The sequence below is a fragment of the Ciconia boyciana genome, chromosome 1 (assembly GCF_034638445.1).
Source record: "Ciconia boyciana chromosome 1, ASM3463844v1, whole genome shotgun sequence".
NCBI lineage: Eukaryota > Metazoa > Chordata > Aves > Ciconiiformes > Ciconiidae > Ciconia > Ciconia boyciana.
In genome coordinates, this window is record NC_132934.1 from 25,171,276 (window position 1) to 25,243,364 (window position 72,089).

Consider the following 72,089-nt stretch of genomic DNA (forward strand, 5'->3'; position numbering starts at 1 on the left):
CTGTATTTTCTGGATTGAAGCTCAAGCTATTGGAAACCTAGGAAGACTCAAGTCCTATCTGCTAACCTTAATTATTCCATAAAATATCTTGCCGTAATATTTGATTATATGAATTAATTCTAAATAGCAGTTTAGGTTTTGCTTCAAGGCACATGACCTGATGTACAGATTAATGAAAAAGGGAGCATTATGATACTTCAATACAAGTCAAAATTTCAGCAGTGTTTCTGGCACTGATAGACTAGCTGATTTTATCTCATAGGCTGATCACTGGATATACCCACCAGGAGAATATTTTTTTTCCCAGTTAATTAGCTGTAGAAAACAGGAAACATATTTTTAATATATACGAAAGACTAACCGAAGATGTTTCCCAGATGGAAGCTTCTCAAATTCTCTGATGTCTCTTAGTTATTGGCAACTTGTCCATTTTCCATTTTAGAACAATTTCACATCTTCCCACCCACAGCAAAGAATTGATCTCATTTTGACACAGATTATTAAAGATGTTGTGGATGAAATCCTGGCCTTATTGAAGTCAGCAGGCATTTTGCCAGTGATTTAAGCAGAGTCAGGATATTACCTGGCTGTCTATAATGCCTGGAGCTTTATAGTAAAACTAAAGTTGTTCATTTCTCCCATCAGAGATAAATCTACTCCCCTACTCTGTAGTCCAGGTCTTTGAACCATGCAGTAGCTTTTGAGATAAAGCTCCCCATGACAGGAGAGAGATGTATAGGTTTTTAAGGGCCCTCCAATAACACACCATTAGTTTGTGGAACTTAACCTTACAAGACTTTGCTGAACTTAAGGAAATTACTGAAGAGTTGCAAAGTTGATATGAATATCCATAATAATTTTAGTTAAATAAGAAAAGTTTGGAAGAATCTAAGCTTTCAGGCTGTGGATTACAAAGAATATCGGCAAGGGTTATTTGATCACAGTATAATGCTTTTATAAACCCACAGTATAATGGGTTTCATTGCACCTTCTTGAGAATCTGTGCAACTGAGAAGATTGTAAGTAGCTGAAAAAAGTATTAGAATTTAAATCTGCAACAATTATTCACCTATATCCCTGTTGTTCTTACCTACCCCTTTGACATTTAATATCTTTCACTGGTTTCTTGAAACAACACGTTGGAAACATATAGATTTGAAATATGTACTGGTCTCCTGAAACATGATAATGACACAGTTGCCATTATTATTCCTAATAATATATTTTTCACTTCTATTCTGATAAATACATAAGGAGATGCAAAAGCTCTTGGCCTGTAGGAGAGATCACCAAGTAAAGGCAGTTGGAAAATGGTTGACTAAAGCAACAAAACAAAATACTCCTAAGACAGCTCAGTTCCCTCCCTTCTTCAGTCTCTTAATAAAACAGTGATCCCCAGGAGAAGACTTGTAGAAATAGACACTGAAGCCAGGCTCCCATGACCAGGTAACTTTCAAGGCTGCCTGAATATTAGTATTTCCCTCTGTCATGTTAACACCTGTGAATCTGGCTCAGGGTCCCTATTATGCTAGACATCATATATGCGGATAACAGAGCGCTAATGTTATCTTCCGGTATAAGGCTGAATGCCTGCTCAGAATGGTCATCAGGACACATTAATCAGCACTGGAACGGCTGTTCATCCCAGCTAGCATCTTACATGGCCGTACTGACTGTGGTCCGTCTCAGAAGTGGCTACTGCACATGAACAGATAAATCACCCCATTCACTCCATCTGTGCAGGCAGACAGTTGCTGCTATGCCATATGTTCAAAGGCTCTGACTGGATTTTACTGTGCACGTCATATAACCTTCCTGTGCACATATAGGGTACCTGTCTGGGATGATGGAGACGCTTCCAGGAGTATTGTGCCCATGGCCTCCAAAATCCTGAATGCAGTCCTGACAGCTATTCAGAGAATTTATAGCTCTCTGTGGGTAGTCAAAAAAAAAAAAGAAAAACACAAAACAAAACAGATGAGATGCTGGGGTAGGAAGCTGAAATTTTAAAAAAGGAATGGAATTTAACAGAAAAAACGAGTCCTTGTCCAACTTGTTTCCGACTAAAGGACATCAATTTTACCATGATACAACAGGCAGAGGGAAGCTTGTTAGCTTGAATACATCCGTGATTATAGTCTGCAAAATGGCAATAAAGAAGATACCAACACTTGTTATTTGTGTTTATCTGAAGTGTGCTAGAGGTATTCTAAAAAATTATTAACTGCTTTGTCTGAAATGGCATGATCAAAGACAGTATTGATGCTTCCCAAACCTGTGGACTCTTTCATCCCATTATTCCTGAAGTGCCAGCAGGATCTGCCTGGTACCTGCTCTATAAAGTCTGCCTCACAATCAATTACACCCTACACCAAACTTGTGTGTCACTGCCACACTGCAAACAAAGTCAGCTCTCTTGAAAGTTGTTATTTTTCCCCTTCTTTGAGTATTGCGTGATCCTAGTTCGTGTTGCAAGAAGGGACAACTTGCATTCTATAAAGGTATTTGCTAAAAGCCACCATTCTAAGATTATGTATAAAAAATAATCTAATATTTTCAAGGAATTGTGAAGAACTAACAAAGTCCCTGTTTTCACTGCTTTTATCCAATTCAGTTAAGATAGGAATAGATTTTCCATAGCATACAAAGAGTTCAACTTTTTCTCTGTTTCTCCCAAATTTTAAGTACAGAACTACAGAGTGATGGTTCCTGTTCTTTTCGCTGAAGAGGCAGTGAAGAGGCATTTCAGCAAACTTACTGGTCTGTCCAATAATGGACACAGCGTACACTCTCACAAACTGCCAAGCAGAGTCCAGGAAAGCCTACAGAAAAAAAGGTAGCCCCAAGCCTTACCAGAGATTTATGTTGTTTTAAATAGATTTATCTTGTTGCAATACCTGAAATTCAGCTCAGGGTCTTTCACAAGCACGAAGGCAATGGCAAATCTCACTATTAGTCTCAGGGAAGAATGATGAAGGTACATCAGCTGGTGGCAAACAGAACAAGTGAATGATTCTGGGTAACCAATTTATCCTTCTGCCACTCAACCCTCCTAGCTTGCAAATATATAGCTGTAGTATCCATCCTCAATGCTGACTGCATTATTAAGAGCAGGATGAAGTTTGCTTTGCATAACTACTGTATTTTGACACCTATATATCTCTCTCTCTCTCAAAACACCTTAATTTATTTTTCTCCTCCTGAAAGGAGAACAGGGTACACATTGCATTGCTTACTGGTTTTGGTATAGTGCATTTATCAGGAGAATTTCTTCAGGTTAAGTTTTGCGTTACATTTTTTAAATATTCAGCTTCTAATAGAGAGTAGAAAAGAAAAACAAGCAATAAAACTAGCAGTCCATTGACTTACAAAGCAAATTTCTTTTCTCTGTGACTGCAAAATAATATCTGCTGAGTTTTCTTTGATCCACTGTCTCTACATGTAATCTCAGCTAGAGCAGACGAGTGGTAAAAAATATCTTTGGTACATACATATCCCCTTGTTACCCTAAAGCTATCTATTTCAGCAATACCTAGGCCAGCAGTTTAATAAAAACAGCAGGATACAAATGTCTCTAGGTGCCAATGAAAAGAAGTTTCTCCAACAGACAGAAAAGAGTTCTTCTTGGCTATATCAGCTCCATGTTATACGTGTGTTAAAAGGATTATCACTTGTTGAAAAAGAGACTGAATCAAGTGGATAATACGCAAGGGACTGTCAGATAACAACCCCAAAGGTATAAATAACAGCTTATGCTGAGTTGCTGAAACTTCTAAAACCAAATGATGGTTCAATTGTAAAAAGCATGTGCAATTTAGGCACATGTTTTCATTTTGTAATCTGCAGATTCTGAACTCTTTTTCCTTGAGGTAGACCTGCCAAGGACCCAGGCAAATGTTATTCTATGCATGCAGATTGTTAATGTTTCCATTTCTATGACAAAAAAATATGGATTTGGTGAGGTTAATGAATAAGAGCTTTTTTCTGTGGACTGGTAGGTTGGTTTTTTCCTCACCCACTCAGTATTTAACAGAAGTCTTTGCAAAGAGAGTAGACACAAGTCCATGGAAGAGTTTGGAGGTCTTTACTGTAGAATGTGGCAATATTTGCTTAAAATATTCTTCATATTCCCAAATCTTTTGTGAACATGGACAAACTTTTTAAGTTTATTCAATAGCAGATTTCACAAGCCTCCTCAAATATCTAATAGTGTGATTGCTGTAGCACCTTGAAAACTCTTGCACTTTACATGCATACCTCACACCCTGGTACAGGTCAGCGAGCTTCCCGGCACTCCGCCGGTCACAGACAGGCACATCTACCACTCGGACTCCCACACCAGTAATTTTCAAACCAATCTGTGCAGCTAATATGAAAACATGTCCATCACTCTTAAACACTCTCCAACCTGGAGCAGTGCTCTGGGGAGTCAAGGAGTTGTTAGGTTTCCCGATCTCCTACTTCAAAAGGGGGTAACATGTGCAAGGAAGGAATGGCTTGACATTTGAAAGTGACCTTAAAAATAGCTTTATCTCATGGCAGGCTAAGGTAAAGCAAATAAAAGTGCTTATTTGCTAAACACAATGCAGAAAACATCATTTGCAAAATACAAAGCTACAAATGTGCAGAAATGAAAATAAATGAGCACTTATTTGTAATAGTTATCCCATACTTGAGTAAGGAATTTAGCAAGTTACGTAATGCTGATGTTTTTCATCACAACAGTCCTTCACACTGTGCTGTGAAAAGCTCAAACTTCAGGCTGAAGCTCACTAATACATTATATCATATATTTAAATAAAAAGTGCATCAGCTTTCATACTATGTATATATGTGTATGCACCTGCACATGTATTTTTTATATATGTTCTGCTGCTTTAGATTGAGAGCAGATACGACAGTAACCAACCACTTTGGAACAACATCTAGGGTGAGCTGTCCCTGAACCCTGTCTTTGAGGGACAAGGGGACAATGGCCTGGCTTTCCTCAGCTCTCCTCCCTTTCCCTCCCTTCTGCTTCATTCTTTTCTCAAACAGACCCTGTGCAATATCAATATCTTCAGAGAAATCCACCATCCATCTCACTTCGTCAAGTAGGCTGCCTGTTGCCAATTGCCTCTCATCCTCAGGAAGTAGCTGACAGTACCATTCCCAAAAGGAAGGAAAAAGCTCTAGGATTAATTACTCCCCAGTTGAGTGCACAAAAGACATTTTCCATGACATATTTATCATCTCACAACATTCAAAAAGGCTAACAACTTGCACTCTAAATGGAAAGCCAGAGACTCTATTCTGAGAAGCCTGAATCTCGTTTCAGATGCAGCAGAGCAGAGATGATAGGGAAGGACTGTAAGAAGGAAGATGGAAGTAGAGGAAGGTAATCGCATCATTTCTCAGCAGAGTTTTGTGTGCAATATGGTGGGACAGAAATGAGGGTTTGACTCATGTTTTGCTCAGGTGGATCTTCTTATTCTTTGTCAATGTCACAGCAGAATTGAGTCTTCTGGATAATCTAAAGCCAATGTCCTATTTTCATTAAAAGCAATAGGAATCTTCCCAGTGATCTCCGTGGACTTGGGCTGAAGCCTCAGCAGCCAGGCTCTGCCTCACTGTTTCTGTTGGGTTTAAGCCTGGCAGCCAGAGGCTACCCAAGGAAGCAGTAAAACACTTCACCTGCAGCTCAGTCACCTCACAGTCTGGTGAGGTCTAACTTAAATGCCCACCCATTTCTGCTGAACCCAATACGGAGGCGATGATCTGCAGCAGCTGCGGTGCAAGGCTGCCGCCCATCCTACCACCTGTGCTGTGAGGAGATCAGCTCCAGCAGAGACATGGTGTGAAGAGCTGGGCAAAAGAGCTTCCTCAGCTGCAACAGCTCAACCGCCATCAAAAAAAAAAAAAATCAGTGGGGATTGAGAATGAGAGGCCAGGAAGGTGCAGCCCTGTGTGGCCCAGCAGTAGTGGAGCCTTGCATACAGGAGTGGCATCAGAGGAAGGGCAGGCAGCGGTAACTGAAGCAGACAAATGAGCATCATTAGGGAACAGCACAAAAAAAGGAAGCCAGATGAAAAGGATGAGGGAAACAGTCACATAAATCTTCACCCCCTTTGTGTATCATATTAATTTGCATGGTTGTTATTTTTGTGAGGAGATGTTTTTTTCCCGAGGAGTAATCTGTCAGTTTTCATTAGCCCCTGGACCAGCAAACCTCAGCCAGCAATGATGACCTCCAACTCTCCTCCCTGAAAGGTGCCATTCCTGCACTTCAGGTTCTACACAGCATGTTTCCCTGTTTACACTGTCTAATAGAGCAGATTGGCTGCACTTGATGCAAAATAAGGGACTTGAGCCTCAGTGTATCTGTGACTCCACTGATTTCAGTGGCATTTCACTGATTTATAACAGCTCGGCATCAGACATTGAATTTTATTGCATTAAAAACTAATGGCAAAGATTTTACTGTGCCCATTAAAAATCCTCTGTTAAAGACTTAAAGTATAACAATTAAAGGTAATTAAAACTATTCACTACAAATATCAATACATTTTGTTCTGTACAGTGTGAAAATATCTCTTGCTGTTCCCTCATCTTTCATCTCTTGTTTTAAAGACATTGATTTATTAGTTTACAGCTTCAGTAAATTGAGAAAGCCTGATGCTCAGACTTCTCACATGTGATTTCTGAGTCTCATTTCTCAAATGTACTGCATGGTTATTTTGACAGTTAGGCTAGATTTAATTAGGAATCAGTTTTTCAACAGTTCAACTACTGCAGCATTACTTTGTTAGTGTTTCCTCTGTTATGCTTAGTTCAACATAGACTGAACTACAACTTTGAACTTTGTTTTGGGACATGTAAGGCAGTGTGACAGCTTTGACTTTATTCTCAATGAAAACCAATTAATACACACCAGTAAGAAAATTCTTAGAAAAATGAAGTACTTTTGAATTATAATCCCGCCCCTCAGTAAAGCCTTCCTTGCTCCCCAATTCCTTTAATTTGCCTTTTTCACAGAGACCTATAAACCCACCTGTAAAATACTTCATGATGATGATATAAACATAAAGGCAAAAAGGGCTTCAGTGACCTTACTATAATTTGAATTCAAACAAATACTCTAAAGGAATTTTTTAAGTAATGAAATTGCAAATGTGTATAGGATTAATCACTAATCTCTTTAGCAGTATTTTTAAAATGTAAGTCATAAATGTATTCCATTATCTTTCTCCATTCCTATATTTCCAAAACAAAATGTTTTCAGAAAGAATGGTTGGTTCTAGCACTATAGATCTTTCTGAGTAGTCTTTATTAAGTATTGCTTTCTTGAAGCATTAAAGGTACCGTTCTACCTCCACTTACAGGCCATTCAGCTCTGATTTTTGTGTAATTGATGCAAATGACGCATGTAATCATGTTTTGTCAAATGTATGAAAAATGGCTTTAGGACTTTCTAGTTATAGGAGAAATGAGAATGAAAAGAATTTGAGAAGTTAAAGAAGGTTAAGAACATGTTAGGTGATTTCATTCTTCCAATACACAAAAATACTTATGCCTTGTCTACCTCCAAGCCTGAATGGATATGCTAACCTTAACTTTTTGAAGATAAAATACCTTTACTTCCTAGATTACCCAACAAATAGACTGTGTATATTAGCAGCTATATGGATGATATCTAGAATAGGTCATGTGCATTTGCAGATGGTTGCAGACAAAACACAAAGCACTTCTGGGTGTTAGGCACGTATTAAAGCATCACTATATGAACTAAAAAGTATCCCCAAACACAGAGATTTTTACGATCTATCCATTTCTTTTTCATTTAGCACATTTACAAAAGAGGCAACTGCTAAACCTTAAGGTTGAAACTCACAATTCATGAGGTTTCAGAAGTTCAGTACAGGTTGGGCCATAAACACTGAGAAAATCTGAGAGTGCAGGGAAGACTGTGTAGAGTCAAAGAGGTAGGACCCAAGGTAATAAAAAGGTTAAAAGGCTCGCTGCCTGGAATATTGGACTTCCTCACAAGCAAAACTAACAAAATCAAGCTCTCAGGTCCTGGAAATAGAAGACAGCCGTCCTGAGTAGTTTATAATAAAAACGTATTTTCTTCCATTTCATCTCATGGCAGATTTGCTTTACAGTGCCAGTAATTCACCTTTCTCAAAGATGATGCAGTTTTATATGGCAAGTAAAACACTTTTTGACCAAGCCATTTCTCCACTCCTCAGGAGGTCCTCCAGAAAACCGGTGGAGTTTTCTGTATAGCACAAGGGAATAAACTGGCTGATAAACAGGTGCATGATAAAACTGTTTTTCTTCAGTCAGTATGGAAGCTGAGGTTGTAGAAACATGAAAGGTGTCTTAATGTGGCAGTCTTCAGATTAACACTCAGCTTCAGGATGCTCAAGGCATCTTCCATCTGCTGCATACCAAGGACCAAGGAAATGAGCAGAGTGATGGTTTGGGAGCTGAGCTTTGGAGTGCTGAGGAATGGGACTTTGATCCAAGATGGCACATACTGAAGGCTGGCAGATGTGGAGTGGTATCACAGGCTCTTAATTAATCTGATCTGGAAGCTGAATTTTGTGGCACAGTGTATAATAAATATTGAAATTTACTTGGACCATCTTGATAGGTTCTTTGTGGAGCACTTACAGACCTGCATACAGCATGAGTACGGCAGAAATACTTACAGTTAATCCGCATTAATCTCTACAGAAGAGAGGACATGTTGAGCTCTTTCTTCCTTGTGACTGATGACCTATCCTTCTAAAAATGTTGTTAATTTTGACCTTATTCAAATAGGCAGGTAGCCAACTAGCCATCTGCATGTACAACTACATGTAAAGTACATGGATGTACACTTGTACATCCAATCAAAGTAGCTGCATGTGCGTTTGGGGTTGTGCACGGATCAAGACCTAGTGTGTGGATTTGGGTTAAAGGTTTAAAAATAAAGCATAAGTCTTCAAAACCCAGTTTACTCCTCTCTAGGGACTGAAAATGAATGACTGTTTTCCTAAAGGTCTCATTTTAGCTATTTTTTGAAGAATACACTTACATGTTGTCCAACAGATGTCAAGAAATCCTTTTCGTCTATAACTGATATACATTCTGCCACTTCATTCATATATTCATGCACTAATATATATCTTTCTATGCTGTCCTCTGAACTGTAGAGGCATCAGATCACCTCTTCATTAGCCAGAAAGTTGTATTTCTGGGTACAGAAACAGCTCTTTACTCTAGGTGAAATCTACTCATCCCTAGGATTTCTGTGTCCATATGTGAGTAGAAAGGGGAAGAAAAGCTGATGCACAGTATCTCTCCACTAGCCTTCACCACATCTGCCAAAAACAAAATACAGCTATTTGAGTGTTTTAAAACACTCCATTCAAGTCCTACTCCCATAAACTTGGGGTAGAAGAAGACAGCTGAAGGAAGGTATAAGATGCTGCATAAATGGTCTTGATTGCCTTGGGATCTACTCCAGTCTCTCTTTCAGATTGGAGGACAACCTCTCCATAGCATATAAGGGGGACAACCTTGCTTAGGGATTACTTGTAATACTATCAGTATTAGGGGGGACAGTTCAATTCAAAACATGGAAGCTCTTTTATCCTTGAATCTCTGTAACAGGGTTCTTGGTCCAATATGGCTGTACCGTGCAGCCTCCAAATCAAGTGACATGCTGCAAACTTGCCTTCCTTGTCCTTTAATTCGTAAATAACACTAAATACCAGCAGCGCATGTGCCTGCTTTTACATTGAAGGATGGATTAGGGAAATGTATTGACTTGTTTTCCACTTCAGTGAAAACACTTTCCATGCAATCTATAGATAACAATGAGCAAAGAGTCAGGCAATGCTGCTTAACAAACCCACTTACTTTAAGTGCACTTATCTGTAAATACCCTATTCCTGAAAAAGTATACTGCCTACATAGATATCATAGTGCTTCAATTTTTGAAACTGGAAGGCAGATGAGCTACACTCCTTGGGGACCATTTTGCAAAATTATGTGCACTAGGTGCAATCTGGTCCACTCAGTCAAAAAACAAAAGCATTTTCTAAATGCCTATCTGTGAGCCCCAGGGATGAGTTGTGTCTGGCAGCAAGGATCAGGTATTCAGAGATGACAGAGAAATCACCTCCGTCTTTCTTCAACTCGTGAGTGTGGAGCTTTGACTCCATCACAGGATGTGCAGGACACCTCACAAAAAGCAGAATCATCCAGAGCAGCAGTTCTCAAATGAGGTCTTCGCTGCCCAAATAAATACTTGAATTGCTATGAGGTCCCAGACCTTGTCCACACTATCGTGGCCTTGGAGAGCCATTGGGAAAATCTATGCGGAGGTGGCTAACCCTTCTGAATGTTTTTTTTCAATGCAAATTCAAATGCTTATGCTGACACAGCCCCTTGCAGAGTCCACAGTCCACACCCAACAGCAGCAGGGCAGAGCCTGTACCACTGGATGTCACGGGACTGCCTGTCCACTCCCTTAAAAGCTGTGCTTCTTCAAAATCTCGGGCACAAGCAAGTGATCCCAGCCCCTTCCTTCACCATCCTGAGTGCACTCCCATGCCAGCAACAGGTGCCTGCAAGGAGAATTACCAAACCATGCCACAAAGAGCCTGGCACGCGGCTCACCCCAGGGGGGGACTATACAGCAGGGCAATAGCCTTCCTTGTCCTGCTTCCTCCCTCCCTCCCTCCCTCCCAGGTGAAGAGCAGAGAACCACAGGTGGCTGCTGTGAGCTGCACATCTCCTGTCCTTTTGCCTTTTCAAGCCATCAGGCTTGCAAGGCTCGGCAAGAGTTGAGCCTTGGAGGGCTGGCTGGCCCCCATCCTCTTAGCTGCCATATGGCTGTGGTGGCATCAGCTTTCTTCCCTTCCCCACCGACCAGCAGAGACCTGCTCAGCAGCCACACCTGGAAAGGCACGAGAGGCAGCATTTGCCAAAGCCAGTTGGCATAGAAGTCACAATCACAAAGGTAGAGAAAAGGCTAAGAAAAGTGGGGTGTTTGGACACTATGCAGCACACAGGCACTGCCATTGCCTGCTGCTTGGCTTTGCCCTGACTCCCAGTCTGCTCTTCCCACCCTACTCCCACTGTTCTCCTTCAGGCCAAAGTTGCTGACATGCTGGGCGCTGGCTACAGAGACCATAACCATGAACAACCCCCACAGAAGTGTTCCATTTCCAGTCCAAGTGCTGACTACTTCGGACCACATCAGAAACAGAGGGCAGAACAGTTTTGGTCATCAGGGGATTGCTTTATGTCCCTTTTAGAAGAACTCAGGGGATGGGAGCCAGCATAAGGCATCTCTTCACCTCGAACATTCTGCCTGCTGCCTCACACCTACCTCCCACCTGGCTTATCCACATCCCCAGGCTGATTTATGAGAGTCTTCCTCCACAGAAAGGCCACTTTCCATGAAACATTTGGCTACTCAGCTTGCGAGTGCTTGTATTGCATGGATAGCTCTTGGAATGTATCTTCTTGCTCAACTGACCATGCTGACCAAGGCAAAGGAGACAAAGAAGTGCTCCATATTCAGGCTGAGAACATCCATAATCATCAGTTCATGCCATGGGTCAGCTGTGTTGCTCCTGTTTATCCATTTTAAGATTGTTGTGACAGAATAGTGCTACTAAAACAGGATCTGTTGCCTGCCCAATCTTCACACAGCTGGCTGAATATGAGCCAGAAGTGTGCTCAGATGACCAGGACTTAGCACTGGTGAGGCCGCACCTCGAATACTGTGTTCAGTTTTGGGCCCCTCACTACAAGAAAGACATTGAGGGGCTGGAGCGTGTCCAGAGAAGGGCAACGAAGCTGGTGAAGGGTCTAGAGCACAAGTCTGATGAGGAGCGGCTGAGGGAACTGGGGTTGTTTAGCCTGGAGAAAAGGAGGCTGAGGGGAGACCTTATCGCTCTCTACAACTGCCTGAAAGGAGGGTGTAGAGAGGTGGGTGTTGGTCTGTTCTCCCACGTAACAAGTGATAGGACAAGAGGAAATGGCCTCAAGTTGCACCAGGGGAGGTTTAGATCGGATATTAGGAAAAATTTCTTCACCGAAAGGGTTGTCCAGCATTGGAACAGGCTGCCCAGGGAAGTGGTTGAGTCACCACCCCTGGAGGTATTTAAAAGACGTGTAGATGTGGCATGTAGGCACATGGTTTAGTGGTGGACTTGGCAGTGCTAGGTTAATGGTTGGACTTGATGATCTTAAAGGTCTTTTCCAACCTAAATGATTCTATGATTCTATAATGTTCACGTTCTGGGAGAGAGCAAAAATGCTGCGGGCCACGCCACGAGGCACATCAATAGTCTTGGCAGAACTGGGGCTGGTGAAGGGACTCTCTCTGATGGTATACCACAAGCTCATTTTTTCGTACATACCCATACCACTTGGACTGCATGTCCTCTTCAGCATTCCTTGTTAGCCAGTTCCAAACTCCTTTTTTTTTCTTGGGATCCTGTATGTGATGCTGCAATGAAGACAGAATACCCTCAAGAAGTGGGACATGATGTTTTCTTTCAAGGTGACTTTAGCACTGAGAAGACTCTGTGGACTATGCCCATTTTGCCAGGAAACAGTTAAGTGCAGAGAGAATGGCAACAACAGAACAGACTATTCATTTTGTGCAAAAACCACACAAAAATGAGTCCAAGACCTTCCCAGACCTACCCTGGAATTGACTAAGTCTGAATCTGGCTCTCACATGACCCAAGCCATGTGAAATGTGCTAGATCCTGCTAGTGCTGCAAACAGCTCCTGAAAAGGGTTAAATCCAGGACAGACAAGTGTGAGGTCACTTGCCCGAGTTGCAAGAGAAGACTGTCTTGGCAGAGGGCCAACCGAGAAAGGCAGAGCTCAGTATTTTTGAGGGTAATACCATTGCCAGTAGGTCACAAGTAATCTGGAAAGGCTTCTGTTGAAAGCTGAAAGCAGGACAGCATCCAGTCTGTCCAGACTTGACTCCATCTCTCATGGAGACCTTGTGTCTGTGCTGAGGGAGAGGTGTGTGACTCCTCACAGATGTCCCATTTCAGTGTCTCCTGCAGTGGAGGAAGAAAGTTGTTCCACCCTGTCCCATGCCCTGGTGGATTTTAGATGACCATAGCTTCCGAGAACCTGGAATACTGTTTTCCTTTTGTTTACCAGTGATGGTCAGTCTATGCCTCTAGCCTGACTGCATGATGACATGAATCATTTGATTCGGACCATAATGCAACACCATCTCTTGCCAGGGATAAAATTTGATCATATCATATTTGATGACACATCATGTTGTTCTCATTCATTGCCCCACAGATCTTAAAACCATCCTTCCCCATAAGTAAGGAGGGTGTAAGGACATCTTTCCTCACACATCACTTTCAATATCCTGTCCTGCATCACTCCATGCTGATGACCTCTGGCTCTAGACCAGGTTTGCAGGCACTCCCCATAAGAGCAGGTGTCAGTGTCTTAGGTCCCAAGCAGAAAAATATAATGGAGAGACACCATGGCTCCTATCAGTGTACCCCAGGATCTTTGAAGGGAAAAGTATAAATGTGTCCTGCTCTTTGAAGGCATTTGAAGAAGACAAATCCATAGGAAGAAGTGCTGCACAGACATACTGTATAGACTGCCACATATTGACTCCAAGGTATGGACTGGCCTGGAAACTACAGTGGAAACTACTACAGTGGAAACTACTAAATTGGAAACTACTAAGTGGAAACTACAGTGGAAACTACTAATAGCCAGAAGTCAGCCCTTCACCCACAGCCCACTTCCCCTACATGCTTTTAAGCCATGACGTTATGGCCTGAGCTAGGCAGAGTTTGGTATGCAGGCCCTTGCAGGATCCCAGCGTACGGGCTACAGACCAGAGTGGGTCATAGCAAGAGGCAGAAGAGCCTTGTGGGAGATGCCAGCCAAGGGTACAGTCTGTTCTGTTTCACAAGCTTTAAAATTTTGGGGTCACTATACACAATTCTTGTATATGTTCCACCGGCCTGCTTGAAAGTCTTGTGACAGCCAGTAAGTACACCCTGTCCTAAAGCACAGAACAGAGGTATTCAATTCAGTATGCTGCTCAGGTGACTGAAGTACCAGCGTTTTACAAAATAGCTTATTCAGGAACAAATTATGTATGTGTCACTGCTCTCTGCAATAAATGTAGAAAGTTTTATAGTGCATTTGATAAAAAACTCGACTTTGATTTGGTTTTTTTATATCATTTAACTAAAATTTTATGTTCATGATTGCTTTCTACAAAACACAATGCAAATGGAAAAGAAATATGGGGAAAATTACATTGCTAGCAGGAAAAAATTAATAAATAAAATGTGCTGGAAGTAAAACAGATGGTTGGCACCTGGTGGTTCTGAATAGCCCTGGGTGACAGTTAAGCTGTTCCTACGCTTGGAGAAGGAAAAAAGGGAAGGGAAACATGTCTGTATCACTGTTGGACTTGTGCTGTTTTAGGGTTCTTGACGTTGTGGGGTCTGGGGTTACTAGCTGTGCCTAAACTGAAGGTTAGTCCTAGTTCCTCAACTGTCCACATCCCCCAGCGCTGCTCTTTTCTCATGGCCTGGAGGACGTTGTGCATGTAGGCCAGATGACCACCATCACACCTGCCTAGGGATCAGGACCTCCAAGCACAGCATGGCACTTAACCACCTCCCAAGCAAAACCACAGCACGACAGCAGCCTCTGCTGCTCCAATTTGCAGTCAGCTTCTCAGGAGTGCTGAGAAGTGGAAAGCAATCACAGTGTGGTCACTCCACGTATCTCCGTGCCCCCCCTGCTTCCGAAACACACCTAATGGGGATCCATGCAAGGCCCTGCATTATATATTGCTGTCTGAGCAAGGGGACACTCCCTGCGCAGAGGCTGCTTTGCAGAGAAATTCTGTGACCTCTCCAAACAACTTTGATGGAATACTGTCTCCAGTGGTCTAGATCTCTGTAACACTTCATAGCCATATACAGTCTCAGAAATAGGATGACAGAGTTGTCAGTCAGCTACAATTCGTCTTTCCCACAAAGCTATTGAGTGTGACAGTAAACACCCATCTTCAGCTAAGCCCGTATTGAAAAATTACTTGAAGGCAAGTTGTTGAAAAACAGACAGGCTGTTTCAAATGGGAACAGTGAGGTCAGTGCCTGTGCTGATTTGCCTTAGGTTCAGATACAAGGTCACGTAGTAGGAGAAACGAGAAAAAAAATCAGTGTATGCTGTACAATGGGATAATTTTAATAACCGAATTGCTCATTCTCATCTCTTGTTCACAGATTCATTCAGCCAACCTGGAACCTAACCTTCTCCCTCCACAGGTTGTCTTTAGCTTGCATTGGTGGTTGGTATACACTTGGTGGTGTGTATACCACATATAGGAAGTTAACTTCTTTGGTCTTCTCCCAAGGAAATACTACATCAAGCAAAGCAAGGGAAAGGTAGGAGCCAGCACTGCTTTTCTCACCAGTGCTATCTTGGAAAACTGACTGGTTCCAATCAACCTGCAAAGAGGTTGTGTCCACACCCACAAAACTCCTGCAGCAAAGGGGCAGAGAGGTCCAGATTAAGGAGTGATGCAGTAAGATTTGACATGGAGCTCCTATGCCAGAAGCATGACCTTGCATGCCATGATAGTAGGTTGGAAGGATGAGGCACTACCGTCAGAAAGCGGAACTACAGGAAGGATATTGAGACCACTGGTACAGAAGTGGCTCTTCTCTTGTGTTGCACGCATAATGACTGCAATTCCAGTGCATTTTGCAACAGCTCTACTTCAAAATTCCATGAGCAACAACAGTGTTCAAAATTCACCACCTTAGCCACCTAATGCTGTTTTTTCAGCATATCAAATGTCACTAGATGGACTGCATGTCAGATTTTGGAAGGTCATTTCCAACATCCCATTTCAGGAACATCCACTATTTACTTATTGACTGAGCACTCAGCACTTAACACATAGTCAAATTATTTTCATGTAACCATAGAAAAATTAGCCTCTCTGGCCAGATTTCTGCAGGTAATACTGCAAACATTTATGAACAAGTGCTATAACCTGACTATCATGTTGTAGTAGCATTCCTGTGACACTCGAGAAAGATTTTATCAAGTCTGTGCAGCATGTTTTAAGCAGCTTATCAGAGCCACTAGCCTAAAAGCATCCTCAAACAGACATGACAAAAAATGTTGCTATTTTTATAGTTCAAGTACTTAAGTGCAGGAACTGCATAAACGACTTATAACCTTTTTAATACTGTAGCAATCAGTTGATTTACCACATCTTTAGACCAGCATCCCAGAACTTCTCCTAGATCTGCAAGTGTCCTTGAAACGCTTGGCCACTGAGCATCTATCTTGCATAAGTTTTAAGTCTATTTACTATTTCTTGACATGAACTTTCCATATTTAACAGAATTTCCAAACTCTCAGAAGAATTTCCATCAGAGTACTTCTAAGTGAAGCACTTGGAAGCAGGTATCTGTAAGATGGTAGCAAAGCATCAAAATTTGAAAAGTGAATTGCTCCTTTAATCTGTTTCAAAAGAACTAATCCTACTTCAGAGCCCAGCTATATTAGGCTGTATACTTGAAAATTCTGCAAGGTTCAGGAATGGAAAGAGTAGTCCAGAAGCACTGTGAAAATTATTTCATTTACAAGAAAAATACTTAGGAAATCCATTAATTTGGGGGGTAATAATGTCAGAAAAGATGCACATGATCTCACCTGCTCTCTCTCTGTATCTCGTTCTCAGTTTAAGAGAGAAAAACATCCACTGCAATTCCAGACTACTTCCTTTCCCAATAGAGAAGGACAGGATTGTCTAGAATTTGTTTTATTTTCCAATTCCCAAAGAATATTCGCATGAATCATTTACATTATTGACTGGAAAATCTAGATAACTACAAATACACAACTTTGGAAATAACTTCTCACCAATCGGAGTATTTGAAAGTGTTCTGACTAACAGCATTTTGTTCAAATAAGATGCTTTTAATTATCGTTTTAATTGATTATTGATACTTAACTACAGGTGCTTGCAGGGAAAACATTCTGTATGAATAATTATATGATACATTCCAAAAAACCAGTCATATCTGTTTCCACTGTGCAGTTTATTCAGTTCCAAATTAGAAAAAAATTACTAAGTATTTGACAGTTCACATGCATAAACTCAAACTTTTCAGCCCCAAAAAGTATTGAATTCTTTCAGTCTTGTATTAAGGCGTTCAGGAATTTCACCTAGGCAGACAAATATCTGGATTTTTAAAAGAAGAACCAAAATAGAGAGACAAGCTATAACTCAGTTTTACTTCTGTTAACAAATACGACCAAAGTGAGTCCTGGTAGTACACAGTTGCATTCTTTATCTTTTCAGTTGTGTATAGCTGATAGGAGTCAAAGTGACTGGGAAAGAGTTATCTTCAGCAAAAGTTTTCTTCAACAGTGTCTTGACTTGGAGTGCTGAATAAGCCATTGTAATGTTATGTCTGCCAGGACAGATAGATAAAACAAAATGAAACACTCAACAGCCTGTTTGCAGAGTGTAAAAGGACAACAGAACACCAGCAGGTTAATACAAATAAATAAACCCCAAACAAATCCCAGAAACCACAGGCTCTCATTTATACCTAATTAAAAATTCAGTACTTAAAACTCCAGGTAGGGTTTTTTTCTGTTGTTTGTTTGTTTTTAAATTATGTGCATTTTGTATTCTTGAAATATAATGACTGACATAAAGTTCTCTAAGCCACAGATGAAGAACTGTTGGAAAAGCAAAGATTTAAGATGACCATAAAATGAACTGTAAAATCCAGACTAGAATGAAATGCAGTGTGAGAACAAAGGCAGAAATACACAACCAGAAGGAAAGAGAAGGGTAAACATGTGACAAAGCATTAAGAAGCCATTTAGGTAGGTTGTAGGAGTCCAAGATCTCTGAAAGACATGCAACACTGGACTAAAATTTGATAGCTGAAACTGGTACCCCTCCTGATAAAATCTAATACATTGGGCTGAAAACTGCAGCAGTTCACAAACTGATTCATGAGCAGATTAGACGTTTTTGCCTCAAGGCAGTAACATCTGTCAGGGAGGTAGGAAGGATGTCAGGGGGCAGCAACAGCTCTAGCCTTCAAATTTAGATTTGTTGCCACATCTGTCCTAAGTTCAAAACAGCGCTCCATGAATATCCTGGCAGACCAGCTTAGGCACTGAGACTGCAGACAAAAGCATCCCACAGCTTCTAAGACAAAGCCAATAACTATATACTCATCTTCCACAGTCTCTCAGGACACAGAAACTGGCAGCCTTACACCTACACCTCCTGATGAGACCACTTAGCTAGGCTGCAGTTTGCACTGAAAAACGACTATCATCTCATTCAACTGCATTGACATCAATCAAAAATGCAGAGGAAGAAGACAGCTCCCAGTCTTCTCCTTAACAGCCTAGTAGTTTCATCACTTTAATAAGCTAAATATATTTTCATTATAGTTTTTCATTATAAATGATATTTTCCAGTCCCTTGATCTCCCTAGGTTCTTGCCCAACCTCTTTTCAGTTTCTCAAGGTCTTCCTCAAAATATGGCACACAGTGCTCCAGTAATGCCCGCAGTTCCAAACACGTGATATACGCAGTCTGCTCCCATTTGTTGTTTCTTTGGGCAAATATTCAGGAACCAGGTTAGCCTATCTAGGCACAATGTTACACTGGAAGATAGTTGACTGATTCTCAGTTAGGATTTGAGTCTTTTTCATCACTGCTCCCAGGACTTCCACAAGTAAGTGATCTACATGGTTCTGCATTAGTGATCATTCTTTTCATTACTTTCCCATTTGCAAATTTTAGCATGCTTTTTTTGCATGCTTTTCTCCTCCAGGCCATCCATATAAATGAACCAGGATCAAACCTATTTTCTCCAGGATCCTCTCAGAAATTAGGTTATTTTTACCAGTTTCTAGTCACAATACCACTTTTGAGCTCCTCCACTGCAGCCTTGCCAACTTGATGAGGATCAAGCACTGCATTTCTAAAACCTCAGTCACCTTCACTGCCCTTCACCTATGCAGATAATCCTGACTATGTCATCTTCCTCAGTCCTTATATCCCAAAGTCTAATCTTCCCGATTGTAACAGTACATTCTGTGTATTTCCCTCACTCACACAGAGAGAACTGTTGCATCCCAAGCTGCAGCAAACCTGGGCCTGGTCTCCTTCAAACCAACATACCCAAATCGCGTACACTATTTCCAAAAGAAGCCCTTGCTGCCTAACATGTCCCTGCACACAGCTGAAATCTGCCACAGCTCTCTGAAGCCCAGGTGTCATGGCACAGAGGCAGCATGCCCCCAGGCAACTGCTGCTGCTGCCTAAGCCTGTGCTGCACCCTTTTCCTGCCCTGTGGAGGGAAGGGAGGGGGAGAACATGACAGAGGAAAGGAACAGGAAAGTGGAAGGAAGCGGGGGGGGGGACAGAGAGTAAAGGGCAAAAAGCAAAGGCAGATGGAAGACAACTTCATGGGGCTTTTACAGGCCCTCGCTGACTTCAGGATACACTCTCTGCATCTCCAGTAGGACAAAAGCACTAGGCCCTCAGTTTGAGGAACATCGCCATACGGCCACATGCATGTAAGGCCTGCTTACAAAGTAAAATCATGTATGGAGCGAAACACCAAAATTTTTTATCACCTAATAACTGGAAGGTGTTCATATCCAGTTACTATTTTTTCAAAAGTAACAGTTTTTGTGAGGGATTCAATTACTTTGGGTTTTAAATATGCTTTTCCAAGGCCCCTGTCAAATTAATTTCTTAACTTCTCATGGAACTAAGCAATTCTACAAGTGACTTTTAAATTACATGTAATTCTATGTTAAAACAAATACAATTGCATGCAATATTTGCAACAAAATCTTTCAAAGTAAACTGAGATTTTCAGTTATATATTGGAGTTAGATATTAAAATCTCATTAACATTTTTAACATCTGATCCAAAGTATATGCTGATGATGCTGTAAGAAAAATAAGCTTACCAATGTTATCCTTCTCTTTACAGGAAATAGAATAGCAACAGATTTCTCTGTCTTGAATAGCTGAAAGGTTTCTACAGAAACAAAAATAATAAAATAAGTAATGTTATAAGTAATGTTATAACTCCACAAAAACTGACAACAGAAATTTCCATTAAATTACATGTTTTCTACTTTTTACTCAGTGGGTTCAATTCTATCCTCAGGTATTAAATTTTTAAACTATGCTGCTGCACACAAAAAACTCCACATTTCTTAAACTATAAAGATTAAAAGGTTATAGAGTCATTTCACAAAAATTCAAATTTCTCATTAAGTCAGTGTAACAGCGAATAATAAAAACACAGAAATCCATGAGCTGAAAATAACATTACCATGTCTTAGCATTCACCTTTTACTCTTTTCACTTAGAATTCAGCGTTTTTATCTCTAGTAACTCTTAAAATCAAATAACAGTACTCAAATGATCACAACATTAATCTCCAGGATGTTTATTATATCATACTTAAATACACCAGATCTGATTCCTACTGAAAGGATGCCTCTACATTTAGGAAGAAACTGATTCTTAATTAACTTCTGTTTCTTTCTGGGAATTTCCCTATCCCCCTCAGAGTTTCTGAGCACTTTGTTATTTTTTCATTTATTTATCTTCACACAAGTGATACAGACATACAGGAAACAGATTACATTCCTGGAGCAGATGGGGAGTGGAAGCACCGAGAAGGAAAGAGTCTTGAGATCACACAAGAGACTCTAATAAAGAAGAAAACTAAATAGTGACCTCCCTGGACTTCAGGAGAGCAGATGGCCTCTTCAGGGATCTGCTTGGAAGAGTCCCATGGGATAAGGCCCTGTAGCGAAGAAGGGCCCAAGAAAGCTGGTTAATATTCAAGGATCATCTCCAAGCTCAAGAGCAGCCCATCCTAATGAGTCTGGAAAAAAAGCCAGGGGACATTAAGTGGATAACGATGAGCTCCTGGCAAAACCCAGACACAGAAAGGAAGCATACAGAAGGTGGAAGCAGGGACAGGTAACCTGGGAGGAATACAGAAGCATTGTCCAAGCACGCAGAGACACAGTTAGGACAGCCAAAGCCCAAGTGAAATTGGATCTCGTGAGGGATGTCAAAGGCAACAAGAAGGGCTTCTATAAGTACGTAAGTGACACATGGAAGACAAGAGAAAATGTGGGCCCATTGCTCAATGAGACAGGGGACCTGGTTACACAGGACATGGAAAAGGCAGAAGTACTGAATGCCACCTTTGCTAGCAAGATTAGTCTTCAGGAATCCCAGGCCCCAGAGACCAGAGGGAAAGTCTGGAGCAAGGAAGTTGTACCCGTGATGGAAGAGGATCAGGTCAGGGAATACATAAGCAAACTGGACATAGAGAAGCCCATGGGCCTTGGTGGGATGTGCCTATGAGTGATGAGGGAGCTGGCTGATGTCATTGTGAGGCCACTTTCGATAACCTTTGAACGATCATGGCGACTGGGAGAGATGCCTGAAGAGTGGAAGAAAGCAAATGTCTCTCTTACCTTCAGAAAGAGCAGGAAGGAGAACTCAGGGAACTACATGACAGTCAGCCTCACCTCAATCCCTGGGGAGCTGATGGAGCAACTAATCCTGGAAACCATTTCCAGGCATGTGACGGACAAGAAGGTGATCAGTAGTCAGCATGGATTCACAAAGGGGAAATCATGCTTGACCAACTCGATAACCTTCAGCAATGAAATCTACAGCTTGGTAGATGAGGGGGGAGCAGTGGATATTGTGTACCCTGACTTCAGTAAGGCTTTTGACACTGTCTCCCATAATATCCTCCTGGACAAGCTGAGGAAGTATGGGCTGGATGAGCAGACAGTGAGGTAGACTGAAAACTGGTTGAACAGTTGGGCCCAGAGGGTGGCCATCAGTGGCACGAAGACTAGTTGAAGGCCAGTAACCAGCAGTGTACCCCAGGGATCAATACTGGGTCCAATCCTGTTCAACATCTTCATTAATGATCTGGATGATGGGGCAGAGCGTACCCTCAGCATGTTTGCTGATGACACAAAACTAGGAGGAGTGGCTGATACAGCAGAGAATTATGCTGCCATCCAGAAGGACCTCCACAGGCTGAAGAAATGCGCTGACAGGAACCTCATGCAGTTCAACAAGGGGAAGTGCAAAGTCCTGCCATTGGGGATGAACAACCCCAGGCACCAGTACATGCTGGGGGCCGATGTCTGGGAAAGCAGCTTTGTGGAAAAGGACCCAGGGGTCCTGGTGGACACCAAGTTGAACATGATCTAGCAATGTGGCAAAAAAGGCTAATGGTATCCTGGGCTGCCTTAGGAGGAGTGTTGCCAGCAAGTCAAGGGAGGTGATCCTTCCTCTCTACTCAGCACTGGTAAGGCCATACCTGCAGTGCTGTGTCCAGTTCTGGGCTCCCCAGTACAAGAGGGGTGTGGAGCTACTGGAGAGAGTCCAGTGAAGGGCCACTACAATCATTAAGGGACTGGATCATCTCACATATTAGGAAAGGCTGAGAGAGCTGGGACTGTTTAGCCGAGAGAAGAAAAGGTTCAGGGGGGATCTTATTAATGTATACAAATACCTGAAGGGAGGCTGTAAAGAAGATGGAGCCCAGTGACAGGGCAAGAGGCAATGGGCACAAACTGAAACACAGGAGGCCCCCTCTGAACATAAAGAAACACATTTTACCTCTGAAGGTCACTGAGCACTAGCACAGGTTGCCCAGAGAGGTTGCAGAGTCTCCATCCTTGGAGATACTCAAAAGCCACCTGGACACAGTCTGGGGCAATCAGCTCTAGGTGGCTCTGCTTGAGCAGGTGGGTGGACAAGATGACCAGAGGATCCTTCCAACCTCAGCCATTCTGTGTTTCCTAAGTCCCAGTTTAGTTGCTTAGCCTTTGGACCATCCTTCTATACTGAAATTTCACATCACTTCACTTCCTACTGATTAAAATTACATTATTTGAGACATAGAATCCTATTCTGCAAAACTAGTGCTACACTGGCCATTTTTACAATATTGTATATTTCCTTTACAATTACCCTTACAATGCATCAATTTAAGTTAGTTTCAGTAATCCATAAGTATATGCTTTGGATACATGCCAAAAATATCTGAATTGCTTAAATTTACAGACAATAGTTTGAAATGGTTCTAATGCCATTTGAGCATTAAACTGCCACTGCAACGTACTCTGAAAAGTGTAAGTGAGCCTATTACTATCTATAGCAGTTGTATCTTCAGTGGTGGGAAAACAGGATTATCTGAAACACCTTTATACAACCGAAATAATAATCAAGAGAGGTTCAAATCTACTGCAGTCAGTTATCAGCCTACATTGCTATTTCAGCTGCCAGCAGAGCTTGAAGTGGAGTATCTGCGAATGTAAAATGGAATCTCTTATAGCTAGTTATTGCCATAGACTACCAACAATTTTCTCTTACATACCAAATTTCACAGTGCCTCAGCTTTTTACACAGGCCAGCTACTTACAATTTCTCAATTAACTGCTTTTCATCCAGTGCACCTGGGAGGTCTCTTTTATTTCCAAGGACTAACACCTGAAAGAAATCATTCATATTCATGTTAAATCCAGGAGCAATAAAAGTTTTTTTTTGTCTTTAATCATTTGTTGGCATTATTTTGGATCTTGCAGCTAAGTATTTAGAACGCAATAGCAGACATATTCAAAATGATCAATGACTGTGGGATCATCATGGAAATCCCGCTCCTAGTCAGGGTCAGATGCTGGGTGCACACCCTCTGAAAACTGGATCCAATTATTTCTGGGTGCATCAATATCAGAAGTCTCCTCTGGAAGTGCATCTCTCCATTCTGGATGGCATTATGGGATGGCATCAGACTGCATGCAACTAAACCTGGAGAGTATGCACCAGGTGCACTCAAGCCACCAACGGACATTCAGTTCACAGGACCAGACTAATGTTAATCAAAAGTAGGGACCCAGCAGTAGAGGCTGGGTCCTCAAGATCCAGACATGATTCTCTCTACAGTTTTGCTCCCCTGCTTCTTAATACTGACAAACGAAACAGCCAGGCATCCAAACCACGTATCACCCAAGCACCAGCCAAATGACTGATCCCTCTCCCTCCACTTTGAACATCCATGGTAGAAATCAGAAAGGCAGCCATTAGGAATAAAGTCTGAGAAATGCAGAAAATTTACTGAATAGATGCTGGAACTTAAGAGTTCCTATGCAATACTTAAGGCTTCAAGTATAACTTAAGGTCAGATAAATGGATTGAGCACATTCTAAGATAAAGTAAGCAATGGAAGGTTTTTCTAACTATGATTGCATTACTGTTTTCCAGATGCATTACAATTCTGAGTCAAGACTGTCCCGTTATTTCCCATGAATCTGGAACACATTAAAACTCATTACTTGCAGTCTCAGATTAATAAAGCGACCTTAAAATCTATAATGCCAAAGCCCAAGTACAATAAATTGAAGGAAGTTCAATACTAGTTACTACCTATGAAATAAAAGTAAGTAAAAAATACATTACTGCACCTTGGAAATTACCGTGCTGGTCAGGTTGGGCAATTGAAATGTGATATTATAACATATAAAAGGAAAGGAACTTAATTAAATACTTCTGAAGATATGAGAGATCTATCATTTCAGGAAGGAAAAGTGAGAAGTAAAACAGGATGTGAAGACAGCACAAAGGACAGACAATGTCACTCACCATGAATAGCGTGACTACAGATTTCTGTAGAATTTGTTCAATATGTACTTAACATATAAAAACACAATAATAATAGCAAACTTTATCAAAAAGAGGGAGAGTCACTTGAAAAACTCTCCTTCGAGAACGGATGTGCGAGAACTTCATTCTCACAGTGATTTCATGTTGGCTGTCTACTCATCCTCAAACGACTTCGATCACTTGCATTGGCCAAGTGTCCAAATATTTGCTTTCATAAAAGGGGCCAAGCAAGAGCCATCAAGTTGTAAGTAACTTCTTCCTGATTTGTATGTACCATTGTTTTCTTTCTTATGATCAAAGGTATGAACTCTTGCTTGGTGATGTCAGCATCAAAGATTAGTGCTAACCGGATGGATTCCTACTAGGTCTAAATTGGCAGATTACATTTAATTAAACCAACGTTAGCCTCCACCTCCATAATTCCTCACTAGAATTTCAGCAGAATATACTATTCTTTGACATTTCCTACTGGAGAACAGATGCATATTTATATTTTTTCCACACAGTCTAGTTTGAAAAACTAAAAAGTTGAGAAAAAGAAAAAGTCAGGACACATAAAACTCAAGCTCCTCCACAATCTCTGGAAGCAGAGGACACTATTTGATGTTAGCATCTGCCAATCTTCAGAAAGACAAATCTCACATGCCTTAAGATACTGCCAGAAACATATCTGGGTCACTGGTTCGACCCCAGCCAACAAGGGGACTGACAGGAAGTAATTACTGTCTGATAACGCCACATGTGAAAATGATTTTTTTCCAAATCTATTCTGAACTTTAGACGAGAAAATGTACAAACACACTGCGGCACTGATAAGATGCCTAGTCCTCTGAAAAAATGCCACAATAATTTTTGTAAGAGCACTCAATGTATCAAGGCTGCATCATATTTAAGCTAGTATTTTCAAGAGTCCAGAGGAACCAATTCATGAGGATTTAGGCTACACTGTCTACATTCAGGTAAGAATAATAATCAAAATACTTACTGGAATTCCATGCAATTGTGGCTTATCTATCAAACTGTGTAGTTCATTCTTTGAAGCTTCTACTTTTTCTAAGTCTGCTGCATCCACCATGTAACTGCAATGGGAATATAGTTATTTATGGTATTGTCCATCACTTGCAGAAAGTTGCATTAAAACATCTGAAATGTGACAAATGTGTTCTCATTGACAACAGCATTAGAACAGTCCTGAGTTGTATAAGCCCTGTATTTATTAATATAGGAAGATACAGAATTAAATACGGGCTGTGGGGAAAAAATGGCCTGGAACATGCAATTACTTATCTATCTGGGTTGCTGGATGTGTAAAACACACTACTTTTATCGTGTTGGGCCTTCTTACGTGATGGAGGTGGACAGGAAGAAAAGCATATCTATATTAATAATACATTTTTAAAAATACATTTTGTATCAGCATACACAAGAAAACTTACACAACCGCATTGACTCCTCTGCAATAACGCTCCCACATGCTTCGAAACCTTGGCTGCCCTCCAATGTCCCATACCTGGAAAAGGTAAGAACACCCCAACCCCAAAACGTTTTTGAACTATACAGTACTAACAGAACAGAACAAAAGAACTCTTACATACAGCATGCAGGTTGTACTGACAATGCCTAAATGCAGGCAGTTTTTTAAGTGACCTTCCTCAAGAGACTGGTCTTCTCAGCCCCTTCCAGTCAACAGAGGGGGACAGGCACATTCAGAGGGCAAGTCAGTCCTGTGACATTAACAGCTCCAAATGTCCATTTGGAGAACGCCACCCTTTCCCACTCACTGCAAGAAAAGTCTTACTCAGATACCAAAGTGAATTATTGCAAATACACAGTCTAAAACCCAGAAAGAATAGCATCATTGTATGAAAACAGTTATGAAGTTGCATTTTTATGGGGCATGGGATACCTGAGTTAAGAATGTGTCAGGCCTTCAGCAGGATAAAGACAGATATTAAGTAAATAAAGAGTTGGCTGGAGAGCAGATTGAGTCCACGTAAAGGATGACATACCCGAGGGAGCTCCAATACCTCCACAGCTCTCCCATTTGTTCATCAAATGTGCTTTAAAAGACACATGGATTAACTGATCAGAACCAGAAAGGAAACAGTAGTGTAGGGTAGGCCTGAAGTGACTAATCAGTGAATCTTAAGGAAAGAAAGATCAAATTCTGCTTGGGATTTTATAAAGCTCCAATCCTGCAAATACTTATGCTATTAGTGTCTGGTGATCCCACTGAATTCCTTATCGTTAAAAGGCCAGCATGTTATTTGTCTGTACAGGAGTTACTTATTCTGCTTTGCTTGCAAAAATTCAGTGTTTTTGGTGGATGACAATAATCTTGTTTCAAAACTGTTTCCAAGATCAAAATACCAAGGAAAGGATCTAAATCATGCAGGCAAGGGCTCCATGATGATGTAGCTGTTGCAGCTACATCCAAAGACAGTCAGCTGTGTTACAAGTGACACACCTATTAAAATAATTATGAACAATGAAAAATAAAAGGAATGGATTTCTTCCTATGTCAAGGACAAAGAGAAGTAATTCTTTCTTATTTTAATCAGATTTAGCTATCAAAACAATATGTACAATATACTAGATCTAGGAGGCATATCTATTACAGCACAAACTAAATTTGGAAGTAACATACACAGAAGCAAAATTTTCTTAAGAGTTGTTTTCATATTTATACTTTATAAATCCAAACATATTAAACTTGCTGTGGCAACAGACTTGCACAAAAGAGCAAGACTTAAAAGACCCTTGGGATAAGGCCTGTGGACTCTATTTTTAATTCCACAATCCATAAACCATATTTATGTATCAATTTCTCTATAATTTTCAACACCTTATGTTCATATTTTAGAAAAAAATATTTCCCAATTCACCATTAAAATAATTCCGATTGATATCTTACTGTTCCTTCTAGCATAAAATTAGTATATCATCTAAATGTAGATTGCCTTTGATCCCCTTTATAAGATCAAGAATTTTACATATGAAAGAAAGTTGAGTGAACTTCTGACCATGAACTAGGTATCAATTTTATCTGCACTGACATTTGAAGTGCTGTTTCAAAAGTCTTAAAGACTTTTAAAAGCTTGAAAGAGATGAGTACACAGTTCAGTATTATGGTTAGATGACAAACCTCACACCAACACTAATTATTCTAATAACTCATCAGGACCTTGAAACTATCATTAACCATCTGGTGCACATCTGTGTGTCTGGAAAAAGAAACTAAATTATTTTCTTGGTAGATCAGAGAAGAAAGAAGGGGAAAGAGGACAGAAGGCCAGTAGTAAGATCAGACTTTTGGAGACTGACAGCGATTATTCCTGGTAGCCACAAAAATCTACAAGATTATGTAGCCTGGACTAATCACAAAATAAATAATACAAGATGAAGAAATACTGTTTTTGTCCTTGTTTGATGATATACTATATCTATACTATATTAAATTGCACTGCAGAACAAGTATTATTCTCATTAGGAGAAAAAGTCACCTTGAAACAATGGAAAGATAAGTCATTTCCAGTCAGTTTCCCTAATAAGGCTTACAGCTATTCATTAAAGTACAACGTGAAGGACACAAGATAGACTAGGTGTTTTTAATAGTGCTTGGGAACCCAGTTTACGTCAATATATTAAGTTATAATTACCTGAAATAGGGAAAGAAAATAAATGCATGAAATAAAAAAATCTCCACCTCTCTGCCTATGAAATTAAAATGGTGCTAGCAGTAGCTTTCTAATACTCATTATTATATTGAATAGCAAATGACAGAGTTAACTACTTCATTCAAAACACAAATCTCTGCCCCAAACCATTTCCACTGTACATGACTGAACAGACAGGACTGGGAAAATACAAGAGGCACCCAGGAAGGAAAGGGGAGAGGTCTTAGCGTGAAAGAAGTTTTCTTGCATGAGCCTTGTATGTTTTGTACATCATCTATTTTTGTATCCCAGTATTTAATACACAGGTAAAAAGTATATTCTGGGTGTGAACTGAGAGACAGGAGACAGGAGACTTTAACAACAGAACATACAGCTAGCTATAAAAAGAAGTTTATTTTGTCTGGGTGTTTTTAAAAAGGGACGGGACTTCAAATTGCTCCCATGGCTTTCACTGGCCCCTCAGGAATAAAAACTTCATAATATTTAAGAGGTAATTTTATCCCTAGAAGACCAGCTGATTTTAAGAATCAGAAAATGCCTACAGAATGACCAAACCAAACAGAGAAAAAGTTTCTTTGATACCCAGTACCATGGCCTCACAGGAGATTAAAATCTCAAGGAATTGTTGTTTAGGCTCGGTCTCAAAGGCATACATCTTATTTCTACTGCATTTTATAAATCACTATTTTATTTGCTCCTGTCTACTCCTATAGAGCAGCAACTCTTATCGTGCTTGCAGGTCTACACTCTCATAAAATAATGCAATGTTTTAATTTGTAAACTAGATTAATCACCATACTTTGGAATCATCATTTACCATAGTGCTTATACTTACCTGTTAAATCAAATTCTTCTAAAACAGGAATCTCTCTGGATATCTCTCTTGTTCAGTTTCTTCATGTGGATCTAAGGCTCCTTCTTAAGACCACAGCTACTGGCTATGTTTAAGGAGCAAATCCTTTTTTTTTTTGCACAGAGGTATATCATGAGAGTGGAGCAAAAATGCAGCTGGGGAGTAGGTTCAAAGGTTTTCGAAAGCTTTCAGTTACAGGAAGGCTCATTAACACTCTAGTTGTGTTTCTTTCAATTAGCTTATATTGTGAGAAGGCTTGACGGTTAATGAGAAAGTTACGGGAAAAGTATTTTCTAGATGTCAGTTTTACATGTTTTGTCAGACATGCTGGGTAGGATATTTCTTGTGGACAGAGATGTGTACAATGACACATTTGTATCTCAATGTCAATGCATGGGTTCAGTACCTACAATCTCACAGTAGTCAGTGAAGCCTAGACAGCTATTCAGCTGACCAGATGCAACGTCTTCTTTAGGATGACAGAATCACACTCTAGGCTTGACAGTACTGACTAGAGCTCCTCTGACTATTATTAAAGGAGCTTAACCCTCATTGCAGACATATAGCTGTTTACATTCAGGCATCTTAATTTGCAAGCTGAATCCAACACTACAAATACTTGAACTCAGAAATATATCTTTCTGCTTGGAAGTATTCAGAAAATATCAGCCACAAAACCTAATATCAGCCACAACAGGTGAGGAAATTCTAAACACAGAAGAGTATTTGGGCAGAATAAGGTAGCACCAGCAACATCCAACACCATGTTGTACACAGACAAGTCCATGTATACCGAGATGTGACTAACAAGCTCAATAGCAGAGAAAGGCCAGGAGGATGTGCAACAGCATGTATGGCTGGGAAAAGGTAATCTAATATTGGTAGATTAGACAAGAAAAGGACGTTCTCCCATGACAGATTTAATCCCATAGAGCAGCTTCCTAGCACTCTCCTCGTGTGTCTCCCTTGCCCTCCACCTCTCAAGCCTGAGCAATCCTGACTGATTCCCAGCATTTATCAATGAGGCAAAGCTGCTGAGGACAGAGCTAACCAGGGACAGCATTTATGGTTCACAGGTGTCCCAACAGGATGCTGAAATAGAACATATGTTTATGTAAACTGCAGATAACTTCAAGCTGGGAGTGGATAAAAAGATCAGAATCCTAAAGTATCTGGACCTACTAGAGGGATGGTCTGAAATAAGGCAGCTGAAATGTAACACACACAAGTTCAAAATGCTACATTTGGACAGAGGGAACCAAATGCACTAGCACAAAATGGATAATAACCAGGTAGAGGTTAAGGACAAAAAGCAGGACAAAAAGCCTGAGCAGTTCACAAACTAACTATGTGTTTCAACAGTGTTGCAGATCTTAAATCAGAATGTATTAGCAGAAGCATCTTATGTACAATTTTGGAAGTATGTACTGCCCTATCCTCAGTGTCAGGGAGGCTCTGGCTTTGAGCATGTCTATACAACAGACAGAAAAATTTGAAAAAGTCCAGATGAGAAAAGAAAAGGTGAGAAGAGATTTTGAAAATATGACCTATAAAGAGGGGAGGGGGGAGCAAAACCAGTGTTTCCCAGGAAATGGCTACCAGATATAGAAGAAAAAAGCAGCTCAATTTGTGATGATGGCAACTCGCGTCAGATATTAGGAAAAAAGCTTTCTAACACGTAGAGTGAAAGAACATTGTACAAAACAAGGGATATCATAGAACCTTCTTCATGGAAGAACAAATTTTAAGAAACAATTAGCTAAGATATTTGCGTAAATACCTGATTCATCTCAGAGCACGAGCTTGGTTTAGGTGATTCCTTGAGATCAACTCTTGGTCCTCATTTTTAGGAGTCCTAACAGTTACCCTGAATGACTGGTGAGATATTCAACACTGCCTGTTCTGCCTCAGGACACTGGCTTCTGGCCCCATGTGTTTGTCCCGACCACTGTAGAGGTTCCTATCTAATGCATGATCCTGTCTCACACTGCAGCGCACAACTCTCAGCACAGATACAGTCTCCAGAGCTTCTTTTCCCAAACTATCAGATAGGAGAGTGCTTTCATACTTTTCCTTCTCAGTTGATCATTGAGTAATTCTGAGTATGCTCCATACTTATTCTCTGAGCCACTCTCTAGCCCTCATTTACCTCCTTTTCACAGAATCACAGAACCACTGAGGCTAGTGGGAGCCTTTGGAGATTGTATAGTCCAGCTCACGCTGATCAAAGCAGACTGCTCTCAGACTGCTCCAAGGATGGAGACTCCAGAACCTGCCTGGGGAACCTGTTCCAATGTTCAATCACCCTCACAGTAAAAAAACACTTTTTCTTATGGTTTAAATGGAATTTCTCATATTTCAGTCTGTTCCCATTGCCACCTGTCTTGTCACTGGGCACCACTGAGAAAAGGTTGGCTACATCTTCTGGCTACATTGATGAGATCTCCCTGAGCCTTCTCTTCTCTAGGCTAAACAGTCTCAAATATCTCAGCACCTCCTCATATGTGAGATGATCCAGTCCCTTAATGATTGTAGTGGCCCTTCACTGGACTCTCTCCAGTAGCTCCACATCCCTCTTGTACTGGGAAGCCCAGAACTGGACACAGTACTCCAGGTATGGCCTTACCAGTGCTGAGTAAAAGGGAGGTGACAGACTGTCCTGTCATGCAAACATGACTGAACTCTCCCTCCTGGAAATGCTCACAGCTTCACAGCCTCTCCCTCTGCTCCAAGTGGGCAGGAGTTTCATATATCCCAAAGACAGAGGGGGTTTTATTTTACATAAAGCCCTCTCTCTTAAAAACCCGGCTTGGTGTATTGGGGTTGCGTGGCAAGGGTTTTTTACCTCCCTTGACCTGCTGTCAAAGCTCTTCCTAATGCAGCCCAGGATGCCGTTGGTCTCTCTGCTGCAAAGGTACACTGCTCGCCAATGGTCAACTTAGTGTCCACCAGGATCCCCAAGTCCCTTTCTGCAAAGCTGCTTTCCAGCCAGTCAGCCTATAGTGGTGCCTGGGGTTGATCCTTCTCAGGTGCAGGACTTTGTACTTTACTTTAACTTCATAAGGGTCCTGTCAGACCATTTCTCCAGCCTGTTGAGGTCATTCTGGATGGCAGCAGCATAACCCTCTGCTGTGTCAGCCACTCCTCCCAGTTTTGTATGATGAGCAAACTTGTTGAAGGTGCACCATGTCCCATCAGCCAGGTCACTAATGAAGATGCAAAACAATCCCTGGGGTGTAGCACTAGTAACTGGACTTCCTGCTGTGGATCACAGCCCTTCTGAATCCAGCAGTACAGCTTTTCATTACACACAACTATCATAAATCACTGGGACATCCCACAAAAAATTTTCTTTATAGAAACAACCACTTTGACTTGAAATCAGCCCAGATACGGTACAGCCTTTTCAGTGCGACCTCAGCCATATGGAATAGCCAGTACTTGCTGAAACACTGCTGGAGCTATACAGGCAGTACACACAGAGGCTTGTATTACTGCACGACACATGAGATGGTGACATGACAGGTAAGATGTTTTTTAATTGCTGCTGAATAGCAGGATGAAGCATTACAAAGCAAGAGGATTCTGTTTCTATGAGGATGTCTGGAGACTTGAAAACTCTACTATCCAGAGGAGGGAGGAGAGATGCAACCAAGGAAGCTGGAAGAGGAAGACACAGAGCCGGGATACTCCTCCTCCTCCCTCTCTGCCACATCTGAGCAAATAGCAAGAGGCTTGGCTTCGCCCTCCAGCAGACTGGCCTGCACTGGCCCGGGCTGCAGCTCCCGTGGAAGGACGCTGGCCTCTAGTGGTGACAGCTGTGGTGACCGCAGCCCAACCTCCGCAGCTCCCGTCCCCGGAGCAGCAGTCACTGCTCCCCCCGGACTGCAATATCCAGGGGGGTGCAGAAACTGGCTGGCGGTGCTATTTTAAGAAAACGAAGTGCAAGAGCAAGGAAAATGAAGCTGCTGCATTGCCTGCGCGTATGCATGTCTTCTGTTGCTCTATTTCTTTTTTATACCCAAGACTATCCTAAGACCATCACTGAGAGAATCAAAGGTTGATTAGTTGGAGCTTCACAATCATTTAAAACAGCAGTTCATGATGCATGTCTTCTGAGGCTCTCGAAATTTGCTTTGTTAAAATAAATTTTTTAGCTACTGTCTAGCTTATTGAACAGTACATCTCACCAAGGCAAAAAGATTACTAATTCTGAGCTAATCCAAAAATAGAGCAATCCCATCAAAATCAAATCACTCAGGAAACAAAACTTGCTTGGAATTAAACTCCCAAATTAATTTACTCATAGATTTTTTTGTCATAAAAACGTGATAGCCATCAGTTTCATTATGAACTTCATCAAAATAGTTGTAACAGATCCGTAACTTGTAGTACATTAGGTATTTTGATGCTGGAAATCATCCTGTAATTTAATACCTCAACCACAACCTAAAAATCCATAGTTTCCTGCTTAGACTTCAAATGCTGCGTGGTAAAATCTTTCCTCTTTGCCTCCTCTTTTTTTGGAAATAATAGGTGACAAGTTTTATGAAATATACTGACAAGCCAAAATTTGACAATTCATGGTTAAAGCTGACAGCTTTACATTTCTGATCACACTCAACTTCAATTAAAGACCACGTGAAATTGGCATCTTCCTACAAAATGTTTAGGCCTGCATAAATCAGTGTTTTTCTTTCAGTGTGGTTCAAATAAATACTCATACGCACAAGCATGCCAGCAATGATACTTTTATACTCTAGGATTAGAGACTAAATATGAGAATAAATCTGCTAGCTTCTGGAAATGACTGCCAAAATAGGAATAAAGTAAAGAAGACCATGGGCTCCTTAGTTCTTGTTGCCTTCTGGAATTGTATGTAACCTGGAGATAGAACTGTAGTCAAGAAACCAGGCAGTGATGCTGCACTACCACAGTACTTCCTTCTTAGTGGTCTTCCCCAAAGTCTGGCAAAAAACAGATACAGGATTAGTATCACCTACTTGGTGTTGCAACTTTCTTTGCCTAAGGTGATCAGTCTTAGCCTTCTGGAATGCCACTTTTTCACCTGATGACTTTTTGACTCAGACAGTTTCTCAGCCTCCCTCTTACAGTAAGTTTAATGGATTCTGTTTTGCAGTGTCCCGAGACGTTTGAAAAAGGTCAGACGCAAGACCTATCTGCTTACCATGAAGATCATTTCCTGCCATATTTGAAGGACTTCACAGGTTTAGTAAAACAACACTTTATCCAAGAATTTTAATAATAGCTGACAGTTGGATATCATAATATTTCTATGAGAAAGGTAACCTGCTTTGTTGGGATAAAAAGGTTAAAGAAAATTTCACTCTGAATCCTTGTTGACTAGGCTGCAAATAGCTCATCAAAGGATTCCAGCAAGAGGTATCCCCCTCACCATTCGTCAGTCAACAACTTGCCAACAAATTATGTCATTCTTCTCACAGTAAAGTAATTTTGGAAATTTTATCTAGCAATTAGGCTGTAACATTTTAACAGCTTACCTAGATACAGGAATAGTGACGTACAAGTACTTTATCTTGACAGGCTTTTAAGGAAATAAGCATTTATATGTAAAAGCCATATTCCCCTACACCTCTTACTTTCACTGTATGCTGTTGTAGCAGAGAGACCATGAGAACTGGTTAAGATAAATTAACTTCCTGTGCAGATTGGCTTCCAAACCAAGTACTGGTTTTGAAATTAATAAACATAGTAATAATGTTAGCATTATCCCCTCATTCTTAACAACTCTATTATAACTATATATAACATGACTTTTGAGATCAAAGTGTAAAACAAGGCACAGTTCCACAGAAACTCACACACCTCCTCCCTGCATGAACTTGATCTTGCAATATCATCTGCGCAGACAACTCTAGTCAAACTTGTTAGTCATTTCCTTTACCTACTTGAACTATCCTGGCTCAAAAAATACTTTAATTTGAAGAATGTCTACTTGTAAATGACTTTTGTTTGTCTAGTTGAATGAACCATCAACAGCTTTCTAATTTTCTTCCACGTCTGACAATTCTGTAGCAGCATCAGTATAGCCTCCAACTATCCCTATGCTTCCTCTACATGAACTCTAAATCATAGCCTTATTGTTTCTATGAAAAAGACAGAAAACAAAGGAACTGAAAGGAAATTCCTATTCCTGTGGCTTATTTATGAACTATGGTTGAATGTGGTAATTTTTTTATTGACTGTGGCACCTGTAGACTTCTTTGATCAGTGGTAAAGCAAGGCAGATGTGATGAAAAGTGTATGAAACTGACATTTAGGAATAATTAAAATAGAATCCTCTCCTGGATGAATTGGGAAGCATTGCTAAAGCTCAAGTGGAAGGTACTGCTTCAGTACAAATGTACTCTTCTGAAAGAGAAGGGAAGGCTCAGGCAGGAGGACAAAGAATGCCTGCATGCCTGAAAGAACAATAAGAAAAAAATACCTCTTTGAGTAAGTGAAAACTCAAGACAGTTTGACTACTTAAACTGAAACGAACAGCTTTTGCTTGTGAGTCTGCATTTGCTGCTTTGTATCACAATGCTAATCACAATTTTGCCACTGGTCCTGTTCTCCTACACATCTGCCACTGATGTAGAAGAGGTCAAGAAAGCATGGGATAGCCTTAGGATGCATTTGTACTTGTAAGACAGTACCTGTGATGTTCCTGTTGTAAATACACTATTTGACTTGCTGTCATAGCTAGTGCACATGTTAATTTCTGTGTAATAAACAGAATCTTAGGGGAGAAAATCTATACAATTAGCACATCAATCAGACTGTTCTTCAGATATCAATGCCCATTGAATTCTCCATAAATTCTTTCATAACTAATATGAATCATGAATTAATCATAGGGACTAGAAAACTTAACACCATCCAAAGTTCGTAAATCCTAACAATATAGCATTAAACATTTATTTTTTTTAAATATTGTCACTGATCCATCTGAATCTACAATCAGTCTATGTGTGCATACTGAACACATAATTCTGGCAGCCCTCTAGTAACAGGCTATGTTAGTTGTGCTTAAAAGTTTGCAGCTACCAGACCGGAAGGATGAAGGAAAACTTAATTTTTCTCACCAAATGCAGAGACTGCTTTCTTCCTGTCCAGATTCTATGCTCTAAATACGGCGTTTTGCAGCTAAGTCAATCTATCCAGGCTGCCCCCCAAATGCTTCATTTTGCCAGTGTCTGTATCCTGCTCTCCCACACTGCGGTGGCACCAGCAATCACACAGCTGTTTGGGGAGTACACTACTTAGGTAATTTGACTGGGGAGAAACTAGCATGGGGGTGGTTTTGGTTTGGTTGGTTGTTGGATTTTTAGAGATTACTTTCATTTAGATTAGTTGGCTGACCTGACTACCACTTCGCCATGTGATCACTGGTGCTGATCGAAAAGGGGTGCAAGGGTGTATGGCCAGGCTTAAAGTAGAATGTAAAACCTCACAGTATGATCTGCTTAAGCTGATTGTAAAAGCTGACCTTTAATCTCTGCCACCCTCACTAGGCTGGCCTGATTCCCTCTTAGGTTTCTTAGAAGGCAAGTCTAGTTTGTCCCTAGCATGAGGGATATCATACTGAGGTTTAGAAGTGCTACCACAGGCAGAAAAGCAGGTGTATTAAAAGATTATTTTGTGACTTTTTTTTGAAGAGGGGCTGGTTTTATTTTCCTTTACAAGAAAGATTCTGTTTGAAAAGCAGCATTTGGACCCCAAAGGAAAAAATATTCATAAGTTCTGATTTTGGTTAAAAAGGCACTCTTTTTGGAGAAGATAAACAGGAATGTACTGTTAGGCTGAAGTATGTTCTTTCTATAGAGCAGAACAGCGGAGTTCAGCTCTTTGCTCAGCAACATGTGGATGGTTGTTGAGACACATTCAACAGAGGGAACCAAGACTACAGTATCCTTTTTTTTCCTCATTCATTGACAAACTCATTCCTGGACTAAGCGAGCACATTTGTTGCTTCCTCTTTACAGGACAGGAGTGGGTATTTTGAGGAATAAGGAGTTTAGGGTTTGGCCTCTGTATGAGTATGCAAGGGATGAGGCACAAAGAAACCAGGCAGTGGAAGAGGGGAACATGTTTGATGAGGAGAGGCTAATAGGCACAAGGACAGTTGGAGGGAAACTCCACAGCAAAGAAAAAGAGGAAATATCTCTCTGCCTATCAGTATACCTTCTTGTTATGCATCATGAGTACTGCCCTAATGCAATCAAAGCAGATGTTCCTGTAAACTGAAATTTCCCCTTACCAGCCTTACCTTACATGTAGTATACACATTAGCACAAGCAGAGCTGGCTGCAGAGAAATGAACCAGCAGAGATAAGGGAGAGCTTGGATGACCTTGTATATACTGAGAATAGAGGTGAAGAAGGGCCAAGACCAGAATTTAAACCTCACCATCGATGAAACTGTGTGTTTTTTCATCAGTTTCAAACATAGCATTCATAAGAACTAACAGCATGATGAAATAACAGCCTCCATTTACATGGAAAAAGCTGCGTAACTGTTACTCAGCAGAATGTGCACCTTGTGTGCTCCTTCTGTTTCCTGAAAGACCAGTTCAGTTACCTTTTACTCTTTCTGATTCCTGGGTCTCCAAAATAAACTGAGCATACAGGGTTGGCTGCAAGGATTAGTGCTAAGAGGCTTTTGATTCTGGTCACCTACGTTTTCCCCAGATAGAGTCCAACTGATGCAGGCTCACTCGTACTGCCATATAAATTCCTCTGTGTTTTCAGAGAGCTGCCCACTGTGTAAAGTAATGCTATTCTTGACTACCAATTCCAGTAGACAAACTCCAAAGTTTAATTGGATTTCATTACCATGATGCCATTAGTTCCTACATATTTACCTTACACTAGGCAGCAGCACATAAATATAAGCGTTTGCTAGACACACTACTAATAGTGAATTCCATGAAAACAATGCTGAAAATTTTGACCTTTGGGAATAAACTGTAAAAGGAGAGCCATTGCACACTTACATTTGTAGGTGTTAGCAATTCAAACAGCTCTCAACTCATCCCTGAAGAATTTATAAAAAGTAAGAAGTCAAGACAAAAATTCTTTCTGCTTCCATTATCTGTGCAGTGAGGGTGTTCTCCTCTCAAAATTTCAGAAGTTTCACTCCTGTAACTCTTGCAGTATATGCTTTTCTTGCTACAATATGTTTTAATAAAAAAATATAATACAGGTATTATAATTTGTATTTATTTTAAAATATTAAATTGGATATTTTCTCCTACTATCACACAAAAGCTGGTTGTTCAAGGCTACAAAAAGGCATTCCCTACTGAAAAAATTCTCTACTGAAATTCCTGTATCCTGGAAGAACACACTTTTTACTTCAAAGAAGAGTTTGGCCAACGTTGCGTTGAGTATTGTAGTGCTCATCATGTGACAGTTTGTTTTTTTTATACTCATGAACACACACATACACACCATCTACACTAAAAAGAAGTTTAGGCTTCCATCAATCATTTACCTTTCAGCAAATGTGTGAATTAAAAATGCTTATATGATGCTACTTTGTATTCTTGCTCACCTGCTCTGTGGTAAGAGTGAGGTCAGATTATCTCCCAAAGTAGGCTCTAATCATGTACTTATCATAATGATCATGCACAAAGTTGAGGTTACCAAGGCAATAATGATTTTCCTTCACTTCACTTTTACTCCATTTTCCTTTTAAGCCTTTTACAGTCTTTACTGTGGACTTAGTTTTAAGATACTCACCAACATTTATTTCTGCCAAGATTTCCTGGGAAATTAAAATCAGACCAAATCATGGGTAATGTTAAGAGTTTTTATTTCAGACAAACCTGACATGAATTTCAAGAGGGCATATGGGAAGGAGAGTTGGGATGATGAGAGGAAATAGTTGGATGACATTAGACTTCCCATTTCAATAGATCTCAGAAGACTGGCTTACTAGGCACTGTAATATACAAGCAGTTGTAGAGGATCCTATTGATTATCCTGCAAACTTATAACAGAGACGTAGATACACAAGTGAAATGTACAACTGAAGGCCCTACAGTCATGTGAAATTTTGAAGAAGTATAGCAAGATACTAAGACTAGAAACAGACAGGCAGTCACAGTATCTATATCCTTATAGTCATTTTAGGTTTGGGGGTTTTTAGTTCAGCTTTAACACCTCCCAATCAACAGAAGTCAATTATCCCTTTTACCACCCTTTACCTGCTCACTGTTTAGAGAGAGTGGGTAGACCGTTAACAACTGCTTATATTCACATTACGGATCATTTCAGAAAATCCTCCCTAGGTTTAGGAATCATACCAAACCAGAGGAAAAATAATATCTTTAGAACTGAGGGAGAAAGGAGAGGAAATGAAGGAAAAGGAGGGAAAAGCCAAGGTAAAGGCAAAAACCTATATTCCCTTCACCTAATTTTAGACAGAAGTTATGAATTTGATCGAGACTAATCAACCAGGCTCCCTTCATAATCAAAGAACAGAGAGATCCTTAATGCTACTGCAGTGATTTATCTCTATATTGATGCCTATGGCATGAATCACAACCAAACTGGCATCACCTATATTTCTCTATAGGCCTAAGAGATGGTTCCCCAACAACTGACTTATATTAGATGCTCTATTTCCGTATAGCTCATATTATGCGAGCTAAACCGCAGTCTCCGCTGAGATGCATAACTTCGGAGTGAAGTTGCTGCAGATTTCACTTACAGTTGGGAGAGGGAGAGGAAGAGGGGAGAGGGGAGAAGGAAGAGAAGAGAAGAGAAGAGAAGAGAAGAGAAGAGAAGAGAAGAGAAGAGAAGAGAAGAGAAGAGAAGAGAAGAGAAGAGAAGAGAAGAGAAGAGAAGAGAAGAGAAGAGAAGAGAAGAAGAAGAGAAGAGAAGAGAAGAGAAGAGAAGAGAAGAGAAGAGAAGAGAAGAGAAGAGAAGAGAAGAGAAGAGAAGAGAAGAGAAGAGAAGAGAAGAGAAGAGAAGAGAAGAGAAGAGAAGAGAAGAGAAGAGAAGAGAGAAGAGAAGAGAAGAGAAGGCACCTCCAGAGGTCAACTCAGCTCCCTTAGTATCTCAGAATTTTATGACCTTTCTAACCCAAAAGAGTACAACAAAGCTTCTGCCTGGCATGGATATAATGAAATCAAACAGATTAATGTAACAGAGAAATATATGACTATATGTTTTATAGAAGTTATTTTTGAGCTAAAGAAAGATAAATGATCCTACCATCTTAAAAGAAATTTCCTACGCTCTCACATTCCAAGTTGAAATCACTTTGTCTATTAGTTATTCACTCTGTATTAATTCAAACATGCACACCTACCTTTATGGTAACATTTCCTTTTGTTATTTTTCTCATATTGAAGCCTACTGTAGGAATCATATCTTCTGTGAACTGCCCTGACTAGAACACAAACAAAAAAAAGTTATATTTATTATAAAATAGTTGATACACAGCAGATAACTTTTTCATTTGCAAACTAAAATTTTTATTTTACAACACTGTAAAATAGCACATGAATTTTCTACAAGAGCACTGGCCAGCACTTCAATTAACGCATTGTCACATCAAGGAATACTGTTCATTTCAGTCCCTTTAAACGATCTTTTATTCTCCTCAGCGACAAAGATCACCCCAGAAACCACGAGACTTCGGATAATTCTTCATCTGATCCCTAAGCAAACCAGAAAGCAGCATGGTGAAAATACAGAATCACAGAATGGTTTGGGTTGGAAGGGACCTTTAAAGGTCATCTAGTCCAACCCCCAATATGATAAAATATGATAAAACTGACTATACCAGGATTTTTCCCTGTAGTTTCTCACTACTGTTACCAATGGTTTAACTCCAAATGTAACAAACAGTGAAAGAGTACTCATGTAGAGAGTACTACATGCAGACCCTTTCCTTCTGAGTAGGTGATAGCAGAGGAATCCTGCTGTGGAAGCTAAGAGAACACCATTAAGACAGAAAAATACAAGGTACTAACTCAGCACACCATAAACCCAAAACATAAAACCAAAGTGCTGCCTCCTCCCCCAGTTCAGAGAAATATTTTTACAAGACAGACGCTTGTCATCATGCCAACAGGAACCTTACACACATCTACCCACTACAGAAAACAGTTTTTGAGGAGAAAGGTGAAACTCAGCTCTAAGTAGATAACTCACTATTCATCCTTCCTTTTCAAAACGTATCATTAATATGGTATTGTGTCTCCGAGGAGTGGTGCATTAAGATATGCAGATCATTACTTAAAAGTTATGTCTACATGGAGGCCCAGGTGCTTGCTGCAACATACACGGTAGTCCTGGTTTTCTAGTCATCCAGAAAGGAGAGCAGGACCTTCTGGACTTGCCATTGCCCTTCCATATCTATCTGCCCATATTCCCTACAGCCATCTCACCATCCCATGTGCCCTGGGGTTTTTTTGGAAGAAAATCTGGGTATGTGGACACGGACGGAAGCAGGCATGCTCCAACAGGTCCCTCCCATCTGACAAGTGGATGATCAGCGCTTCAGGGTGCACCAGATCGGCTACGTGCCTCACAGTGCACACATTGCCACCAGCTACCCCTAACGCTATTGCTGGTCTCTGTATGCTTTGTGGAACTCTTCTCTTCACTGTTTGTGGCAGAGTGAGAATACACTATGCCTCCAGTTTGTGTTCACAAACTAAGATTAATTATTTTTAATCTGGGACTTTAAAAGCTGTATAACCTTTGACAGTTACTTGATCCTCTCACAAGATTTTGGGGTTTGGAATTAGGTCCTTCAGACAATAAACAACTTCCATCAATTACTTGTTCAACCTTACCTATGGGAACCTTCTTGCTAAATTCTATACTATATATCTTCCCCATTTTTTGTTTCTGGAAGTCTGGTTTTTTCCTCCTCTTTCCTTGCTTCAATGACTTGTCAACACCAGTAGGAAAAAACAGGGAAGACAAATGCACCTGCAGTTTCATACAGATACAGGTACCCAGCAGTGACAGAAGTTTTTAATTGGATGGAGTAAGACAAAGCCAATCAGTAACCATCTCCTGAAGCACATACTGGCCTAATTTGTTAAAATATATAGTACATTTATTTGTGGAAGACAGACATATAAACACATATGAACACATAAACCCTGAGAATGTAGCATCATTACTCAACCACAGGAATGCCTGGAAAAATAGCCAGACAACTCAGGAGGCTATCGTTTAAAAAAACTCATAGGAAGTCAGGATTCCACTTTTGTTAGCAAATTACACACCATATATAATATGCTAAACTGGAAGACAAAAATTAAAAAAAAAATCATAACTGCTCTGGTATTGGGGATAGAATGCAAAGAATTAGTGTCCCCTTTATTGGTCTTTAGTCTTTTCCTCTAAAAATTCTCCCTTCTGGTTGAACGGAAACAGCTACAAAGAAAGTATTACATTTACAGTTCTTTATTTTCCCACACAATGAACAAAAGAAAGTAATATGTTGAGTCTTTTGCCAGCATTAGTCCAAAACCTCTGATACTGTGTTTTGTTTCAAGTGCTGTAAGTACCATCAAGTAAAAAATCTGTTCCATTTTGTTTGCTAAGGAAGTTTTACATGACAAATTACCTATTTTTGTGAATATTCAAGATGTGCAAACAAGTTTAGTGTCATATCTCAGTAAAAAAGAGATTACATCCTGACACAGATGAAAACAACTGGTGCTAAGAAGTTTGTAATGTCCTCTTTAAAGGTTGCTGAATATTGAACTGATAAGGAATACTGCTGTAACCCCTTACTATAACAACCATGGGCCAGATTGTACTCCATTACATCAGTGCACATCCATAGTAATACACAGTGATGTTATCCAAGGTTTCCACTGGTAACAGAGGACTAAATATGGCTCAAGCTCTTCAGGGAGAAGACTGTCTCAAAGGGTGTTTATTCAGTGTTAGAATGATAGGATCTCTGAATACTACTGCAAAGTGGAAAAAATAGTAATTTCCTACCATTTGTTTTTATGATCCATTGCAGTTTGCATTTTAAGTAGTCACTATTTTGTGAAGGTTATTTTCATCTCGTCACACTCTAGTCACATACACACAAACACACAGAGTTCCCAATCTATTTGCCATCCCCATATCAACTGTATTCAAGAGCAAGCTATTATCCATTGCCTTACTCCCAAATTCTTCAGCCACCCTTCTTCAGTGATTATCATGGTGTGTCATCTCTAGATTGAAAGATCCAAAAGCTACAAAACCTGCAATCTGTGACGCTCCCCAAGTCAGAAAACATGGACGCCTTGTAAAATATTCTTAAGCAATATGTTTGCTGGCAAAATTGGACCCGCAGTAACAGCACTGCTTTGGTATTAAAGATATTAGCAAAAGAGAGATACATATGTTGCTATTCCACAGGTGATGTAGTATACATCAGTGGAAAAACATTTACACACACAAAGTCTGATACCACACACTACTGTCAGAGGTCTCTGAACTGCTGTGTTCTTCTTCGCTCCGTTTATGAAATCAGTTCAAGAAGCGATATAATTTGTCATGCCTTTTCCCCCTTCCTCAGCAAAGCCCGCCCTTGGGAGATGAACACTTCCAATGGGCATGAGGAGTGCTGAGGCCTGTGTTACCAAGACCACCTGAGTGCTTAACACACTAAAACACCAGTTCCAGATATTTTCTGTTTATTGATTGCTGATGCCCCCCAATGCATTACTTTCATTGCTTTCCATTACTTTCCCTACCCCATTCCTTTTCCTCCTCTCTCTCCACTTCTTCACTCACACTAACCTCCTATTTTTCCCTTAATCTATAATCGTATATGAAAGCAAATAGCAAATATCATATACTGACGTTCATCATTGTCTCAATCTCTTTGACTTTAGGGCATACACCTCCCAGTCTGGTTTTGATTCTTGATCCAGTTCATTTTTCAGGATAAGGATTGAAGAACCTCTGGAAGTCCATATCTCATGGTACGTGTAGCTGCAATACATCTAACAGCAGTGATCACCTCGCAGAAATGGGTATGCACCGAGAAGTTTCATGATTAGTACTAACCATATTTTTTATGTATATTTCTTTCCATCTTCTGATGGAAAGTAAATCTTCGGGATGGACCCAAATGCAGAAGGGCAGAGGGCACAGCAAACAAAGATGAGGAACATATTTCAGCATGGCGACAAAATGGAAAACATCATGATAGGTGTCAGGATTACAGAGGAACAAGGCTGCAAGGCCATCGTCACAGTGGGAAGGGAACGCCAAAATCAGACTTCAATGCTGGGAAAGAGCTATCAAGGAATTGTGGGAGGCATTAATATTGATGCAACTGATGGGCGGGCAGAATTCAGTGACAGGGGAGTTGTGGCCTTAGAGGATGCACAATATATTCTGAGTTATTTTGGGATACACTGGCCGTGAAAAGCCAACTCTGAATCACGAGCAAGAGTCCGTGCCCAGGAATCTGCTTTGAGATGGGCACGCTTTGCAGTCAGACACAGGAGACATTTTCTTTCTTTCTCTTAACGCCCATCTGAGCCTGCTGTAAAATTCTCGAGGTTGCAAAAGATGCAAGAGCTGCCTCATGCCCCCCGCCCGCCGCCCCCCCTCCCTCCGCCGCGCCGCGGGACCTCATGACAGGAGGCGGCTTCGCCGCAGGCCGTGGAGGCAAAGCCCGCACTTGTTGCCGGGGGAAGCGACGCGAAGCGGCCGGCTCGGGGCGGGCGGTCCCCTCTCGCCGCGCCAGACTGCCGGGCCGCCGCCCCCCGCCTCACCGCCCCGCGGCGAGCCCCCCCTCCCGCCGGCCGCCGCCCTAAGCGCCCCCCGCCCCCGCCCTGCCCCTGCGCCGGGCCGGCGGGCGGCCGGGCCGCGGCAGCGTACCGCCAGCACGGTGAGCAGCGTGGTCTTGCCCGAGTACTGCAGCCCCACCAGGGTGAGCTCCATCTCCTCCTTCCAGAACAGCGAGCGCAGCCACTCCAGCAGCCGCGCCACCAGCGCCAGCATCCCGGCCAGCGCCCCCGACCTGCGGCAGGCGCCCAGCCCCAGCGGCACCGCCTCGCTGCTGGGCATGGGAGCGCGGGGCGAGACGAGGCGAGGCGGCGGCGGGGCTCGGGACGGGGCTGGGCGGCGGCGGCGGCGAGGCTGCGCGGGGAGCCGGGCGCCAGGCAGGGCCCTCACGTGATGGCGCCACCGCCCTTCTCCGGCTGCCACTTGCTGCAGGCAGGGGAGGGGTTCGGTTCGGTTCGCTTCGGTTCGCTTCGGCCGGGCCGGGGGAGCGGCGGGGGCGCCCTGCGGGGGGCCCGGGCGGGCGACCCTCAGTCAGGGCCGGGCGCTGGCCAGGGGCGGGCGGGGAGGCGTCCGTCGTGTGAGGTGACGGAGCCGCGTCCGCAGCGGGGGCGGGCGGGGCGGGGCGGCTCCCACACGAAATGGCGGGCGGGGCCGGCGCCGGGCTCGGGGCCGCCGGCGGAGGGGCGTCCCGCGAGTCCTAAGGGCTTGAGGCGGTCGCGTGGAGGCCCCGCAAGCCCAGGGAGCAGCCGGGTGGCTCCGGGCACCGCGATGGACACGTGTGGCACCGCGGGGATCGTGTGAGGTGAACAGCTGGTCCCTGGCGGGAGTGTGGCGGGACGGGGCGGCCCGGCGTAGGTCTGCCGCCGTGGGCGGCTGTCTGTCCAGCAGCCCGCACCCACAAGGGATGGCCAAGGGCTGCATTTGTATCCCTGGCTTATGAGAGTTGGTGGATTTAGACTCCTTGACAGGATCGATTTTGTAGGTCCTTCGCCTCTAGTGATGGCGGTTCTCACGCCCCTAGGACCTCCACTCTTCCCATGAAACTCTTGAGTTGTTCATCGTGTAGGGACAGGCTTTCAGATCCAGGGCTTACCGTGGTTTTATTTGGGTTCTTCTCTGGCAGTTTTTGGAGAGTCTCCCTTAGCATGCTTCCTTACCTCAACAAGAGATGCTTGTGACAGTGGTTTTGTATAGTGAGCATCGACGGGACATGCCACTGCACCAGGAATCTTCTGCCTGCACTGGATAAGCGGCATTTAGCATACAGTCTTGCCACACAGCATTAGAGAAGGGCTTGTTTTCTCCATAAATAAAGAGCTAGCACTTAGCCTGTATCCATCTGCCAGTCTCTGAAGTTGTCACTGAAATTACATGTGATGCTCTAGAAGGTTACAATGCTGGTGGTATTGGTTGATGAAGGACTTTCATACAGGTATAAACAAGGCACTTCAAAAATTTAGTATTGATACTTCTATTGAAACATAGCAAATTCATCAAAACATTTTGAAATTTGTTTTTGTGCTCTTTTTAGAGACGTAATTCAGCATTTTAGAGAATGCAATTTGTGACAAACCTCATTGGTTACATCAGTCAGACCACAAAAACTGGAAGCTCTTGTGACATTGCTGGCAAGAGCATTTGGTTCTGGCCTAGCTACAAAGGTGAGAAACTTTATGCTTTTTCATGCCCTGGTTGTAGATACAGTCCAAATGACTCATAGTGTAATTCTAAGATTTTTTTACAGATACTCATTTATTTACCCTTGTAAATTTAATTGAACATTTCCAGAAGGACATCGGACACTGGAGCTGGTCCTGCCACCCAATGGTAATGTTAGGGAATTATTTTTCATTGTTTCTCTTAATATAAAATCTGGCGGAAAGCATACAGATTTAAGTGGCAAGTCCTAAACAAACAAAAAGAGGCTCCCCCCCCCCCCCCCCCCAGTAGTGTAAGATGCTGCTCTTTATACAGGTACTCCCTTTGTCCCTAGCTTTGGTGGTTTGGATTAGAGTCAGAATTTTGAATGCTACTCTTAAAACTCAGGCATTGATGGTGTCTTCAGCAATTTCAGACCATGGTACAGCTCTCAAAGAGAGAATTAAAAATTGGTGGCACAGTGAAAGAGGACCTGGCCAGGTCCTGCATTGAGTGGAAGTGTAGCAGAACTCTGCTGTTTTACTTGCCTCTTGGTAGCAGCTGGGTGGCTGTCACATACATACATACATCCTCACCTCATACAGCAAAACACTATTCTTTCATTTTTTTGCTGTGTGTCTTGATATTTTTAAAAACTTGTTTTGGCCAAAGCAATTTGAGAATTTTGAGTGAATATGTGAAATGTTTCTGGCTGCCTTAAAACTGAAAAAGATAGGAATTTCTCCCATCTCTACATATCACCCAGCTGGTGATGTGTGGAATAAAGACAGTCCATTTGTGAGAGTGATTTCTGTGAATGAACAAGTTCCAATTACTGCACAGGGGAAAACTCACATAAAACAGAGCAGTCTCTATTTTTGCAAGAATTTTTGCAGGAATTTTTAAACTCTGCAATAGTGCTTAAGGCTCATAGTGATGGAAGCTTAAAGAAACAATATATTGCAGACACAGTAACATATTCTGCAAAAATACATTTCAGTCATATCCTCACAGAAGGCCAGCACAGGATGGGCAGGTAAAGACTAAAACATTACTTCAGCTGCAGACGGACTGAAGTCTTTCACAGTGTCTAGGGGGTCAAAATATAATATATGAAAAAGTCTTGGAGGGTTTGACCAAGTTCAAAGATCTGTAAATTGTTCTGAAATCTGTTATATCGTTTGTGAAACTATATGATTACGAAAGGCAATTCTTTATTTTGCAGACTGTTTGGTAATAGAATATGGTATGTAAAAACACTGCTACCGGTATTTTCAGGTTTGTCCTGATATACCAGATGTTTGGGAAAAAAAACCTGTAGAATAAGCTGTACATCTTTTCAGCTAATGAGGCACTGCATTGGTGAGAGACTAGTCGTCTTTTCTGTTTGTAGGCCAGAGTCAAGCAGCTGCTTTGCTGAAAAGAATAGAAAGCCTGTATTGAACTTTTCAGTGAAAGCATTGTAACGTACCCACCAGTGCCTATGTGCGTCGTCCATGCCCTCTGCTGGCTGGAGAGTCAGAGACTCTTTAGTACGTATCTTAATAATTTTTCTCACGCTCCAGTGAAGGAAGGAGTGAAAAAGGATCTCTGTAAGGATTGTTACACTGACAGAGCGGGGCAGAACTCTGCATTTTGGATACCTAAGTTTGGTATATGCAGCATGAAAACTGAAACAATGCATAGGGCTTACAGACAGCCTAAGTCTGTGTAGTATTAGTCCCAGCAGTAAGGTACTTCATGCTTTGTTGCGACTTTAACAATATTATCGTTATGGGACTGCAGGGTGCCCTTAGCCTCCCTTTTAAAGGGTGGTTGTTAGGTCCCTGCCTCAGGAAATCATCACTTGACACTGGCAAGCTATCATCTTGTCTCAACCTGCTAGTAGCCTGAGGGAGCAGTGTGCTCCAGAAGGAGAATGCCAACATATGGTATATTTCTTCTGCAGGATCTTGAAGTTCTGTTGAATAAATATATTTTCTGAAATGAAAACAAAGGCAGAGAAGGGTGACTGCATATTTTCTGATGTCCGCATATATATGCAGCTAACACCACGCTCTGGAATTGCGTGCACAGAAACAAAATGTTGGCTGAATATATCAAGTAGTGATTCACATTAATTTTCATACTATCTGTTTGTGTCTGATTACTAATCAATAAATGCCTTATCAGTTATAAACTAAGGGGTATACAAGCATACACTGAAAAACGTCATCTAATTACTACTGGCCAAGGAGAACTATAATCAATACACCATGATAGTGGTAACACATTAGTGAACATAATGAAATCCAAAGTTATTCCCTTAAGGATGCTAATATTGATAGGTGCCCTTTACCTCCTTGCCCTTTACTTTCTCATATGTAACAAGGGGACAACAAATGCAGGAAGATTTTGCAGTCCTGAGTACTACTGACGATGAACAGAAAAGTAGCTGCGAAAGGTTCAGAACACCTACAACGAAAGAACTGTTCTCTAAAGACCCAGATCCTTGACTGGTGTACACAAAAATTTAGGATTGATCTCAAATACTGTATGTTTACATGGCTGTCATCATTAAGAAAAATACCATGTTGCTGGGTTAAATTTCAGTGGAGTCTTTCCAGAAAAATAGACAGAAGGGTCTGGGGTAGCCACACATCAGGAAACATTTAGAAGTGTTAAGGGATGAAGTTAGACCAGTAACCTTTTTTAATCTGTTCCCAGCCACCTATACAATGATTTTCAACAGGACAGGAAAAAAACTGCCAAGAAAGAACAACAAAAAAGAAATTTCTTTAAGAAAGATGGAATTATTATTTAGTACAGCAATAATTTTTTTTAAGCCACACAGTAAACCTTGTTTTGTATCAGTGTTCTTTGGAATGAAACTCATGACCCTGTCTTGAAATCTCAGACCCTAATTTTGCAAGCCTGGGTATCTGCAAGAATATTTTGCAAGAATGGGTATCTGCCAGTGCAAAGGGGCCTGCACAAGCACACTGTTAAAACCTTTCAAGCAAGTTTTAAGTGTGTATGCTTGAACGACGGAATTTAGTTGTCTTCTTAAAAAGGTCATCAATGCTCCATAACTGAATATGTTTTGAAGTTACGCAACTGTCTTTGCTGTCTTGTTGTTTATATTGAGAAGTGATGGATAGGTACATGCACAAATCTAATCTGTGTCTGGGAGTTGTCTAGTGCATATTGCACAGATCTGAATTCTTCCACACAATTCTTTGCTGATATATATACAACAGGGCATCCCCATGTGATGCAGGGATTAAAGCAAATTTTGCTGGACTCCTTGGGATGCTAGTCACATCCTAGGCTGTCTACACAGTGGTCTTATTGGCCATCTCTGAAAATCTCTCTCCATGTTATTTTTAACACAGAGAAGCAAGAAACTGTAAGGCAGGTACTAGACTGTTTTCAGTTCTGTTCAGATTCTGTAAGTGCCAATAGCCATCTCTCTTAAAAGTGCCAGTATCTTTGGGTGTCCCAGAATAAGCAACACAATAAACCAGATCCAGATTCTTCAGGCAGAGAAGCAGAATTTCAATTAGAATTTTAGCAAAATTTCTAGACATTGAAGGAGGGCACTGGAGGTAGTTAAATGACTTTAGACCACTTCATCAAACCCATTTCCCAGTCCCTAAGTATTGCCAGCCTGAATTCTGCCTAGAAGGGAGATGTACAAAATAATGAATGGCAATTAAAGTGAACTGAACATTCCTCTAGTATGTAATCTTTTGAAAAATATAAGAACATAAGAAACTGAAACTATAAGGCTAAGAGACAACTAATGGTTACAGGAAATGCAGTGAATGGAAGGTGAATATTTTTTTTGAGGGGGGCTGCTTTAGGAGACTACCAGTTCGGCTTTCAACATGAGATAGTCACCAGCAATGGAAGGGATAGCACCCCATTTCCTTTTTTTCTCCCTCCTTACTCACTGACTCCATGGTGACTCTTTAGCATAGAATATAGTCAAGACAAATATAATACAGAGCAAAATAATGTATTTGGAAAATACTGTAATTTTACATAGCACGCAGCTGGCCTGAATCTCACTATGCAAGTTTATAGCATTTAAAGCATGAATTGCAGATACATGTAGGTAACATAAATATCCCAAATGATATTTATAGATGTAGCTTAGGAAGACACATTTCTGTGGACAGGTTATTGCAATAGTCTGCTTTCTTTTCACCTTCCTTTTACTTCTCTGGTCCTGGCTGCTCTCAAGAAACAAAAGAGATGGGATCAGATGGATAGGTCTAATCTAACGTATGAGTTACTCTGTGTTCCTTTATCTTTACAGTGGGCCTCAGGGAAAGGTTGTCTGTATTAAATACCAGGTAGATAAAAACTGTTGAATTGGAAGAGACTGGTCTGTCCACATTCCCTATTGTGTCGCTGTCACTTCTGCAGTTAACTTCCTCTGCATCCACTAGGAGGTCCTGGGTGCTCTGTCTCAACTCTTCTGCGATTTTAACTTCTCATTCCTCCTTTTCTGGTGATTTCACACTTTCCTTATCACAAATGCTCTGCTTGCTATTGCTTGGCTGATAGTCAAAAATATTTATGGCAAGACTTGTAAATTTTGTGAACCTGCAAGCTCTCTTATCACAAAGTGCTACAGATTCAGTGTCTTTCAGAGCACTAGATACAAACAAGGCTAACTTCAGGAAACTTTGCCAATTTGTGATTTAACAAAGCAGTGCAGTGTTTGAACTAGAACTTTCTGTGTCAACATAAAATTTCAACCATGTTAAAGCATTCTGCTGAAAAAATAAAATTTCATATATGTCATACAAAATACACTAAGACATTACCAGTTTTTAGAAACTCTTTGATAGTTATCACAAGTCCAGTGTGAAAGAGAGGGACGTCAGGTACAGAAATTATGCAGAAGACATACCATGGCTTTTGTTTACCCAAGATCAAATAATCAAAATCAAAGCTGCAGTGAAGAAACTATGTTTTTACAGAGGTGATCAAAACTAGCTGGCTTCTTTTGTGCTGGACAGTCTGCTACATATATATTTTTTCTTCATTATTCTACTTGGAACATTGATGACAGAAATAGCTTTGACTTGTGGGCTCAACACCATAACTGCAATGAGAAAATTGTCGCTTCCTTTTGATAACTTGTTGTCCAAAAGCCATAAAACATTATTTCTCCATGTTAAATCTAAAGCTTTTACCTATTTTTCTGCACATCTGTTATGACTGACAACCTGTAAATTCAAAGGCAGTAGATATAATACGTGTTTTCTGCTAAATTTAGGCATTAACTTTTCATAAATAAAGGGCTACTATATTGAAATCCGAGGTATTTCCATTAGTGAGGCAGGTTGTATCTGTGGGAGGTGGTGATTTATTTATGCAGATCATGCCTACCTTTAGGGAGACTTTTTTAATCTATCCATGCGAGCAGCCACTCTTCACCCATCAGAAGTCCAGCCATCTATTAAGCATCTGGCATAATAATCTGGAAAGGATATTTTATCAAATGAACTACAGATAACTGCTTTTAAATGCTTAAACTGACTATACATAAATCATAACTGGACTCTTGATATGAAACTGGGAGTGGTTTTCTTCTGAGGTGTCTCTGCTACTTTAACATTGCTTTTGGCAATGAAATAATATTAAGCAAATAGTCTTAGTTCCATCTGTAGACTAGATCAAAAAGGTAGTCCTGAGACTGGGGATCACGGGCACTGGAAGTGAAGAAAGGGAGCCCCAGGTTCCTAGCGTCACTGCATCTTGCAGCCTTCACTGCTGAGTCTTCCTAAGGAACAAACTGGTTTCCACCAAAGAGACTGCTCAGGAAATAGTCAGGTATAGAGAAAGTCCCACGCTCACAGGCTTTTGTCCAAATGGCATGGCTAGTCCTATCCAGCTGCTAGGGCTGGCTGGATGGAGAAACTAGGACTGGTGACCAGTGCCGGTAGGGAGTGCAGAGGCAGATCAGATGAGCTGTGAGTATTGGCCAGACAAAACAGCTGAAAGCCAAGGAGGGGACATCTGAAATAAGGGGGAGGGCTTGGGAGAAGAGGAGAAGAAAGAAAGAAGGATAAACCGCTCCAGCTCAAATTTTAAATAATGAAGCTGTAATATTTGAAGTCAACATTTATGTTAAAGTTAGAACCCTTTGAAGAGTTATGAATATATTTAATTAAAAGAAAAACCACAGTGTCCCTGTAGATACTGTGAAAAGTGGAGAAACATTACATTAATCAGATAAATTTTATGCTGCAAAGTCCCACAAATCTAAAGTTAAGCCAAATATTTTCAAGAGCTAATTTTCATATGGAATTAAATTAATTCCTGCATAAGGCATCAAACCTGTTGACTCCTGAGACTCAATGAAATCCAGGTTGAGATGTATTTAACTGGCTTAACTTGAAGTATACAAAACAGCATTATCAACAATATTTTTTTTTTTCAAATATAATTTAAAATGTTAAAAATGTAAACTGTAAAAAAATGTTCCTTATTCTGGATTATCCTTTCAAATGGTAAAATCCGTATATACATACCAGTATATCTTTGGCACAAATAGTAGTTTATAGAACTAAACTGAAAAAATACATTCAAGCTCAAGTGTCACTTATGGAATAGAAGAGGTTACCTGATACAGATAAGACCACAGAGTTGCAGCTGTTTTATGCCTTTCAGGAATGATTTTTCTGTGTAACGAAAACCTTTAGAATTTCAAACACAGCCAGGAAAAAGAATATTTTCACTTTTGTGGGTCATTTATATTAAGGTCCTCAAAATTACAATTAAACAAAACAGATTAAACATCCTTATCTTATAGGATGAAGAACTACTGAAAGTACGAGTATCATTTGCTTCTAAATCATATCCAGTGGAAGCTGTGACAGTGTTATATTCTGCAGTTGCTATATTGAGTATAGTATTTCTGAAGGTAGATTTAAAATCTTCTATTTCAGGATGTGTAGATAATGTCACCCTACTCTGAGAGGTAAATGAAAATACAGTTCTGTTAGACGGAATCTTCTCTTCAAAGGCTTCTATATTAGAAAGTGAATTTGAGGATATGTGAATGCAAATATCTTCCGAAATGCAGGCATGGAGGTAATGGATGTCATTTATATCAGCTCTAGGTTCACAACTGTGCCCTGCATAGCAGTGGCAATCAAATTTTTCTATGAACGTTTGCAGATCCTGAAATGCTGGTTGCCCTTGCAGAGTGTATTTTCCATCCTTTGTCATTTGAATGACAATATTCTCAGGGTTCAAGTGAAGATAGTCACTGGAATTCCATTTTTTCCGTGCGCAAGCACCAGAGTCTTGGCATAACACTTGGCTACAGATTCTGGCTGCCATCGTGACATTGATGAGGTATGGGGTCAAAGTCCTCCTAAGGTAGTTGTCCAGAGTCCTACAGGTGTTCTGTGAAAAGAGCATCATATCTGCAGTGTTTAGTATGGAAACCATTAAAATGCTGTCATTCTAATAACAGTACCGTAGTGAATATCTATGAATGTTTCTCCTGAGGTTTTGATGATAGTTATAACTGGTTGTTGGAAGCAAGCTTATCTGAAGCCTATATATCTGAAGGATCACAGCAAATTTATGTTGGGTGGTTGCTGTTGGTGGTTGGATGAAAAGCACTTATATCAGAAAGCGGATGACTTTAAGCTTTCATTTTATCTGTATGTTTCATGTAGCATTTTGAATCAGAGGCATTTAAAGAAGTTACATGAAGGATCGAAGTTCTTTTTTATGTGTCTTGAATGGTTTGAAGGGATCTTGAAAAAAAATCTCACTTCTTCAGCCTGAACAAATAATTTTTCTATCAAATCATCTCTGTAAGACTCTTCAGTTTTCCCCTGATCTGAATAGCTAGGCTGCAGGAGTAGGGAGCTTTCATGGCATTTTTGAATGGAAAGCATTTTGGGAGGATGGTCAAATGGGAAGTACGCTACGAGAATTGATCATTCTAACTGATTATGAAGTTGGCATATATTCTGTGTATGGTTGGCACAGTTTAATAACCAGAGGCTTTGCAAACTCTTCCTTTGTTTCCGATGCTATGCCTCCTTAGGGCATTTGCCTAATACCACACATAGATACAGCTAATATTTACATCTATGGCGATCACTTCAGTGAATCTGAGGTATATGTAGGTTTTTTGTTTTTCTTTCAGGTATAGATAAAAACCCTGCCTGAAAATTTTGGTTGATGCAATTCTTGCAGAAATGAAGCTCACAGTAATATTTCATTGCTGAAAGGCTACTGACTGTGATAGCTGTAAAAAGAAGGTGCCATTAGTTCACAAGTGCATAGTCTGACTGGGCTGTGGAATATTCTATTTGCTCATACAAATCTCAAAATTCAAGCAATAAAAGTTGTTGCTCCTCTATGTTCTGGTATTGGGGTAATGGGCAAAAAAGCTTCAGGTGCAACTGATACGCTTTCTCAAAGGCAGGCACATACAAAAAAGAGTCGAAGTGGGATGCTTTTGGGAGTGTGACCCTTCCAGAGCTGCAGAGCTTTATTTGGCCAGTCTTTCTGTGACAGGAGGCCCAGCAGTGCTGAAGAGTTTCCATTCTTTGCTCTTAGAAGACTTCAGAAGAGTCTTCCCATACAGTAGGTTTTTTATACCTAGCTTGCCTGGGTATGAATGAGCTAGTTCGAAAGATTTATTTGAACATCCTTATAACAATGTTTCTCAAACTATGTATTTGACCTTCCTAAAACAAACTGGAGTTTTTTCCTCTTCTGACTCAGATCTCTCTTACAATGAAACTAATCAAAGTACTACTTAAAACACACAGAACAGGCTAGAGATGAATTTTCACAGACTGACTCCTCCTAGTGCTTTAAATATTATTGCTAAGTGCATCACTTTAAAAAGCAGACGGGTCTTTTAAAAATAGTTCTGGGCAAGCACAAGTAATTTTTCTGTACTTCGTGACTGGAATATAATTAAGATAGAGGAATTCTTTCCTTAAATTAAACAACCTGCCTACAGTCATCGTGGTAGCTTGTCCAGTTACTCAGAGCCAACACTGATATTTTGAAAGATTGAACTCTTACTCTGTGTAGTCAGTGACAACATTCATAAGCCTCAAATGTGCTTGTTTTTTAACTAGAGAAGACTACCGGCAATATGGAGTCATCATTTTAAAAGTAGAAGATATGATGTAAGTAATCATAATGCTTTATATCCTTTTAACTTTATTGCTCTTTAAAAATGTCATATAATAATTAATCTGGCATACCTTATTTTGCGTTAAATTCATATCACCCCAGATCACAATTCCAGAAGCACCCAGTGCAGCAGATTCTCCAATGGTGTTTACCAGGTCATCCTGAGAGGAAATGTGCAAACAATCATACTAATTTAAGTAAGCTATAACATAAGGGCAAAGGGTATAATGCATATAGTAAATTACATATCCAAAAATAACTACTTTGAAGACAGCAAGCAATTAGACATGATGCAAACATTCTGCTCTCAATTATGCTATTTTATTCTGGGACTGGGTTGCACAGGTGATGCCAGAAAATGTTGCCAACTACATCCAATTTATGTATGTCATCTGGTTAGGAAAACAAGGCTGTAAAACTGAGCCAGTGGTTAGGAACATAACATACACTCCTCCAACCATTTTAAGTTTTCTTTTGCTGCGTTGCCTCCTGGCTGCTCAGAGTTGATGGTAACTGGTTTCAGTAATGCTGCCTGAAGCAGAGGCTGGAAAGCACAGCTTTTTTTTTTTTTCCCCTCTTTTTTAAACTTAATTTCAGTTAGCAGAAAGTGCTAAAGCAGAAAAGTAGCAAGAGAAAGAGGTTTCACCAACAAGAATCTCTTTTCTCCAGAGAATGGCTCTGGCCTTTTACAGAGATTGATTTGGGAAATTTGTTTCAGTTCAGTTCTCCTTTTAGGGTCAGTTGTTAACCCAGCCCTAACGAAATCTTAAAGCCCATCTGGGATGGGAGAGGACTATGGGTAGAAAAAGAACAAGGAAAAAACAGCTTACTGCAGGGCACAACATATGAAAAGGAGGAATGCAAGGATTACAGGATTTAAATGATTAACTAGGAGGCCAGCAGGAACCCTGGCAGCACCCCTTGCTCCCTGAAGGTATCCATGGAGCTGGGGGGCAGTGCCTGGTGATGCTCTATCCAGGATGTGAGAGGACACCAGACATAATGCAGTTTCCAGGACCACAACCTCTAACTTCCCCTACCTCATGGCCTGGATGACCAGGAAGAGATTCTCCAGATTGGTGGTATCTCTGATAGGGTGGGTGTATATAAAAATGTGAAGGGAAGAGTGTAGCCAGAACTGCAATAAGATGATTAGAGCTTAATCAGAGCCTAACCTTGACTAACCCATGAGATGCTGAAATACCATGTAGAAAGTTACTCGAGTACAACTAAGGACAGAATTTTCTCACTAGCTTTTAAACCCTTTTTTAAAGAAAAGACTCCCTTTTCTTGGTTTTTTCTTATAACCTAAAAAAGCAGACCTTAAGCTAGCCCAGTTTTACTAATTCTCTTTGGAAGAGGTTACTCAAATTTCTTTCCTCTGACTTAATGTACTAAATATGCTTTCTAGCTTTGTAATATTTTGCTACATGTGAGAACTACTCAGAGAATAAAACATTATTCGATAAATATCATGAGGAACATTTGAAAATAGACCAAATTTCTTTGACAGATTAACTTAATTTTTTATACAAAATCTACACACTTTTTTCTGATACGAGTTAGCATATTTGCTAAATAAGTGTCACTTGGTAATTTCTTTCCACTTAAATTTGAAATATTCAAGGTCTAGCTCCACTCACCTGGGAGAGATATTCCTCATAGACATCTGTGAATACTGGACGTGTATATACAAAAACTGGAAGGGGATGAGTAGAATTGGAGACGTACGAAATTCTAATGGCTTCTTGAACTCTGTTGCGAACAAAGAGTTGGGCATTTCTGGAAGATCTTAAGGCTGTCTCTAGATAGACAGATGGATAAAGTGCTGTGCTTTCCTCCCACAACCAGTTAAGCTCATTATTTCTTTCTATTTCAATATCTAAACAGGTTCCCGTATAATTATGTGGGTTTTGTTTGTAATCATAGTTATAACAGTCTGGATAAAGGTAATATCCCCACAGACGATTTGGCTTCATTTCTATGCCCAGCTTTAAAGATTCCAACATAATTGATTTTGCTGCAGCTTCAAATTCCATTTTAGCTATAGTCCTGGCTTCGGCTTCTGATAGACTGAGGTCTCTCTGCTGAACCAGTTCAATGGATTCCTGTCTATAAATGTCTTTTGATCCCCAGTTCCTTATCCACACAGGCCTCCAGTTTTCCCAGTCAATGACAGCCAATCCAAACTGTTCATCTGAAGGAATATAGAACTGGATGTCCTCTTTGGCTTTTTTTAAATGATTCTCCAGCAGCGAGAGTTGGGGGAGTCCTCCATTGAACGCCTCTCCTGTGACTTCATTTTTGTAAGGATAGTAGCCAAGCCTGTCTGGATAGAAGAGAGTGATATTTTGCCCAATGGATGTCTTCAGTGTGCTTCCAATGAGAGAAAAAAAAGTCATGTCCAGCTGCACTCCAGTCCTTTCAGTACAAAGTTCTGTAGGAGCATTCCAGATAGAAAGGAAAGGTGAATTAGAAACAAGTGGACGAGCTCGTATGTTCAGAGATGAGCAGCAAGAAACTAGAAGGGTGGCCAACACCATGCCAGATGCTATAGGATATGTACAGGTAACACAGATACCAAAACTTTGTATTTGTCTTAGAGTTTCCATTGTAGCATGTGCAGTGACATTAGGTGCTTCTGATCAGACAAAAATTAAATGCTCTCTGGGTGTTCAGAAGGTTGGTAGTCTGTTAAAAGCTTTACCATACAATATATTTCTTCAGATTAATACCTATTGAGCAATATTCCTTAGGTGTAAAATAGGGGTGTCCTTTAAACGAGTCTCTCTTGTTTCAAACTGCAGGAAAACTTTCAACAACTTCTGAGACCTAATGCAGAAAAAGAAACAAACGTAGATAAAGTAAGAGATGATAACTATTTCATTTCTAACCATGAAAGAAATACTATTTGTGATTTTGAATACATTGTAATCTTTGAATAAAATTCCTCTTTGAAGGAAAAGCACAATGTACAATCATAGAGGAAATAAACTCTCTCTATATAAAATTGTATGTATATAAAAAGTAGATATAAAACTGACAGTGGAATGGTATCCAGTGAGTCATGGATCAGAATGAGTATGCTCGGTAGTAGTCCTGATTGTGCCAGTGACTGATGTCTGTAAACATGAGCAGTCTCACAGCGTCTTCTCTTAATCAACAGTAATCTACATATAACGTTTCTCACCTATCGCAAAATAAAGTTCTAGGTCTTAATTCACTAATTTTACAGAGCACTTAAGGGAAGATACAAGATAACACAAAACTGGAACCTGGACTGTTGTACACATGCGAGAAAACAATCCACATACACTCATTTAACTCAGAGAGGTGTCTGAAATACTATAGGCACTCTGTCTTCTGCCCAGAGCTCTTTTAAACAGGCTCAAAAGCTGTGTATCATCTTGGCATATGGCCATCTGTATATTGATTGAGGCCATTTGAGGCCTACGGATTAAGTGACCCCCAAGTCCAAGTCTGCCCAGGAGTGTAATTCATTAGGAAAGCTGAGCTTGTCCATACACTCACAGTGAGCAGTCACACTTTTATTCAAAAACATAACAGTAGTGGCGGTAGTTATGGTGCCATCAGCAACTTTTACATAGTAGCCCAGTAGCTAAAGCATTCCTCTATGCAGTAACTCACCCGAATCCACTTTCCTGCTGATTTTGAAATGGTTCAAACCTGGATCTGTCACTTTCTATAGAGACCTAATTATGAGGCCATAGAGTATCTAAGGAGCATATAAGAGTGTGCATGAAAATATAGGAGTCACCATGAAGTGGGCCACAGGGTGGCTGGAAATGTAAAATCTCTGAGGACAGATTAAAAAAAGCAAACAAGATTTTGGTTGGCATTTACTGAGTTCAGCTGGGAGTGGAAACCGCAAATCTCTGGTCCCTACACCTTGCATTATCTCTCTCCCTCTCTTTGTCTTTCTCCCTCTCTTTGTCTTTCTCCCTCTCTTTGTCTTTTCTGTGACTTAGTGTAAATTTATAAGCAGTATGGGCACAGAATCGTCGATCTCTCTTCCCCCAAGTGTGCATACAGACAACAGGTTGCAGTTATTATCCATTTGCATTTTTTCATCATCCCTCTGGCTGCATGATTTTTCTTTAATTTGTTTCAATAAAAGGTCAGTACGCATCCATCGGTCAGATTGTTGCATACCCAAAAAAACTTGACAGTATAATGAGAGGTTGATGGAGACTTGAACCTTCCCAAATCCAGCCTCAAGCCAGGTTCACAGCAGAGATTGTTGTAGTAGTAGTACAATGAGATTCCCTGTGTGTTCACTGAGTTGGATCACATCTGAATCTACTGAAAACTCCAGATTTGCTTTGATTGTGAGAGAAAAGCACGTGTGAAAGGAACTATCATGGCGGGGGTGGGGGTGGAGAAGGCAGAGCAGTGTGACTGATAGCACAGCAGCATAGCTTCTGCCAGAATGGTGAAATCTAGACCTTTGGAGGACCAAAAGAATGAAAGAACCTATGTCAGTAAATGGACTAGATCCTGCGTCTGGTCACAGACATAACACTGTCTAGAGATGATTCTGGGATTCTTCCTTCGAGAATAGCTTGCCTCTTCTGAGGACTAGGCGGAAATCAAGGACAAATGGAAAAGTTGTACAGAAGGAGGAGATCTCTACGAGTCGAGTTTCCCAGAGGAGGGGTTTTGCATTACAGGGCTCTTCAAAAAATGCCAGAACCCAGACACTTAGCTTCCCAGATTAGCAAGTCTGTTTAGCAGACCCCACTTTGCTTGTTCCTCATCCATCACTTCGGATGCCAACAGGCAGTAGGGATATTTTCCCTTTTATTATTTTTTATTATTTTTCTTCCTGGGCATGCTGCCAGCTCTTGGGCATTGTGTCGGTGGAGAAGCACAGAGCTGCTAGCTATTCCTTTTGCCAGGTCCCCAACCTAGCTGAGGAGGGACCAACAGCCAATTCTATTTTCTTGGCTTAGAGGTGAGTGAAACCGGCTACTCAAAGACACAAGCACGTACAGCTGAAAGACTGGAAAACAAGCACCGATAGCAAGGATTCTTGGAAGAGCGTTTGGCAGCAGAGGAGGAATTTTTCTTCAAAACAGAAGCTTATAGTCCTGGAGTAGGAAGTGCAAGTAGAGGTGTGTATGATGACTGCTTATTGCTTTCATATTAATTTAAAAAAAAAAGTTTGGATCCTCTTTCATGATCAAGCTCTGTAGTTCTCTTGGGATGATGAACAAGCAGCAGTAGACAGCAGTTCTCAGTTCTGTTTTGGATTCCCTCACCTAGCGTTCGATGGTCCATTTCACTTTTATCTTAGAAAAGCCTTATCAATCACAAAAGGCAAACAAGTTCTCATTAAAGAAGCAGCAGCTGGACTGAAATCTAGACATCCATACAGATATTTCACCATTCCACAGTTGCTGATGTGGTAACTAAAGAAACCCTGCCAAGAAGCAGTTTCATAACCTAGACTTAGATTATAGATCCGATCACCAGGAAAGAAGGTATGCTCTGTTCATTTAAATTGCTCCAAGAGCAATACCTCATTTGCATGGCGTCTGCTTGATGAGACTTGTAGGAAGTAGGGCTTCATGCACTTCCCCAGCTGCCCAGAGATGACAGCAGGAAAAAGCCATTTCTCCTCTGAGCAAAACAATCTCAGCCTCTCCTCATATGACAAGTGCTGTAATCCCTTATTCATCTTTGTAGCAATTTGCGGGACTTGCTGCAATATGTCCATTTCTTTCCTGTACTGGGGAGCCCAGGGGTGGACACAGCACTCCAGGTGTGGCATCACCAGTGCTAAATAGAGGAGAATAAACACATTCCTTGACCTGTTGGTGACGGATACTCTTGTTAATGCCACCCAGGAGGCTGCTGGTCTTCGTTGCTGCAATGACGCATTGCTCACTCTAGTAAACTTAGTGTCCACCACGACGTCCTGGAGCCTTTTCTGCAACTGCTTTCCAGCCAGTCGGCCTGCAAGCCTGTACTGGTGCATGGGGTTAGTCCTCTCCAGGTGCAGGACTTTGCATTTGCTTTTGTTGAACTTCATGAGGTTGCTGTCAGCCTGTGTCTTCAGCCCGTGGAGGTCCCTCTAAATGGCAGCATGATCCTCTGGCATATCAGCTACTCCTCCCAAGTTTGCATTGTTTGCCAACTTGCCACTGGAGCACTCTGTCCCATTGTTCAGATAATTAATCAAGATGTTAAATAGTATTGGACCCAGTATGAACCTTTAGCATATATCACTAGAAACAGGCTTCCAGCTGGACTTTGATGGGCCTCCAGCTGGACTTCCTGGCACTGATCACAACCCTTTGAGCCTGGCAGTTCAGCCAGTTTTCAGTTTCACTGTCTATTTATCTAGCTTGTACTTAATCAGTGAGAATGTTACAGGAGACAGTGTTGAAAGCCTTGCTAAAATCAAGATCACCAATATCCGCTACTCTCCCCTTGTCCACCAAGCCAGTCATCTCTTTGTAGAAGGCTGTCAGGTTGGGCAGACATGGTTTCCACTTTGTTAATCCATGCTCACTACTTCCAATCACATTCTTGTCCTTAATGTTTAGAAATGTTTTCCAGAATTATTTGCTCTGTCAACCTCCCAGGGATTGAGGTGAGGCTGCGCTGACCAGCCTATAGTTCCCTGCATCGTCCTTTTTTTTGCCTTTTTTAAGATCAGAGTGACATTTGCTTTCTTCAAGTCCTCAGAACCCTCCCCCAATCACCGTGACCTTTCAAAATTATCAAGAGTGGCCTTACAATGACATCAGCCAACTTCTTCAGCACATACAGCTCCTCATGAGCACATACCATCATGCCCCATAGACTTGTGCATGTCCAGTTTGTTTAAATGTTCCCTAACTGATCCTCTTCCACTGAAGGTAAGTCTTCCTTCCTCCGGTCTTTCCCATGGGTCTAAGGAGCCTGGGGTCCCAAAAGGCCAGTCTTTCCAGTAAAGACTGAGGTGGAAAAGCCATTGAGTACCTCTGCCTCTTCTGTGTCCTTTGCCACTAGATCTCCTGCCCCATTCAGCACTGGGCCCACATTTTCCCTGGTATTCTGCTACTGATAGAGCTGTAGAAGCCCTTCATGTTGCCCTTCACATCTCTTGCCAGATTCAACTCCAGGTAGGCTTTGGCTTTCTTAACCCCATCCTTACATGCTCAGACGGTATCTCTGTATTCCTCCCAGTTCACTTGTCCCTGCTTCCACCTCATGTGTACTTCCTTTTTATGTTTGAGTTTTGTCAGGAGCTCCTCCTGCCTTTGCTTGATTTCCTGCATGTGGAAATGGACTGGTTTTGAGCTTGGAAAAGGGGATTCTTGACAGCTCCTTGACCTGTCTTCTCTCCAGGGCTGTGTCCTATGGGATTCTTCCAGGCTGATCCCTGGAGATGCCAAAGTGTGCTCTCCTGAAGTCAGTGGTTGTGATCCTGCCATTTGCCTTGTTCCCTCTTTTCAGGATCCTGAATTCCACTATCTCATAGTCACTGCAGCCAAGACTGCCCCCAACCTTCACCTTCCCTGTTTGTAACTATGACGTCCAACAGAACATCTCCCCTTGTTGACTCCTACATTATCGAAAGTGACATTTCCTGAGATGGTACAGACTGAAACTTCCAGGACAGACTAAAAGAATTCCATACAGAATTCTTATTTCTGGGGGAAAATATTTTCCACTTATGCAAATACAGCTTATTAAAATAAAATACAATTATCACACACTGACATTTGCCAGGATTTGCCAGGACAGTTGCTTTATGTAATTGGTTTTGTCATAACAAAATGGGATCATCTCAGAAAGGAGTTGTAGGAGTACCTCAGCTTTTACTATGCCTCTGGCTCTGGTTATGAGAGATTTCTTGCTTCCATCAAAGTCAGAAAACTACAGGACACAAATTTTATTCTTTGTAAGCTTTTTTTAATAAGTGGATTTCAGTTAATAGGCTGATTTGATGTAGAAGAAAAGAGGAAAAATTGTTTTGAATACTATATTTTGGTTTAGCTAGAACTCATTTATTATTGGCTAATCTTGAAAAGTTTGGTTTAACCGATTGTTGGGAAATGGTTCTGCTCCAGATCTTGCTGTAATGTACTCTGCTGGCTATAAGTTAATAGATTATTTTACTTGATAGTTTCCAGTTAAAAGGATTGCCTTTGGCCCAGTCTAACGATGACAGCTCTGATAAATGTTACTCTTTTCAGTCTCCTTGAATGTCAGTCCTTGAAAGTCAGTCTAAGTGAGTTCAGTCATAATGCTGCCCTCATCTTTGTCAAAAAGTCAGTATCTTTACAATATATTAACACTAATTGCTCTGGGGCTACCTGACTAAAAGTACATACTGCTGTATCTAAATGCCCTTAGTCTAGGGAAATAGCTTATTCTTTACATTTTCCCGAATTTGGCATTTGTAAAGGTTACATATTAGAGGAAATCATATTAATTTTCTTGGTTTAATTATTTAATCATTTTTTACAGCATAAACTGGACTGCAGAAACACACATGATTGAAAATGCAAGTATGCTCCTGTATTTTGGTAGCTACACAGCCATAGATCTGAGCCATGCCATGTGACCCTGAAAAAAAAATGCCCCACTTGGCCAAAGGCAGTTAGAAAATAAAAGGGAGAGGAGTACTATACATATGCTTGAACTTCACACAAATATTATGTATCACAGATGATGTGTCCACAACCAGATGATGTGTCCCATCAAAAATCATTGATTATGCTGTTTGGCTTGTATTCAAGAAGTGCCACTAAATGTTAGAAGAATTCAGCTTTGGGTTTTTTATGAAAATCAGACGCGAGAGTCCATGTTTAGCCTTGAAATAATTAGACATCGCTTAGTCAAGTTAGATCCACTAACATTAAAAATAAACTTCAGCCAATAAGCGCAACCAGTATCTGACATTCGTATGTTGATAGTTTAAACTACACTTCTCAAATTTCAAGCAAAAGTCCATGAAATCTCACACTTTCCCGGTTTTAGTTTGAACACTGAGAAAGCAGTGGTGCCCTTCGTGACTTCCAAGGGAGAAGACAGCTGTTACTGAGCTGTGGTATCTGGCTGAAAAACAGCATGTAAGAACACTTCCAAGCCTGAGATCATCTATATAATTATCATTTTAGATTATAGATGACATAGTTTTCAAGTGTTTATTAACCGTTTCTTGCATTACAAACAATGTGTGTGTTACTGCCTATTAATTAATGACATTAAATAACAACACAAAATACTTACGTGAATATTGGTTGGTCTTTTCCCTGTGCTGAGGAAAATATGGATGCAGAAGTTTGCATGTGGAGCTGCTTTTTTTGATGGGGCAGAAGAATCTAGCCCTTTAAGTCTTTAAATCCCTGTAAAGCTGTGGTGTAAGATACATGGTCAAATACACAGATGGGACCGGAATATTGAGGATTTAGTCCCTATTCTTTCATTTTCATATAAACACTAGCTACGTAAGTGTAAAAATGACTCCCAACATTACAGACAAAATATGGTACTAGACAGTGTAACTTTATAAGTTCTTGGGACAAGTTGCTTTGTATCTTCCTTTATCTGAAGGCTATGAAAATATAAAGTTGTGGAAGATGTCTAAAGACTCAACTCCAGCTTCTGTGAAGAGATCGGCACTGCTTAAGTCCTAAGGAGAAATAGATTAGACTCCTAAGGAGCAGAGGAATAGACTAAGGCTATGTTTAATTAAGTGTTGACATATTTAAACTTGGAACCTGAAGCAGAATCCAAAGCTTTTTTTTTTTTTTAAAAAAAAAAGGTACCAGCAATACTGATACGGTCCATAGACTTTCTCCAAATAGGATCAAAGCAGCCCACACCTCTAGCAAAGAGCTGTCTGAGGTCAACGCTGCTGGAACTTCAACTTCAAGAGGATTTAAACCCTCCTGCTCTTTTTAGAGGTGCGTGTCCTGGGCTAGAGGCTGTTTGTTTGTTACAAACAGGTGTCAGAGTCATGAAACAGCCACAGAAGAAAGGGAAGAATAACCTTGTAGTTACAATGCATTCCCCACTTGGGTCATTTTGGCATTTCTAAAAGAGAAGGCAATGATATTCAGTTAACACAAACACACACAGGTGTTGTGAGGATAACATTAACACTTGTGAGGAATAGGAAGCTCCTCAGAAAGAAGGTCCACCTCTGGAAGTGTGAACCATCTGTTGCCATCAGCTGATGGCAAGTTTAACCTGATCAAGCATTAAGTGTGAAGGATGGTCTTTGCATAGTAGGATTTAGCCTCATTGTTATGAATGCATTAAGCTGCGCTTGTCTGTGAAGTCAGAATTTGGTAAGCACTTATTTTGTGCTTACCAAAATAATGCTCCACCCTCACTTCAGTATAATCTTCTCAGCTGGGCTAGGGCAACTGTTTGTGAGGCTACATAATGAATTGTTCAGGTTAAAAATACCTCAGCCAAAACAAAAGAGAGGAAGGGGGGGGGGGTTATGACTAAGTACATGAACCAGCAAAACTGGCTAGTTTAGCCAGCATGTCTGATTCAATAAATGCTTGTCAAACTGCACCCCAGTGCTGTGGCTGTCCTTATCATCAAGAACTGCCAAACCATCTCTTTCATCATTGCTTAATCCCATTCTTGAGTTCTGTTTCTGAGTAGAGGGCAATGAGTGCGTGAGGACCTGCAGCCTGAGAAAGCCTCCACACAAATTTCTATGCTGGCATTCCTGATCGTTGCCTGTGGAAGAAATCAAAATATGCCAGTGATGTAAAGATCAGGAGCTGAGCATCCAGGTTGTAGACAGCCCCCCTTAAAAATGTGTATGCAAAAGAATTAGTCAAGCTGCTGTCCAATTGTTTAAATGTGAGTCTGCTATATGTTTTTACTAATATGTCCCAATTATTTTTTTATAGTCTTACGATGACTACTGCAATGTTCCATGACTAATTTCAAATGTTCGGAAAAACTCTATCCTCTTCATTCTCTTTTTTTTTTTTCCTCTTGCAAGTTCTAATTCTCAATTTTATAAAAATTCTTAATATCCTAACAGCCTGTTTATTGATGTTCTAATTTGCTTTTTAGCAAGGTAGCCAAATAAACTGTCTGAACACATTTTCAAGACTATTTGGAAAATTTCCTTTGCTGTATTCTGTATAATTAGGCTTGGCAGAACTCGGATTCTGAAATGACAGTTTCCATTGCAGAGGAATCAGGAACAAGATAAAGAGTCCATCACGTGTCGCTTTGCGGAGTATTCCATCTCACTAAGGTTATTCTGCAAAATGTTCACTGTCTGCTGAATCTCTAGTGCTTTATGGCAAAATGAGTCCAAACATACTCTCTATAGCAAGATCTGAAGTCATTAAAAATATGCATTACTAGTCAATATCATATAAAAAACATAATCATATATCTACCACTAATACTGATTAGTATACAGCTAATTAAAGCACAAATCATCCTGGGAGTAAATTTGGATCACATTTCCGTACTACACTACTACTGCCCTAATGTAGAATATTGGGCAAATCACAGACTAGTTTTTAAAAGCAGCTAGTGGTTTTCTTTTGTTCGTTTTTAGTCAAATATTTTTCACTGTATCGCAGTGAACCCTCTTGAATAATTCCAATTAGAGGCCTTCAAGGAAAAAAAAAAAAAAACCAAACCAAAACCCACACCTATTTCCTCTGGTTTTGCCTGTATATTCAACCTGTTCTTTCTTCTGACTACCTGACAAAGTTGTAGGCAAACTTTTCTTTGATTCTCCTATTCTATGGGGACATCAGCTGAGTAAATTAAATAATCATTGAATAGTTTCATCAAGATAATGCTTTGAATTTCCACCTAAAATGCCCTGTGTGGTGGGATTTTTTGCAACAACGTGTAGTATTCCAGTACCATTTTAAAATCTCATGGACAGCAAGTTTTACAAAGAGCTGTAGTGCAGATCACTGTGCACTTGGAGTTACAGTACAAAAACAGGCTTCCTAAGCAGTTTGCTAGATCTTCTCAGTGAGCTCTTCCAAACAAGAAAATGTTATACCTACAAGTGTGCAGACAGTACCAGAAGGAGCCTGTAATATGGAGGATTATAATACCCTATTAATGAGCATGTATGTTCATCATCACCCATAAGAGTATGATTTTGAAAACCAGAAGTCTGAATGGAACATAAAAACACACAATATTCTTTCCTTCTAAGCTTTAACGCAGCACAGAAATGACTGCCATACATGCTTGGTCAAAGCAGGTGGCATTTCACATGTGTGTTAAAAATATATTTCCCCCCCCCAGCAAATCATTACCCTGTTCTAGGAATTAATATGAAAAAATTATCTACACTATACGAAAGTAGCCATGCCTTTGAAAGAAGCAAGACTGTTCTAGGGGACGTCTGCAGAAGACATCCTCTTTTTTTTTTTTTGCTTAGTCCTTGTAAGTAGTGCAGCTTTGAAATTAACACAGCAGCCAATTCCAAATGTGAAACTGTTTCAGTCACAAAATGATGCCCTCTTATTTTGAAAAAAGAGGGTCTTTCAAGAAAGATGATAGCAATGTTCCCTTTCAAAAGTAGGGGAGCAGATGTACCCCTGGAGTAAACCCAACCTGCACAGATGAAATTGTTCCTGGATTTTCAGTAGCAACACTTCGTAGCCAGAGCAACAGGAGGCAGGGGGGTCCTCGAAAGGAATTATCCTTGGAAATAAATATGTATTATTAACCTCAATACCAGTTTATATATTAACATCTGTCTTCACAGTATGTGGTTTCAAGTTCTCTTGTGCTATACCTGAATGCTCTCTCTTTTTAAAGTTCTTCTCCTGGGAGTATAATTCATTCCATATTCCTTTCTCCCACATGACTGTATATAAATAAATACAATCTGAGGAAAATATGAAACTGCAGTAAAGAAATGAACCTTCCCTCAAGAATAATTTCTCTTTCCTACTGTGTCCCTTTTCACCTGCTGTTTCTTCACAATCCTCATAGTCTTTTGTTATTTTGATAAACCTACTAATACCGAGGAGCCAATGTAATTGCCACCCATCCCTGGAGATAAGCAAGAGAGATGGGTAAGCAGATGTCAAAGTCTCAAAACAAAGGTGAGTACAAAGCTATGCAGAACATTGGTGATTTATGAAGGAGACATTAGCATTATCAAGCACTGTTTTGGGAAACAGTTATGCAAAGAATTAAACAGTTTCTACTGAAAAGAAAAAAGGAGCGCAGCTGGACCTGCCTGAGCAAGCACATTAGCATAACCCTTGGAGAAAGCCTAAGGAAAAGGATTTACAGGAAAGCAGAGGCTTGTAGCTCTGAGCAAACAGCAATTTCTGTTTGTTTGGACCTGCCACTGCTAGGGAGGCAAAGCTGGTGCAGTCCTTACAAACAAACAGCCAGGATACCCGACTTTACCGCCAAGTCTTCTTCTAACTGAATTAACGTGCAAACCCTCACAAATCTTGGCTAAACAGCAGAGTTGAGAGACACAATGAAGTCCACTATTTTCAAGGATAAAAGTCCTTAATGTCTTGCATGCTGAGAGAGTGAGTTTGGGCCACATGCCGTGGGAGCTGGGACTCAGACAGCAGGTGCCATTAAGGCCTGGCTCTTGTTGCCCACGTCCTCACCCTCTCCAAGACTTCTCCTCCTTGGAGGCTTCAGTAGAGACCCACACCAACCCACACCTGTGCTGGGACTGCCCAGCATGCGCTCAATTGTTCATAAGCAACTCTGACTCAGACCTCTTGCCTCAGATATTTTGTGGATTGCCTTAACCATCTGTAGCTTCATATAAAAAATAACTATTACACCGCAAGTATAATTTACCTGAGTTGAAAAGCTGAAAACATTCAAGTGTCTTTTCTTTCACCCCTGATTAGAAGCATTCACTAGGAACAAATAACTTCCTATTAAACTTCCCTAAGCATAAGTTTATTCCAGTAGACTCCTAAAGGAGCAAAAATCCCTATTAGACTACTCTTCCCTATCCCCACCCCCAGAAAAAAATTGCCTAGACTAACAATTTAACCTAAAAAGCTTGAAACAAGTGTTATTTAAAGTAAGATTGTTCTAGCAATTTTCTTGACATGGACACAGATTTTACTCCATACCTATGACAGCTATACAGTTACAGTTTATAAGTAATCTTGTGTGTGTGTGATAGTTCAATTAATCACTTGGAATGACAAAAAGTTAAAACATGCTGAGGGAGAAATAAGTGATAGTATCACACATGGTTCGTAACAGCAGTTATTACACCTCATGATTCCCAACAATCTTTCTGGAAAGTCCTACCACAATTTACCTGCCCTGTCTGAGATTTAAATTTTAAAATAGTAAAAGATTCAAACAACATAAAAATAAGGAGTAAATACTCACCTACATGATTCCACAGGTCAGGGCTTGCTGGAGTAAATGAACAGGTGAGTGGCAAAATAATTAGCCTTGTCTGGAAAGGCAGGGCTCTGGCCCAGCCAATTGGGACTTGTCATTTGGTGAAAACCTTAGCATAATTACAGGGTAGTTGGTTAAAGGTGTCTCCTGTCACAGCTGATTGCAGTAAGTAGTGTCACAACATGTTACCTGTCAGAGATCTTACATGATGTTTTATAGTCTACTGAACAAATGCCAAACAAATGCTTTGAAAGAGATCTCTTTTTTTTCTAACGTAAGATATATTTTACAGTTTGACTTAATTTTGCTTTTTGATGCAGCAGTGGTTTGACCAATGGAGGTAAAAGGTTTTTTCATGGCTATGCAGAAATGGGGTAGGGGGGGAGCAAAACTGCATTCTGCATTGCCAAAGCATAGAGTAACCCCAGGCGGTGCATTCACACTGGGCAGGAAGCAAGGTCGCAGGCGGAGATCCTCCACTGGAGTGGATACTGAGGTTGCTAAGCTTGGAGATCACTGAACTGAGCACCACATTTGGCCCTCTGGTTGCTCACATAGAGATTTGGGCAAGTCAACTGGAGCATCCCTAGTGGATGCTGATGTAGGGTTTGTTAACACCCACATTAGAATAGAAATAGAATAGAATAATAGAATATTTTCAGTTGGAAGAGACCTACAATGATCATCTAGTCCAACTGCCTGATCAATTCAGGACTGACCAAAAGTCAAAGCATGTCGTTAATGCCATTGTCCAAATGCCTCTTAAACACTGACAGGCTTGGGGCATCAACCATCTCTCTAGGAAGCCTGTTCCAGTGTTTGACCACCCTCTTGGTAAAGAAATGCTTCCTAACGTCCAGTCTAAACCTTCCCTGGCACAGCTTTGAACCATTCCCATGCATCCTATCACTGGATACCAGGGAGAAGAGACCAGCACCTCCCTCTCCGCTTTCCCTCCTCAGGAAGCTGTAGAGAGCAATGAGGTCACTCCTCAGCCTCCTTTCCTCCAAACTAGACAAGCCCAAAGTCCTTAGCTGCTCCTCATAGGACATGCCTTCCAGCCCTTTCACCAGCTTTGTTGCCCTCCTCTGGATGCATTCGAAACTTAAAGGTAAATAAACAACCTTCCAGTATCTGTCATTAAACTCCTAGCTCTGATTACGCTCACGCAGCACTGTGAGTTGAGGGCTTCCCACAGCAATGGAATGGCAGGAGGTGCCACGGGTTAGACCCATTTTGAGCTGCGGACTCTCTGTGACTCTTGCAATATGGCAATTTAAAAACTTTCTTTTCTCCCCAGCATAAAAACAATTTTGTCTTTGGAACTGATTTCAGTCTCAAGACTTTCAATATTGTAACATTTTTGTCATGTTAAATGTCATACATTGTGTTTTCTTTGTGTAATATTTTTATTATGTTTTTGGTACTCCATGACATATCCTTCTTAAATGTGTACAATGGTAAATTCAAAAAATGACAAAATAGTCAAAATATTCAGTTATCTTATTTTTTAAGGTCAGCTGTAGAACAATGATTTTAAATAATTATTTAGAATAAAAAATTAGGAAAAAAGGTTTAAAAAATAATAGTTTATAAAACTTCTAAAATTATGAGAAAAAAATAAAGCAGTTTACTATTATGAAGAAAGAAGTTGGAATAGAATTTTTCAAAATACACGTTTTCTTATTATCATTCCTCAGTAATACGCTACTGTACATTACTCTTATTTTACATAAGAATTTTAAAACAATATTGATTGGTAAAAGTCTAGAAAAAATAAA

The 72,089-nt window shown here is 40.7% G+C and overlaps 2 protein-coding genes across 3 annotated transcripts; both read right to left on the bottom strand.

Annotated features, from left to right (window-relative positions):
- Positions 1 to 17,106: 17,106 nt before the first annotated feature.
- On the bottom strand, positions 17,107 to 45,707 carry LOC140655173 (ADP-ribosylation factor-like protein 8B). 2 transcript variants are annotated; one of them, XM_072869313.1, is made up of 7 exons: positions 45,211 to 45,707; positions 40,661 to 40,741; positions 26,224 to 26,297; positions 25,773 to 25,866; positions 23,550 to 23,617; positions 20,041 to 20,111; positions 17,107 to 17,498 (listed from the first exon to the last, which is right to left on the bottom strand). In XM_072869313.1, exons 1-7 carry the CDS (start codon positions 45,397 to 45,399, stop codon positions 17,449 to 17,451), a joined length of 627 nt encoding a protein of 208 aa, XP_072725414.1. In that variant the 5' UTR covers positions 45,400 to 45,707; the 3' UTR covers positions 17,107 to 17,448. The 2 variants fall into 2 exon arrangements, with proteins under 2 accessions (XP_072725414.1, XP_072725497.1); XM_072869396.1 differs by lacking the exon at positions 20,041 to 20,111.
- Positions 45,708 to 53,505: 7,798 nt separating this feature from the next.
- SPAM1 (sperm adhesion molecule 1) lies at positions 53,506 to 58,541 on the bottom strand. The gene is made up of 3 exons (XM_072869525.1): positions 57,573 to 58,541; positions 56,001 to 56,090; positions 53,506 to 54,165 (listed from the first exon to the last, which is right to left on the bottom strand). The coding sequence occupies exons 1-3, from the start codon at positions 58,539 to 58,541 to the stop codon at positions 53,506 to 53,508; spliced, it is 1,719 nt and encodes a 572-aa protein (XP_072725626.1).
- Between the last annotated feature and the right edge of the window lie 13,548 nt (positions 58,542 to 72,089).

Excerpts from the sequence above, each read along its gene's own strand:
- LOC140655173 (XM_072869396.1), bottom strand. The coding sequence starts at position 45,399 with ATGCCCAGCAGCGAGGCGGTGCCGCTGGGGCTGGGCGCCTGCCGCAGG. Across the intron at positions 40,742-45,210 it reads CGCTGCTCACCGTGCTGGCG|TCAGGGCAGTTCACAGAAGA; the intron begins GTACGCTGCCGC and ends TTTGTGTTCTAG. Across the intron at positions 17,499-23,549 it reads AAGCAGTTAATTGAGAAATT|ACATAACATTACAATGGCTT; the intron begins GTAAGTAGCTGG and ends CTGTCCTGGCAG.
- SPAM1 (XM_072869525.1), bottom strand. The coding sequence starts at position 58,541 with ATGGAAACTCTAAGACAAATACAAAGTTTTGGTATCTGTGTTACCTGT. Across the intron at positions 56,091-57,572 it reads ATGAGGAATATCTCTCCCAG|GATGACCTGGTAAACACCAT; the intron begins GTGAGTGGAGCT and ends ATTTCCTCTCAG. Across the intron at positions 54,166-56,000 it reads TGAATTTAACGCAAAATAAG|AACACCTGTAGGACTCTGGA; the intron begins GTATGCCAGATT and ends CTCTTTTCACAG.